The sequence below is a fragment of the Dendronephthya gigantea genome, unplaced genomic scaffold (genome assembly GCF_004324835.1).
Source record: "Dendronephthya gigantea isolate DGI-Jeju-01 unplaced genomic scaffold, DenGig_1.0 000221F, whole genome shotgun sequence".
Lineage (NCBI taxonomy): Eukaryota > Metazoa > Cnidaria > Anthozoa > Malacalcyonacea > Nephtheidae > Dendronephthya > Dendronephthya gigantea.
The window spans coordinates 62,913-135,001 of NW_021163231.1; the positions used below are offsets into that span (position 1 = coordinate 62,913).

General features: G+C 37.1%; 4 protein-coding genes and 4 long non-coding RNA genes across 8 annotated transcripts; 3 read left to right on the forward strand and 5 right to left on the reverse strand.

Annotated features, from left to right (window-relative positions):
* Positions 1–24,900: 24,900 nt before the first annotated feature.
* LOC114540158 (uncharacterized protein F54H12.2-like) lies at positions 24,901–25,407 on the forward strand. The gene has a single exon (XM_028560434.1). The coding sequence runs from the start codon at positions 24,901–24,903 to the stop codon at positions 25,405–25,407; it is 507 nt and encodes a 168-aa protein (XP_028416235.1).
* Positions 25,408–26,660: 1,253 nt separating this feature from the next.
* LOC114540153 lies at positions 26,661–27,289 on the reverse strand. The gene is made up of 3 exons (XR_003689002.1): positions 27,218–27,289; positions 26,792–26,997; positions 26,661–26,693 (listed from the first exon to the last, which is right to left on the reverse strand). It is a non-coding gene; the product is annotated as an uncharacterized LOC114540153 (long non-coding RNA).
* An 876-nt stretch (positions 27,290–28,165) lies between these two features.
* On the reverse strand, positions 28,166–29,887 carry LOC114540152. The gene is made up of 7 exons (XR_003689001.1): positions 29,846–29,887; positions 29,676–29,765; positions 29,303–29,414; positions 29,018–29,156; positions 28,664–28,824; positions 28,404–28,484; positions 28,166–28,298 (listed from the first exon to the last, which is right to left on the reverse strand). It is a non-coding gene; the product is annotated as an uncharacterized LOC114540152 (long non-coding RNA).
* Positions 29,888–33,127: 3,240 nt separating this feature from the next.
* LOC114540151 lies at positions 33,128–35,038 on the reverse strand. The gene is made up of 4 exons (XM_028560430.1): positions 34,986–35,038; positions 34,673–34,865; positions 33,922–34,137; positions 33,128–33,326 (listed from the first exon to the last, which is right to left on the reverse strand). Exons 2-4 carry the CDS (start codon positions 34,773–34,775, stop codon positions 33,229–33,231), a joined length of 417 nt encoding a protein of 138 aa, XP_028416231.1. The 5' UTR covers positions 34,776–34,865; positions 34,986–35,038; the 3' UTR covers positions 33,128–33,228.
* Positions 35,039–35,614: 576 nt separating this feature from the next.
* Positions 35,615–36,954, reverse strand: LOC114540159. Its single transcript, XM_028560435.1, has 4 exons — positions 36,805–36,954; positions 36,313–36,423; positions 35,867–36,079; positions 35,615–35,695 (listed from the first exon to the last, which is right to left on the reverse strand). The coding sequence occupies exons 1-4, from the start codon at positions 36,820–36,822 to the stop codon at positions 35,615–35,617; spliced, it is 423 nt and encodes a 140-aa protein (XP_028416236.1). The 5' UTR covers positions 36,823–36,954.
* A 10,058-nt stretch (positions 36,955–47,012) lies between these two features.
* LOC114540155 lies at positions 47,013–49,975 on the forward strand. Its single transcript, XR_003689003.1, has 4 exons — positions 47,013–47,100; positions 47,647–47,766; positions 49,638–49,759; positions 49,957–49,975. It is a non-coding gene; the product is annotated as an uncharacterized LOC114540155 (long non-coding RNA).
* A 304-nt stretch (positions 49,976–50,279) lies between these two features.
* LOC114540148 lies at positions 50,280–51,483 on the forward strand. The gene is made up of 3 exons (XR_003689000.1): positions 50,280–50,374; positions 50,747–50,852; positions 51,413–51,483. It is a non-coding gene; the product is annotated as an uncharacterized LOC114540148 (long non-coding RNA).
* An 11,716-nt stretch (positions 51,484–63,199) lies between these two features.
* On the reverse strand, positions 63,200–68,181 carry LOC114540154. Its single transcript, XM_028560431.1, has 8 exons — positions 68,055–68,181; positions 67,740–67,831; positions 67,302–67,384; positions 67,008–67,165; positions 66,527–66,693; positions 66,137–66,426; positions 64,702–64,781; positions 63,200–63,465 (listed from the first exon to the last, which is right to left on the reverse strand). The coding sequence occupies exons 5-8, from the start codon at positions 66,554–66,556 to the stop codon at positions 63,200–63,202; spliced, it is 666 nt and encodes a 221-aa protein (XP_028416232.1). The 5' UTR covers positions 66,557–66,693; positions 67,008–67,165; positions 67,302–67,384; positions 67,740–67,831; positions 68,055–68,181.
* Positions 68,182–72,089: the final 3,908 nt, after the last annotated feature.

A 72,089-nucleotide genomic window follows, 5' to 3' on the forward strand; every position in this document is an offset into this window, starting at 1 on the left:
GTAATAGTTTTCAATGTTTATTTTTTAGAAAAGTAATATATAAATATTTACCTTTTGTATACATTTGTCATCAAGAGAATTGATAATTTATGCAGCGTTGCATAACAAGATTTTGGTTTTAACAAGGCCATTCAATAAATAACAAAACAATTCCTGTTATTCCAGGCTAAATTAACAGTTATTTAATAAACAAAGACAATCTATGTCAATTTTTTGTGTTTTTTTCCAACTTGCAGGCTAAATATGTGAATACGTAGTTAGTAAATAAATAACAAATTAATTTATTTATATATTTTTGTTTTTTTTTCAATTTTTATTCAGTTATTAAACGTTCAATAATAACAAAAAAATATATGTACAATTTTGTTTCCGTTTTTTAAATTTTTTTTTTAACTTTGTATTGTTTGCCAAGATTTTGAAGGTTGGTATAAAGTCATAAGGTCTCTATTTATTCTTCTTAGAGCCCTTGCCCTTTTTAAACTCTTTCAAGTCTTGCGAGAAGGAGTAAAGAGATTTTTCGGCATAGAACTCAGGGATGGACAGAAGATACTTAATGGTGCAATAATGTGAACCAAGAAGAAGCATCATACCACCGACACGGAACATCTCCTGGAAGAATTCATCGGCAGATTTCTCTGCCTTCCCCCCATATGGATTTAGGAAGTATGTAGGAAAGTGACGGTAAAAATTGAATCATTTAGAAGGCGAATATGTGGTTGTTTTTTATTTCATTTTGAAAACATCTAAAGAAAAAAAGTACACAGATGTTAATTGCTTTGTTTTTACGATTTAGTATCCTTCACTTTAATTCGAGATATAGTACTTTATAAATTTGAGATAGTATTAATGCAAAATGTAACAAAAAAGAGTCATGGTAATTGTGCCAGTCGTGTCACTGGGGTGAAAAATTCTGGCCTAAGTTTTGTCATAAAGTATATATCCTCTTGGCATTTTGGCAGTGCTACATATGCCCTGCCAGGAGGTATTGCATCAATGTCATACCAGATTACTGCTTTGTTTAATGTTTGTCTCTGTGCCTTGCAGATTGTTGTAGCATAGCTGCTGCAAAGGGATAAAGTGTTCTCGATGAGGCATTGCATTTTAAAGTTACGGGATTTATAGAGACAATTTTATCCAAAGGAAGTCGTAAGTATACTGATTTATTGTGAACCATTTGGATGTTAGCTATTTGTCCATTAATCACACCGCCTGTCTTATTTCTATTTTGTGTTATAACTAAACGAATGCCAACATAAAGATTGGTTTGAGGTAGATCACAATTAAGTTGTAATATGTGTTGTTATGCTGTTGATGAACAACTTCAATTGCTCGGTTTGCAGCACATTTGGTAAAGGTCAATATCGTGCTGTCTGGATGTAGGCTTAATATGCTTGCATTGTATGGTTATCGTTGACAATATCACTGGTGGCAAGAATTCTTTCTTCTTGATGTTCATCAAGGTATTCTTGTGTTGGTACCCAATTTCTTATATGATTAAGAAAGTCAAAGTACTGACTATCTCCAATGCGATGCTGCGATTGTAATCTGTATTTATATGCAGAACTTAAAAAGAATTCATCATCAAAAGCACTAGGCAATGCATAGTCTTTCCTTTTTTACTGGCGAATGGTTGCTGGTGTCGTGTATCTCCTCAGAGCAAAAATACTGGTATAAAGAGAAGAACATTTAATGTTTTCAGAATGTGTTGGAAAATAGATTGTGGGACCATTGAAATTTCATCTAGAACTATCAAATCAGAGTTGACAGATGCCTATTAATCGATGGTGGTCAGGGGCGCCTTAATATGGATAATAACCGGGGCAGATATTCATATATTCGTGTTCTGCATTATTAACTTCTTTTGAAATCGATTGTTTTTACCATCTGCGAACACGAATATATGAATATCTGCCCCCGTTATTATCGATATTCGGCGCCCCTGATGGTGGTCATCTGATTCAACCGGATAGTGAAATGCAGCATGAACTGTATCGCATGTAACTTCATCTGGTAACAATGCCTTGAAACAGCAGCTAGAAGTCCAGTTGGTGCTGCCACAAGGATGTTGTAATTATTCTTTACAAGTTGATTCACTATTGATTTGATCGTGTAAGACTTTCCACAACATGACCAGTAACAACAGCTGGCACTTTCTAGTCCACATCTTGCATGTCAAAGACAGGTTCTACGTTAATTGTCAGTTTAAGAAGTGTGATGCTCATCCTTTTGTGAAGTTCATCCTCTTCATCAGAACTATCATAATTGATATGATCATGTTCTGAAGAGGGATTAAATGTTGAGTGATATTGTGTTCTTTTCTTAATACATGACAAAATGTGATTTTGAATATTTTTTTATGTATGTCAACAGAAAAAGTGTATTTGTCATTACTGAAGTTGTCATCATTTGAAAATAGTGATACGATTTTCATTTAGAGCAGGAAGTAGCTATCAGCTAGGGTGTGGATATATGCTAAAACTGTTGTAATGGAAACATCACGATTACCTTGCTTGTGAAGTAATCAGAAATAATGTCATAATTGACTGCGCAAGGCACATCTCAGGTCCTGCTGGTTTTGTATCATGACAAACCGAACAGCAGCCTGGCCACCAGATACGCTGCGTGATTGCAACCCATCAACACCAATGCCACCTTACCATATTGTGACATAAGAAGTGACATACTTAAGTAACATTGCCCGATTGTTAGAGGTAAGAGTGTTGCAATATAAGCTCTCAAATTGCATTCAAATGCATCAGAAGGATGCTTCAAGTTGAATGTTGTACCATTTTGATGTTTTTGGAAATAGGAATCTTTTTCTTGTAAATTTAATAAAGATGATGGCTTACCAGATTTCTAATGTTTGCTTACAAGATAGGAAAGATCTGGGTTATCTTTTGGAATATCTGCACGGATGATTTCATGCCTTATCTTTGTTATGTCATTTAGCTAAACTAGTAAATGCAAGTGAACTGTACCTCGTTGTTGAAATTCAAATCTGTAAAAATATGTCTTTACATTTGCATAATTTTTCAATGAATTGTAGCTAAAGACATGATTGCTCCAGTTACAAGAATAACTGCCACAAAGATAACCCCTGATGACTAAAACATGCACTGAATAAGCCGTTTCAAAACCGCCTAATTGTGTTGGTCCTTTGCCTGTCTTCAGCCGTATATCATCTAGCCACTTCGGAAAAGGAAAACACCACTCAAAAGGGACTAAGAGGGGAACAACTCGAGGTCTCTCAAACATGTTCGACAAAGTGCCAAGTCAACCTGCACTAAGAGGGGAACAACTCGAGGTCTCCCGAACATGTTCGACAAAGTGCCAAGTAAACCCGCACTAAGAGGGGAACAACTCGAGGTCTCCCGAACATGTTCGACAAAGTGCCAGGTCAACCCGCACTAAGAGGGGAACAACTCCAGGTCTCCCGAACATGTTCGACAAAGTGACAAATCAACCCGCACTAAGAGGGGAACAACTCGAGGTCTCCCGAACATGTTCGACAAAGTGCCAAGTAAACCCGCACTAAGAGGGGAACAACTCGAGGTCTCTCAAACATGTTCGACAAAGTGCCAAGTCAACCTGCACTAAGAGGGGAACAACTCGAGGTCTCCTGAACATGTTCGACAAAGTGCCAAGTCAACCCGCACTAAGAGGGGAACAACTCGAGGTCTCCCGAACATGTTCTACAAAGTGCCAAGTCAACCCGTACTAAGAGGGGAACAACTCGAGGTCTCCCGAACATGTTCGACAAAGTGACAAATCAACACGCACTAAGAGGGGAACAACTCGAGGTCTCCCGAACATGTTCGACAAAGTGCCAAGTAAACCCGCACTAAGAGGGGAACAACTCGAGGTCTCCCGAACATGTTCGACAAAGTGCCAAGTCAACCCGCACTAAGAGGGGAACAATTCGAGGTCTCTCAAACATGTTCGACAAAGTGCCAAGTCAACCTGCACTAAGAGGGGAACAACTCGAGGTCTCCCGAACATGTTCGACAAAGTGCCAAGTAAACCCGCACTAAGAGGGGAACAACTCGAGGTCTCCCGAACATGTTCGACAAAGTGCCAGGTCAACCCGCACTAAGAGGGGAACAACTCGAGGTCTCCCGAACATGTTCGACAAAGTGCCAAGTCAACCCGCACTAAGAGGGGAACAACTCGAGGTCTCCCGAACATGTTCCAAAAAGTGCCCAGTCAACCCGCACTAAGAGGGGAACAAATCGAGGTCTCCCAAACATGTTCGACAAAGTGCCAAGTCAACCCGCACTAAGAGGGGAACAACTCCAGGTCTCCCGAACATGTTCGACAAAGTGCCAAATCAACCCGCACTAAGAGGGGAACAACTCGAGGTCTCCCGAACATGTTCGACAAAGTGCCAAGTCAACCCGCACTAAGAGGGGAACAACTCGAGGTCTCCCGAACATGTTCGACAAAGTGCCAAGTCAACCCGCACTAAGATGAGAACGACTCGAGGTCTCCCGAACATGTTCGACAGAGTGCCAAGTCAACCGGCACTAAGAGGGGAACAACTTGAGGTCTCCCGAACATGTTCGACAAAGTTCCCTGTCGACCCGCACTAAGAGGGGAACAACTCGAGGTCTCCCGAACATGTTCGACAAAGTGCCAAGTCAACCCGCACTAAGAGGAGAACAACTCGAGGTCTCCCGAACATGTTTGACAAAGTGCCAAGTCAACCCGCACTAAGAGGGAGACAACTCGAGGTCTCCCAAACATGTTCGACAAAGTGCCAAGTCAACCTGCACTAAGAGGGGAACAACTCGAGGTCTCCCGAACATGTTCGACAAAGTGCCCAGTCAACCCGCACTAAGAGGGGAACAACTCGGGGTCTCCTGAACATGTTCGACAAAGTGCCCAGTCAACCCGCACTAAGAGGGGAACAACTCGAGGTCTCCCGAACATGTTCGACAAAGTGGCCAGTCAACCCGCACTAAGAGGGGAACAACTCGAGGTCTCCCGAACATGTTCGACAAAGTGCCCAGTCAACACGCACTAAGAGGGGAACAACTCGAGGTCTCCCGAACATGTTCGACAAAGTGCCAGGTCAACCCGCACTAAGAGGGGAACAACTTGAGGTCTCCCGAACATGTTCGACAAAGTGCCCAGTCAACCCGCACAAAGAGGGGAACAGCTCGAGGTCTTCTGAACATGTTCGACAAAGTGCTCAGTCAACCCGCACTAAGAGGGGAACAACTCGAGGTCTCCCAAACATGTTCGACAAAATGCCCAGTCAACCCGCACTAAGAGGGGAACAACTCGAGTTCTCTTGAACATGTTCGATAAAGTGCCCAGTCAACTCGCACTAATAGGGGAACAACTCCAGGTCTGCCGAACATGTTCGACAAAGTGCCCAGTCAACCCGCACTAAGAGGGGAACAACTGGAGGTCTCCCGAACATGTTCGACAAAGTGCCAAGTCAACCCGCACTAAGAGGGGAACAACTCGAGGTCTCCCGAACATGTTCGACAAAGTGCCAAGTCAACCCGCACTTAGAGAGGGACACCTCGAGGTCTCCCGAACATGTTCGACAAAGTGCCAAGTCAACCCGCACTAAGAGGGGAACAACTTGAGGTCTCCCCAACATGTTCGACAAAGTGCCCAGTCAACCCGCACTAAGAGGGGAACAGCTCGAGGTCTTCTGAACATGTTCGACAAAGTGCCCAGTCAACCCGCACTAAGAGGGAAACAACTCGAGGTCTGCCAAACATGTTCGATAAAGTGCCCAGTCAACCCGCACTAAGAGGGGAACAATTCTAGGTCTCCCGAACATGTTCGACAAAGTGCTAAGTCAACCCGCACTAATAGGGGAACAACTCGAGGTCTCCCGAACATGTTCGACAAAGTGCCAATTCAAAGTGCAGCACACATTGCCGTTGCGACGTTACCGACGCGCGAACGAAGCCTAAACTATGGTATAGCAAGGGAGCTCTTCGTATTGCGCGTGCCAGCCGACGCACGCAACATATTCCATTGATTCATTCATTAACCTTAGATCAGGCAAGATTACTTGCTGAATTTAAGCATATTACTATGCGGAGGAAAAGAAACTAACAAGGATTCCCCCAGTAATGGCGAACGAAGAGGGAACAGCTCAACTTGAAAATCTCGGTTGTGTTGCAGTGGCGAATTGTAGTTTGGAGAAGTACTTTCTCGGCGCAACGAGTCTGCCTAAGTTGCTTGGAAAAGCACGTCACAGAGGGTGACAACCCCGTACGTGGCAATGCTCAAGCGCTCGCGATGTGCTTTCGAAGAGTCGGGTTGTTTGGGAATGCAGCCCAAAACGGGTGGTAAACTCCATCTAAAGCTAAATACAGGCACGAGACCGATAGCGAACAAGTACCGTGAGGGAAAGATGAAAAGGACTTTGAAAAGAGAGTTAAAGAGTATGTGAAACCGTTGAAAGGGAAGCGAATGGAGTTAGGAATTCGCCCCGCCAGATTCAGTCGCTCACGCATCCCGATGATCGTGCTCTCGATCCGCATGGACGAGACGCACTCCGATGCGGTGTGCAAACGGCACACTTCTGGCGAGCGAGCGTCAGCGTCGGTTGTCGACGGGCGATAAGGTCGCAAGGAAGGTGGACCGGCCTCGCGGCTGGTTGTTAAGACTTGCGCTCGCATAGCTCGTCGGCGACCTTGGTCTGCGGCGCGTGCTCGGCTGGCAACCCGACCGATCGGTCCGGCATGTCGACCGTGGCGGACGGCACGCCTGTGCGCTCGAACCGCTGCCTGTCGATCGTGACGGTGTTCGCACACTACGCGCCTAGGATGCTGACGACCATACGGCTCCATCCGACCCGTCTTGAATCACGGACCAAGGAGTCTAACATGTGCGCGAGTCTCCGGGTGATCGAAACCCGTGGGCGCAATGAAAGTAAAGGCCGTCCTCGGACGGTTGAGGTGAGAAGCGGCGTTCACATTCGTCCGCATCATCGACCGACCTTGTCTGCTCTCAGAGAGGTTTGAGTAAGAGCGTATCTGTTGGGACCCGAAAGATGGTGAACTATGCCTGAATAGGGTGAAGCCAGCGGAAACACTGGTGGAAGCTCGTAGCGATTCTGACGTGCAAATCGATCGTCGAATTTGGGTATAGCGGCGAAAGACATCGTAGTAGCTGGTTCCCTCCGAAGTTTCCCTCAGGATAGCTGGAGTTCATACATGCAGTTTTATCAGGTAAAGCGAATGATTAGAGGTCTTAGGGTCGAAATGACCTTAACCTATTCTCAAACTTTAAATTGGTAAGAAGTCCGACTTGCTCGATTGAAGCCGGACACTCGAATGCGAGCTCTTAGTGGGCCATTTTTGGTAAGCAGAACTGGCGATGCGGGATGAACCGAACGCCGAGTTAAGGTGCCGAAGTCGACGCTCATCAGATCCCACGAAAGGTGTTAGTTGATATTGACAGCAGGACGGTGGCCATGGAAGTCGGAATCCGCTAAGGAGTGTGTAACAACTCACCTGCCGAATCGACTAGCCCTGAAAATGGATGGCGCTCAAGCGTTGCACCTATACTCGGCTGTCGGAGCAAGCGTGACGTTCCGACGAGTAGGAGGGCGCAGCGGTCGTGACGCAGCCTTTGGCGCGAGCCAGGGTGAAACGGCCGCCGGTGCAGATCTTGGTGGTAGTAGCAAATATTCAAATGAGAACTTTGAAGACTGAAGTGGAGAAAGGTTCCATGTGAACAGCAGTTGGACATGGGTTAGTCGATCCTAAGAGATAGGGAAATTCCGTTACAAAGCGTCCCATTCGCGGACCGCCTATCGAAAGGGAATCGGGTTAATATTCCCGAACCAGAACAGGGATACTGCCACCTAGTGGCACAAGCGGCAACGCAACCGAACTCGGAGACGTCGGCGAGAGCCCCGGGAAGAGTTCTCTTTTCTTTTTAACGGGCAGTGTTACCCTGAAATCGGTTTAGCCGGAGATAGAGTTTCACGTCCGGTAAAGCCCCAAACTTCTTTTGGGGTCCGGTGCGCTTTCGACGGCCCTTGAAAATCCGAGCGAGTCGTTCATTTTCTTGTCTGGTCATACTCATAACCGCAGCAGGTCTCCAAGGTGAGCAGCCTCTAGTTGATAGAACAATGTAGGTAAGGGAAGTCGGCAAAATAGATCCGTAACTTCGGGAAAAGGATTGGCTCTAAGGGTTGGGTCTGTCGGGCTGGGACTTGAAGCGCGAGAACTCGGCGTGGGCTGACAGAGATGCGTGGCTTGCTGCGCATCGAAGTCGGACTGCGAAGGGACTTCGCATGGATTGACTCAGCTGTCTACATTTACGGAAGCTTTCACCTGAAACGATAACATTGACCTATTTGTTTAAAATTTATATCGCCCAAAGAGAATGGGTGCAATGGAGAACATCCTCCTTGCTGGCATGCCATGTCAAAATACATGGTTGTTCACTGGATTCTTTGGAAACACGTTTTATGTTCCTTTTACCTGTAGCAAGGAAAAAGAGAGTTTGTCCCTGCTGTTTTCGAACGGGTCGAACTGTCATCTGTGTACCTAACAATACATTCACACCTTCGTGTAAAAAACAAATTCGTTGATACAAGGTAACTTCTTGCTCGATGTTTATATTGCTTAGTTTCCAGACATCGCAGCCTTTTACCCAACTGTTTCTGAACGAAATACAATGTCGGCTATTTACTTATTTCATAATAACCAGAAGATACAGAGGTAAAACAATTTGGGAAAAGGTGGAATGTTTATAATATTGTTACACAAGATTTTCGCTCAAAGTACAATATTTCAATATCTTTTTTTATTCCAATAAGACATACATAAATTCATATTAATTATTCACAAATTCATATTAACAACAATTTCTCATTCTTTTAAGGTAGTTGTCATGTAGTTCACTCAACATTGTCACATTTTGACACACGTTATAGCAAAAAATTGCAAAAAATAAATTTACCATGAAATCCGGCCTCTAAAGTCTTTTAAGCAAAAAAAATTAGATTTCATAGGAAAATTTATTTTTTACTTTTTTTTTCCTTTCGTGATTTTTTGGTTTTTGGTTTGTTGTTATCTTCTGTCGTTACTTTTTCTATTAATCGTTCCCCTTGACTAACTGGACTTGTTTCATTTTCCTTTTGAGGTTTTGCAAATTCACGGCCCTTTTTGTCCTTTCTCGCTGATGTTTTTTCTCTCACTTTTTCTTCGCCTGAACGTGGCCATTTATCTTTGCTTGCTGTCTGGATCACCTCTTCGGACAATTCACTTTCAGCATAGGTTCGGTAGGTTCAGCATAATTAGAATTCAACATTCGCTTAAGGCTGGTCATTGATTATTCTTTTTTGAACATTTTCTCGTGTTGTGTTGGGTCGACAGGAGAGAATGCTTCAGCAAAGCTTTCTGAATGCGTTGCCAGCGAGAATAGGGCTGACCCTATTTTGAATGCCTCGTTAATTGTATCATCGAGGTTGTTGTCGCATAAGGATTTTAACAGTTCTTTTACAGTTTGCGGTGATGTATCGCCTGGCTGCTTGCTGTTAAGTGCGGAAAGGTGTTCTTGAATTCCCTCGAACGCGCTTTTAAAGTGAAGGAAAGATAATGCCCGTAGTAAGGGGCCACCAGTTGCTTCTTCAAGCGTCTCAAGGCTTTTGTCGATCGTATCTGCCATTTCCGATGTCGCAATCTTTGGGCGTATGAGCCACTCGCATGACTCAGGTTTTATTCTTTTATAAACTGTTTCTTTGGTTGGTGGTTCCTCTTGCTTCCCGTATGGCCTCAAGACGTTTTTTGGAAACTGATTCAGGTAAAAAAACAGACCTTTAGCAGGAGACTTCTTCCAAAACTTTTACATACTGCAAAAAAAAGTAAGAAATTCATTCAGTTGTTATGAAAACAAGATAACAAATTCGTCCAGTTGTTAATTTCTCCAGTTATAATAATAATTGTTTAACATTGTGAATACCACTAACCTTAAATAAAAAGAGAACAAATAATATATTTCCTCAGATAGAAAAATTCAGTTTGTAATTTGCAAAAAGCATTTATGCTTATATGTTACAGACTTGTACACAAGGCACTTAATGTACTTAAAAAAATTAAAAATTTTACATCTTTTAGTTTCAGAAAACATTTAGTTGAAGCCTTAACTTTATCGCGACTAGATTTTAGTGATATTGTGTTTTACCCAGTAACTAAAAACCTGCTTAAACGACTTCAACGTATCCAATTCTCCGCGGCAAGTTTTGTTTTTGGAAGGTATGTTAACAAGAATTGTGACATCCTTAAAATGGGCTGGTTACCAATGAGGGAGCGTAGAGAATGGCATTTGCTTAAAGCCGCCCACAAAGCATTACATAGTAATGACTGGCCGGAATATCTATCTCGAAACTGTCTCGCATACAAGGACGTTACGCTCATCAGGATCGATAACCTTAGTCAGGCCAATGGAATCAAACACGTTCCAAGATAACGCATCTGCACTTTTTAATGCATTACCATCTACAGTAAGATCTTGTGACGATTTTAGGCGTTTCCATTCCCTTACCAAGGCGATTCTAAGAGAACGTTGCGGCGAACAGTTATAGTTATTATCGATAGTTTTATAATAAGTATTTATAGTTAGATGTTTATGTAATTTAGTAATGAGGAGTATTATCATAAAATTTATGTAATTTAGAGTAGTCTTCAATAGATGAAGAGCCTTCTATGAGGGAGATGATATTGAATAAATCATTAATATTATTATGTGGGACTTCACAATGTTTATCAGAAAGTTTTAAACGATGCATATACAATGATATCAATTTTATAAGCATAAAAATATAACAAATTTTTCCTTATCTTGAAGAAGGCAAACCTTTTGCAACAATAACAAAAAGCATTGTTTATCAGAATACATGCAAGCATGCGTGATACACACTTCCATCAATTGCAAATTGACAATCCTTTCCAATTATTTACCCAATAAATCTGCGAAACAACATAATAAATAGAGTGCAAAAATAATTAAAATTAGAGAAATGATTGTTTAGATATGTGAAAGATTAAAATTTAAGTTATTTGCAAGAATAGGGAAGGCAAAACAGAACCCATTTCAATAACGTTGCAATCCATCACAGATTCTTTAAACGAAATAACTCTGCAACAATGTTCCCCATTGCACTTGTAACATGTACATTTGAAAATGACATGACCTACGCTTACGATTGCAAAGATATCTAAAGGATTAAAATTCATGTTATTTGAACTAGAAGGGAAGCCATTATACAGAGGCCATTTCGATAACCTTGAAATCCTTCGCGGATGTTTGATTTTTAAACGAAATAACTGTTTCATAATGTTCCCAGTTGCATTTCTAACATGTACATTTGAAAATGACATAAACTATGCTTAGGATTGCAAAGATATCTGACGGATTAAAATTCATGTTATTTGAACTAGTAAGGAAGCCATTAAAGAGGCCATTTCGATAACCTTGAAATCCTTCGCGGATGCTTGACTTTTAAACGAAATAACTTTGTCATAATGTTCCGAGTTGCATTTCTAACATGTACATTTGAAAATGACATGAACTACGCTTAGGATTGCAAAGGTATATGAAGGATTAAAATTCATGTTATTTGAACTAGAAGGGAAGCCATTACAGAGGCCATTTCGATAACCTTGAAATCCTGCGCGGATGTTTGACTTTTAAACGAAATAAATGTCTCATAGTGCTCCCAGTTGCATTTCTCACATGTACATTTTGAAATTGACATGAACTACGCTTTGGATTGCAAAGATATCTAAAGGATTAAAATTCATGTTACTTGAACTAGAATGGAAGCCATTACAGAGGCCATTTCGATAACCTTGAAATCCTTCGCGGATGCTTGACTTTTAAACGAAATAACTTTGTCATAATGTTCCCAGTTGCATTTCTAACATGTACATTTGAAAATTGACATGAACTACGCTTAGGATTGCAAAGGTATATGAAGGATTAAAATTCATGTTATTTGAACTAGAAGGGAAGCCATTACAGAGGCCATTTCGATAACCTGGAAATCCTTCGCGGATGCTTGACTTTTGAACAAAATAACTGTCTCATAATGTTCCCAGTTGCATTTCTCACATGTACATTTGAAAATGACATGAACTACGCTTTGGATTGCAAAGATATCTAAAGGATTAAAATTCATGTTACTTGAACTAGAAGGGAAGCGATTACAGAGGCCATTTCGATAAGCTTGAAATCCTTTGCAGATGCTTGATTTTTAAACGAAATAACTGTGTCATAATGTTCCCAGTTGCATTTCTAACATGTACATTTGAAAATGACATGAACTACGCTTAGGATTGCAAAGATATCTGAAGGATTAAAATTCATGTTATTTGAACTAGAAGGGGGGAGTAGGTTACCCCCCATACAATAACGGAAGTAATTAGTATTCAAAGTATAGAACGGGTAATTAGTATTCAAATGGTAGAACTGAAGGGTAATTAGTATTCAGAGGCTGATTTTCCCGAAGTTATGCGTGGTCTCCACGCAGGGTGAGAGTGTGAGGTTATTGAACCGTAATTAAGTACACAGTAAGGATTTGCGAGAAAAATATTTTATTTGTCAGGTAATACACGTTTAGTATGTCAACATTTTCATAGTATGTTTCTCTCCATAGCATTAGGACTGTTTATTTTATTACATGATATTATGAGAATGTTTCTTTCAATCCTACTAGGACTGTTTGTTTATTTTAAGAGTTCATTTCCTAAATAATCTGAAGGGAACAGGTTTTTTATTTTTGCTTGTGATTACATTTGTCTCTCCAGCCATAACCCGTACGCTTCTACTTCAACTTTAGGACAATGTTGATATGCGTCGGCTGCCAAATGCTTCCCACAGGTCTCCAGCCATACTAGATTTTTTATCAGTATTTGCGCTTTCGGCATCCAAAACACTCCAAATTGATGGAGGAAATGTTCAGGTTTGCGAGGAGATCCTTCGCGTAGTGCCCGCCCTTATACGCAATTGTTGAGTGTTTGTTTTTTCTTAACGGCGTTTTGTTTGTTATTACATTTGTCTCTTTCCAGCCATAACCGTACACTTCTACTTCAACTTTAGGAGTTAGGACAATGTTGATATGCGTCGCTGCCAAATGCTTCCCGCAGGTCTCCAGCCATACTAGATTTTTTATCAGTATTTGCGCTTTCGGCATCCAAAACACTCCAAATTGATGGAGGGAATGTTCAGGTTTGCGAGGAGATCCTTCTCGTAGTGCCCGCCCTTATACGCAATTGTTGAGTGTTTGTTTTTTCTTAAACGGCGGTTTTGTTTGTTATTACATTTGTCTCTTTCCAGCCATAACCGTACGCTTCTACTTTAATAGGAGTTAGGACAATGTTGATATGCGTCGCTGCCAAATGCTTCCTGCAGGTCTCCAGCCATACTAGATTTTTTATCAGTATTTGCGCTTTTGGGCATCCAAAACACTCCAAATTGATGGAGGGAATGTTCAGGTTTGCGAGAAGATCCTTCTCGTATCAAACATATTGTTCACAACAGGTAATTTGTGAGCGCTACGGTGTGCGCTACTCCCACGTGCGATGATGTGCACACAGGCATTTGTTTACACACATTGTCAGTTGATGACTTTGTCTAAACGCGTTTATGCATACATTACTGGTAATAGGTTTTAATGACAGGACGAACCTGAACATGTTCCCCTCCAAACAAAGAGTAGCTTGCTAATAAATATCACACATCGAACAAAAATTGCCCGAGAAAACACAGATCGAGTTGGGAATAAAAAAATGTTAGCCTATACTCGCGTGGTTCAGTTATACATAACCTTTGGGTGATGATGGAACGTGTGCAGACTCTCAAAGGCTTGCCATTAAAACTGTACTCTTAACGTTATCGGAGACTCGGAATGACTTCGACACTGAAAGACAAATATCTGAAAAGCTAATGTGGGTGACTGAGTTTCTGATAGAGGATGAAATAAATCTAAAGACACTGTTAACAAAACGTTTCTTATCCTCATGTTTCAAAGTTAGATTCCGCACAAAACGCAATCATAACTTCGAAGGGAAAAGTAAAGTGTTTCGTGTTTATTCAAACAAAACACCTATGCGACACAAGAAATACGGTTACCATATGAACGTCAAAAAACCAATCGAGTATTTAAATGTGCCACTCCGGACGCATGGTGTACGATCTATGATAATGACTGGTGGATAGAAGTCACCGACTGTATGCTGACATGTGAGCAGATGTTTCTGCTAGACTCGTTCATATTTCCCTCAAACATTAATTTCTACTTATTGATGATTGCACATTTCATCAAAATACAACAAACCGCAAGTTTAAGTGATTATAGAACAATAGTTAATCGTATCATGAATTACCATCTATTTAATAGTTGTAAAGTACCTAAACTATATTAATCAAAACTATCTTTTCCGATTCACAATAAAATTTTGTTTTCACTCTACACAATACCCCTGCCCATAAACACTACATACATCAAACGCATGATGTACGCAAGAAACAGCGTAAAGTCATAAAAAGTAAACCATATAAATTGTTAAAATAATTTATTTCATTGTAAATATTTTTTACAATAAATGTATTTTTAAACTAAACTAACTAACCAAAACACTCCTCGCCCATCTTCTGTGACAAACAAGCCACACCAATGACTGCCGGGTTTGTTACTCTGATCAGTATTGACCACGAAACCTTCTGGCCTTCTTCTTATTAAACCAGGTAAACGATCGGATGGTAAAACGTCTGTAAAGACGGTCTTTGTAAACGAGTCACTTTTTAATATATTCAAAATTTGTAACGTATTCATGTTCAGTTAGTGAAGTCACACAGTACGTTCCTGTTCGCGTCAGTTTCGATAAGACTTTGAAATTCACCAAGCACCACAACATTTATAGTCGCCTCCAAGGCCGTTCCAAACTGACATTCGATCGAGACATTTCCCTTTCTAATTGTTGTGCATGATCACCAAGGCACAGGTCTGGAGTGAGATCGAACACAAACAGTGTAAAACCGTCTGCATATTCTTCACGAGTTATACCATTGCCCTGATTCTCAAACATTTTATGTGTCCCAGCGTACAGTGTTTGGAATGCCGAAATGTAGTTACTTCCTCTTGCACTCGCAAATTTTAGTTGAAATGGTTTTCCAGGTAGGTTTTCACCGTTTACATTCAGCCCAAAATTTGTGATGTCGTAGTTCTTGAAGTTGAACGGATTCTTTGAATAACTACCATTGAACGCATCTGCATCGACCATACCAATAACGACACGATTTGGTAGAATACCTTGAAATATGTTGGGTTGATTTCCCGACATGTTTCCTCGGGGTGCAGTGACAACTTTACATTCGACGCGATTGATTGGATATTTGGCCGTCGTATGCTGTAGGGCTTGGGAATGGTTTATTATTACACTTGGCGATATGTTGACGCGTCGCACGCAAAATACACATTCTCCAATAACTACTTTGAAACTTAGGTCCTCAGCAGATGAGACTAACAAAATGGGTTTCGTGATCTAACCAGTTTAATCTTTATTGGAACAGCCCCGAGAATATAGCGCTCTTGTGCGAATAGATCCGAATGTAGTCTCCCTTCCATAGCAACAGATCTACTCCCACGAGTATGTGTATGACGTTCTTTTAGACCTGTATTCACATCTGCTTGACGAGCTAGCGGGTTGACATTGTCCATTTTTCCCGCACTATCTTTGTAAAATAAAGCAGAGGTGAGATGAGAATCTTTGGCATCCGTGCTAAAGTTCAGGATAGTTTCCATATAAGCTTGGTAAGGAAAGGCCGTACTGGACGGGGTTACCAATTTGTTGTTTAGGAACACTTCTACTTGTGAGAACAGTGCATGCATCCAGAGGTTCACAGGACCGACCTGGACATCTTGAGCAACATTTGCACCGTCTGGCATTGTAATCTTTGCTTTAACGTGCAGGTAACTGTTTGCTAAATCGATATAAACTCCGGAGTTTGCTGCGCAAAGGAATTCAATTGTGTCAGAGGCTGTTATGCTTGTGACAGGATCAATATCCTCCCAAAATCCTTTTTCCATTTCTACTTGCGTCGGTGGTACAGAAAATAATTCAAGTTCAGATTTGGAACACATACAAAAATCTTTATGAATTGTTTCAACGACTTGAGCCATGCCACTTTGGTTTATAGTTATCAAGAGATGTTTTCGGTTCTTGGCTTGAGAAGAAATGTTAGGTTTATCTTGTGCTGATCTTTTTAAACCTTTTTTCTGTCCACTACCAGTCATCAATTCCTTGACAGCTTTATCGGCGACATCAGTGACAGCTTGTTTCCCACGGGCTTTTATTGACTTCGAAATATTCTTTCCTTGATGTACATCCTGACCTACTTCTGTCGCTGCTTGTATTGCCCTTTTACCCACCGCTTTAGCTCCTTGCTTGAAAAGTGGAATAGCAAACCTCGCAATGCTCTTGAAAATTCCACCAATACCATCACTTCTCTGCATGCGTGCACTACGAAATCCCGCAATATTACCACCTCGTTGATTATTTAAATAATGTTCTTTTAGTAGTTTTTGATCAACAACTAGTCTTCCCCGCATCTTCAAATAAAGTACTGTGATCGCTTTTGTCTAAAGTGAAGTGTCACGATCGACTTTCCAAACTCAAATGAGACATTTTCGTTGCGGTCGTTCTTTATATTGACTTTAATCGTTTCAAAAGAGTTCACTTTCACAGGAACGTATTGTAAATTTCGAAAACTGGCGTGAACGGTCTTTCCATACTCGCCTTCGATATTTACAATTCTTAAAAGCGGAACTTTAACATCGCCTACAAACTGCGCATCTACAATGTCCGTATAGATATACATTGAAGAAAATCTGGCATTTATATCAGCCACAAAAGGGCTTGTCGTTTTCTTTTTGATCACGATGTCTTCGCCAAACCCTAGCGTCGCAGCTATGTCACCAGCCACACCCAAGCCCTGTGTTTAACATCAACGCTTACTTTGCGAGTGTTACGATTATAAGTGAATTTATTTTTGTTTGACCTTCCTTAGTCATGGATGCATTCATCGCTTTAACAAGGTCTGCGACGGTTGCAAAATGTGTGTCTTTTAACAAACCAGTTTCATGCTTGTCCACATGATGAATAAATGACTGTTGCACTCCCTGTCTTAGTGTACTCCATGTGTGTGGGTAATGAAGTCCAACCAGCGCAACCTCCCACTGCCGGGGTAAAACGATCATTTCAGCTAAGTTTACCCAAAAATTTGCAATGGTATTATTTGGAAAATACCTCATAGAACTATTACTCGGCAAGGTGAGATAAAACTGTGTTGTCATGATGAACGCATGGACACAAATGATGTTGGGTTCAATGATATTTTATTTATATATCTTTTACACTTTCTGCTGGCACCCATGAATTAAACTTCTCTGGGTACCCTAGCCATTTTACATAATATTCCCTAGGTTTATTACGTATACGTGATCTAAGGATTTGTTCCACTCTATAAAATTCACTGTCTGTCTTTTTGACTTTCTGCAATTCTTGTTCGTAGAATGTTCCGTGTAACTCTTCGTTATCAAAGTCAGCAATTCTGTAGACCGGTGGTCGTCGAGGTGTGCGTTTCGTTACGGTAAATACTTCTTCGGTCCAATTTGGTAGGTAGCCTTTCTTGAATGTTCTTCTTGCCTTGCTGATCCGAACTTGATCGCCAACATAAAACTTAAAACGAATGGGTTTTTCGGGTTCTTCGCCGTAAAGTTTTTGCCATACAGCGCTTTCGTTGGTTTCGTTCACGTCTACTGGTCTCATGCCAATGCTGCGATGTCTCAGTAATTATAGGACTTAACCAATTTCTGGAGAACGTCCACATACTTTAATGTGTTATTTGCTGTAAAGTATTTCCACATTTTCCCCTTAAGTGTATGGTTGAATCTCTCTACGATTGATGCTTTCGTTTCATTCTGCGTTGTGAAGAACCGAATACCTTGGTTGGTAAACTCCGTTCCTTTATCTGAGTGAAAAGTTTCGGGTTTGCGTTGCTTCTTAAGAACTTTCGCAAACGCACTGACCAAATTTTCACCCGTCTTTGTTTTTATCGGTTCAACACTGTTATTTTCAGGGAGTTATTTTAACACCCCCAAATTTAATTTTTCGGGGTGTTAAATTTTGGTGCTATTTTGACACCACTTTTAGAGTTATATTAACTCCTCGGTGGAGTAACGAGGTCTTCGAACGTTGATTAGTATGCAAAAATAATCCCATCTAGAGGGGTTAGAGAAATTAACTCCATTTTTGGAGTTAAATTCCTCTCATTATATATTCATAATGGAGATTTGAAAACAAGGAGTGAAGATTGGTGATGCACATCGCGTTAATGATAATTTTTATTGAAATTGAACAAAATCTTGTATTGAAATCATTTACTACATCAGAATACGTGATGAAAAGATTGCCTCGGATAGTTCTGGTAAGTTTATAACGATAAATGTCATAGAATCAATCATTAAATAGCGAAATACATGGTCGATCGGCTGGAGTAAAGCATTGACAACCGATCGTATTAAAAATATCATAACTTACGGTCTTGTAGTTCTAGCCTGGAAGGCCTTAATTGAAGTTTTTTCGAAATCAAATTTTCAAACAAACTATATAAGAGAGCTCATTTGATATATTTATGGAAATGCGAATTCCCCAGGTTTATATTTTTGGTACTTTAAAACATGATTTATTCATGAATTATTCAAAAAAAAATTTTTTAAACTCTTTATGTGCAAAAAATCCAAGCATGCTTGTTTATTTCAGTTTATGATAAATCAAATAATAAACATTTTCCTGTTTTTTGTTAATTATTTTGCAATGAATCTTCTTTATTTTTATATTCAGGATCACCTTAAAATAACCAGGTAATATGGGACATTGTAATATCCATTCCTGGTTCTTTTTAATAATTGTCTGAAAGGTGGTCAATATTTGAGTGTAATGCTCAAATGCACATTAGCTATTTACACAACCAAGAAGTGCTATAAACATTTGATTGGTGCATTTTTGGATAACATATATATGTGAGAGTTAAGTGGCATTTAAAAGCTTGGTGATTTGCAGTCTTCCATATCAAATGTGGTCTTTTATGCTACAAAATTTTAAGTAATACATCTCTCAAAACTGACCCTTAAACATGTTATATATGATTATGAAGCTATATATATTCATAAGGCTATAAATACAATTTTTTGAAAAAACTATTTTGTGTTAATATTATCTGTCAAAGAACCATGCATTGAACAGTGCAGATCATGTGAATCAAGCATTAAACTGTGCAGATAATTTAGAGCTATAATTATACACAATATGTATTGCAAGGCAGGTTTTAATCAGAAATCAATTTTAAAAAATTTGACCTTTTGAATTAATATTCTTGAGGGCTCATGAAAGTTAAATTTTCATGTATGAAAAATAATTAATTTATATGTCTTTTCCATTGTCCCACTTGGAGACCTCAATAACATTTATACAAAATCACCAACAACATCAAATCATAGATTAATTAAACTGAAGAAATAAGTGTTTGTTAGTACCACAGAATATGTTCATAAATTAATAAAGCAAAAAACATTACTGATAGTATCCTAACATTAACTTTCATTTTAAATTTTGACAGTTGATTTTAAAATCAAGACAAACTGAGTCAACTAATCAAGAAAAAGAAAACCTCATGATGTGGGTTGAATTGCCAGGGACACCTATGCTAAGACTTCAGGTCTTTATACAGCTCAGTGGCCGGGTCTTTCTTGGCGAAATATTTGCAAAGTACACACGAAGCCCTCGCTTGCTCCGTAAAAAGTTCTCTTTCTCGGTACTTTTCATTCGAAAATTGTAAACTTAGTAGAGGACTTGCGATTTTGGATGCGAAAAGCTGGATTTGGCGACTAGTGCGAGCTATTTAAGGTAAATATTTGAAGTTTTTCTTGCATTTAGTCTTCCCGCCTTTTTATTGTGTTAACTTGGCCTGCAAAAACAGACAAATTTATTGCAAGATTCTTATAGTTTGATTCTAAAATGTTTTTCAAATAGTTGTTTCTATAATTTTTGATGCTGGTCGATTTATTTTTTCTGTGGGGCTGTTGCCAAAAGAGTTTTTCAGTCGCAAAACTGACGGCGAAGTATTTTTTTGTTTCTGATCAGCATGAATACATGATATCGCGAGCCTCCGATATTTACCTTAAAGTTCCTGGGATATTTTAATAGTCTATAACAATTCGAATTCGTATCTTTAGAAGCAGTAGAAGGACAGAAGTCCACAATGCCCGGTAGAGGGTAGAAGAAGCAATGCCAATGGGAAACTCAAACACAAATTTCAATACAAGAAAGCCCTAACCAGGCCCTAACCTAGCGAAACGATGTTGAAAACAACCCCAAAATAACTGTTCAATTCTCAATGGACGAAGCAACTTACCATGATGCAGTAAATCTAGGTATGTGGAATTTTTTTCCTATTCTTTTTATATTAGCTAAGCCTAAGTTACTTGAAATTATTCCTTCCTTATACTCACATGTTTCTGCTTATTTGTTTGAGTATGTTTGCATTGTGGATCACATAGAACATATAGATTTTGAAGGTCTGTTGAACAATGTGCTCTGTTATATGCATACAAAGCACACTACTCGAATTTACACTCATATACATGCAATTTTTCTATTTGTTCGTAGATTGAAGACTCGTTTCGTGCAATTGGCACAACAGGAAACCTCCGAAAATTTTACTACGAGGAAAATTGTAAAAGAAGAAACGTGGATCAGTATTGCTTATACAGCCAGGTCATCATCTTGGTAGAGTGAGTCTTAGCTTAGTAGAACTCTAGTAGAACTGAACAACCAGTGTCTTAATGACTATACCATTATGTTTTAGGCATGCATGGTACTCCACTTAAAAACATTTTCTAAATTTTTTGCAAATGTGCATGTGTGTTAAAGTGTAAATAAAAAGTATTAAAGAGCTATACTATAGAAGCAATTCCTTTAATGCGTAGTTGACTTGCTGTACTCAAACAGAAATGTAATTGATCTCATGTATTCAATATTATAATAATATAATAACGATATTTGTGCTGCATTGTTTGTTGACTCGATCGGTATTATAGGTAGAAATCTTCGATGGAACGGAATATTTCGCTCAATTTATTTATCTTTTCAATTGTGAAATTAAACCGAGGCAGATTTACTGGATAGATCACAATTGAAAAGAAAATCAAGCCAAAAATTTCCTTCGATCGAAGTAATTTACCTATATAGTAGAAAACCGGCCTAACACCTAAAACGGTGTTAAATGTGTTTAACTCCAAAAATGGAGTTATGTTTTAAGTCCAGAATTGGAGTTAAATTAACTCCAAAAGCGGTGTTAAATTATAACACCAGAAGTGGAGTTATTTGTTACTCCAAAAAGCTACTCATTTTGAACCTTTTTTTTTGACCCCTATTTTGGTGTTAAAATAACTCCCTAAAAATAACAGTGAACCCACGCATACTTGCTAAGTACATCTATCACAGTTAAAATGTACTTGTAGTTATTATTGTACTTTGCTAATGAGTCCATAATAACTAAATCTGCCTCCCACTCTTCTTCCATAGCCGCTACTATAACACGATTACGCTTGAAACGAAATCGAACTGGCTTGTGAAGAGTGTACGTACCTTGAGTTCTCAACCATGCTCGTATTTTATTCCGTGATATTTGATACTTGCCATCGTTTCTAACAGCACGATAAAGGGTGTCTACGCCACCAAAACTTGCTGGACTTTCTGGGCTGTAATACAGGTTGCTCAGATATTTTTCGGCCATCAACGTCAGAGGCCTGAATTACAATACTGCCCCCGCAACAGGCGGAAATGCAACGTATTTTGCGAAAGAAATTTCTGATTGAGATTTCAGGGAGCGCCATACCACAGCAAGTCATCCTCTCGCCACAAAGGTTTCAGCGAAGTGAATGTCCTGAGGTTTACAAACTGATATATAAAGCTAATAACGTACATGAAAATGTTACAACAATCGCCCATTTCTTGCTTGGTTGTGCTTTTGGAACGCTTATATTCCGGAAAGACGGAATACAATACCTAACATTGCGCCGTATACATTTCTCGCTTTTGCAGTTTAAATATATGCAAGCTAAATAGGCACAAAGTCGACCAAAGTTTGAAACATTTATTTCTTTGTACAGCTGTTCGTAATCACGACAATCACTTTGCAATATACCCCCATGGTTTAAAAGCATGGTGTTTACATGAAACTTTAAAGTTCCTTTATCGATTTGAACATGATTTTAGCTGCAGCTCGTCAACAATCACGTCGAAACCATTTATTGTACACGACCAAGATCCAAATGAATACAGACAAGCAAGCTCCGTGATATTTATTTCATGCAATGCAGTTCTTTAGCTTAAAAATTGTACAGACAGCTGCGAAATTAACTGGATATATGAAGGGCTTTTCAAAGAGAAACATACAACATATAGCGGGACTATTTGTCCCGTGTGGGACTTTTTTAGTCCCTAAAGCTCTGGATGTATGAAAGGCTTTTCAAAGAGACACATATAGCGGGACTGTTTGTCCCTTGCGGGACTCTTTTAGTCCCTAAAGCTCTGGATGTATGAAGGGCTTTTCAAAGAGAAACATATAGCGGGACTGTTTGTCCCTTTAGGGACTAAAAAAGTCCCGCAAGGGACAAACAGTCCCGCTATATGTTTCTCTTTGAAAAGCCCTTCATACATCCAGAGCTTTAGGGACTAAAAAAGTCCCGCAAGGGGTAAACAATCCCGCTATATATTGTATGTTTCTCTCTGAAAAGTCCTTCACACATCCAGAGCTTTAGGGACTAAAAAAGTCCCGCAAGGGACAAACAGTCCCGCTATATATTGTATGTTTCTCTTTGAAAAGCCCTTCATACATCCAGAGCTTTAGGGACTAAAAAAGTTCCGCAAGAAATGATCATTTTACCCGGGCAGTGAAAGGTCGCGCTGGTTGGACTTCATTACCCACACACATGGAGTACACTAAGACAGGGAGTGCAACAGTCATTTATTTATCATGTAGACAAGCATGAAACTGGTTTGTTAAAAGACACACATTTTGCAACCGTCGCAGACCTTGTTAAAGCGATGAATGCATCCATGACTAAGGAAGGTCAAACAAAAATAAAATTCACTTATAATCGTAACACTCGCAAAGTAAGCGTTGATGTTAAACACGGGGCTTGGGTGTGGATGACTGGTGACATAGCTGCGACGCTAGGGTTTGGCGAAGACATCGTGATCAAAAAGAAAACGACAAGCCCTTTTGTGCTGATATAAATGCCGGATTTTCTTCAATGTATATCTATACGGACATTGTAGATGCGCAGTTTGTAGGCAATGTTAAAGTTCTGCTTTTAAGAATTGTAAATATCGAAGGCGAGTATGGAAAGACCGTTCACGCCAGTTTTCGAAATTTACAATACGTTCCTGTGAAAGTGAACTCTTTTGAAACGATTGAAGTCAATATAAAGAACGACCGCAACGAAAATGTCTCATTTGAGTTTGGAAAGTCGATCGTGACACTTCACTTTAGACAAAAGCGATCACAGTACTTTATTTAAGATGCAGGGAAGACTAGTTGTTGATCAAAAACTACTAAAAGAACATTATTTAAATAATTAACGAGGTGGTAATATTGCGGGATTTGGTGGTGCACGCATGCAGAGAGGTTATGGTATTGGTGGAATTTTTAAGAGCATTGCGAGGTTTGCTATTCCACTTTTCAAGCAAGGAGCTAAAGCGGTGGGTAAAAGGGCAATACAAGCAGCGACAGAAGTAGGTCAGGATGTACTTCAAGGAAAGAATATTTCGAAGTCAATAAAAGCTCGTGGGAAACAAGCTGTCACTGATGTCACTGATAAAGCTGTCAAGGAATTGATGACTGGTAGTGGACAGAAAAAAGGTTTAAAAAGATCAGCACAAGATAAACCTATCATTTCTTCTCGAGCCAAAAACCAGAAAACATCTCTTGATAACTATAAACCAAAGTGGCATGGCTCAAGTCGTTGAAACAATTCATAAAGATTCGTGTATGTGTTCCAAATCTGAACTTGAATTATTTTCTGTACCACCGACGCAAGTAGAAATGGAAAAAGGATTTTGGGAGGATATTGATCCTGTCACAAGCATAACAGCCTCTGACACAATTGAATTCCTTTGCGCAGCAAACTCCAGAGTTTATATCGATTTAGCAAACAATTACCTGCACGTTAAAGCAAAGATTACAATGCCAGACGGTACAAATGTTGCTCAAGATGTCCAGGTCGGTCCTGTGAACCTCTGGATGCATGCACTGTTCTCACAAGTAGAAGTGTTCCTAAACAACAAATTGGTAACCCCGTCCAGTACGGCCTGTCCTTACCAAGCTTATATGGAAACTATCCTGAACTTTAGCAAGGTTGCCAAGGATTCTCATCTCACTTCTGCTTTATTTCACAAAGATAGCACGGGAAAAATGGACAATGTCAACCCGCTAGCTCGTCAAGCAGATGTGAATACAGGTCTAAAAGAATGTCATACACATACTCGTGGGAGTAGATCTGTTGCTATGGAAGGGAGACTACATTCGGATCTATTCGCACAAGAGCGCTATATTCTCGGGGCTGTTCCAATAAAGATTAAACTGGTTAGATCACGAAACCCATTTTGTTCAATCTCATCTGCTGAGGACCCAAGTTTGAAAGTAGTTATTGAAGAATGTGTATTTCGCGTGCGACGCGTCAACATATCGCCAAGTGTAATAATAAACCATTCCCAAGCCCTACAGCATACGACGGCCAAATATCCAATCAATCGCGTCGAATGTAAAGTTGTCACTGCACCCCGAGGAAACATGTCGGGAAATCAACCCAACATATTTCAAGATATTCTACCAAATTGTGTCGTTATTGGTATGGTCGATGCAGATGCGTTCAATGGTAGTTATTCAAAGAATCCGTTCAACTTCAAGAACTACGACATCACAAATTTTGGGCTGAATGTAAACGGTGAAAACCTACCTGGAAAACCATTTCAACTAAAATTTGCAAGTGCAAGAGGAAGTAACTACATTTCGGCATTCCAAACACTGTATGCTGGGACACATAAAATGTTTGAGAATCAGGGCAATAGTATAACTCGTGAAGAATATGCAGACGGTTTTACACTGTTTGTGTTCGATCTCACTCCAGACCTGTGCCTTCGTGATCATGCACAACCAATTAGAAACGGAAATGTCTTGATCGAATGTCAGTTTGGAACGGCTTTGGAGGCGGCTATAAATATTGTGGTGCTTGGTGAATTTCAAAGTCTTATCGAAATTGACGCGAACAGGAACGTGCTGTGTGACTTCACTAACTGAACATGAATACCTTACAGATTTTGAATATATTAAAAAGTGACTTGTTTACAAAGACCGTCTTTACAGACGTTTTACCATACGATCGTTTACCTGGTTTAATAAGAAGGCCAGAAGGTTTCGTGGTCAATACTGATCAGAGTAACAAACCCGGAAGTCATTGGTGTGGCTTGTTTGTCACAGAAGATGGGCGAGGAGAGTTTTGGGACTCGTACGCGAAAGCGCCAGGATTCTACAGTCAACACTTTACTCGGTTTTTGGAGAAACATTGCAGTACATTTAGTTGGAACACAAGGGTTTTGCAAGCACCCAACTTGGACGTGTGTGGACAGTATACGTTATTCTTTGCTTTGCATCGCTGTAGGCATATTCCAATGTCAACCATTGCAAACATGTTTACAGATAGCAGAGAATGGAATGACATGCTTGTATGTGACTTTATACAAAAGTGGTGAATAAATACAAATAATGTTAGTTTAAAAATACATTTATTGTAAAAAATATTTACATAGAAATTAATTACTTTAACAATTTATATGGTTTACTTTTTATGACTTTACGCTGTTTTTTGCGTACATCATGCGTTTGATGTATGTAGTGTTTATGGGCAGGGGTATTGTAAAGAGTGAAAACAAAATTTTAGTATGAATCGGAAAAGATAATTTTGATTAATATAGTTTAGGTACTTTACGACTGTTAAATAGAAGGTAATTCATGATACGATTAACTATTGTTCTATAATCACTTAAACTTGCAGTTTGTTGCCTCGTACTCTAGCAATTAGAGGTGAGTTATAGTTACCTTGTATCTAGAGCCACCGGATTTCTGTGGAGCATGCTTCAAATACTCTGCAATTTGTTCCTCGATGTCTATTTCACTTACACCTTTGTGAACACGTAGACAGGCCTCTATAATTGAACAAAAAAAAACAATTATAGCTAATTATCAGAAAGGGTTAATAGCAATGAGCCAGTTGTTCGAAAGGTGGATTAGCACTAAAGCACCTGTACAGTACATGGGTACATTCATCACCAAAAAGAATATATTATAATTCATTATTTCCTGGTAAAGCCTGGCACAAATATCATGCGCCAAACAATAATGTACAAATATACTATGCTATACTTACTGATAACAATTTTCGAAACAGCAAGTTCTTTAAATGCCCGCTTTGCTTTTCTCCCCTTCAGACTATATAATGACCACAGCTTGTTTGTTCCAAGCTTAGCCAGGATTCTTCTTGTGCTAACACCATGGTTATGCCTACACAGAGCAAGGAAGAATTGTAACTAAAAGTAAAATATTTATATTAATTAATTTATCGTGAACAAAAACAGTACGTGGCAGAACAAATGGCAAACCAGGGTGTCTGCAGTATGCTCATTACCATTTTTTTCCTAGCATCTTCATCTGCAAGTCGATCATTAAGGTTTTCCAATTCCTCAACTGAGTCCAGAGGATTGGGAATAATATCCTCAAGCATTTCATTTCCACTAACACCTCTTGTGGCACCAAGTACTACCCGCAAAATTGATAATGCTTCTTGTTTTTCAAGCGCTATATCAAGCTTCGTCAGAACAGATCTTTGAAAGCCTAATGACATTTTAAATGTATTTATACTATTAATTATGTAACTTTGTTAGGAATGGATGACCAGCTTTCTTGATATTGGGAAATGACTGGCCACACCAGAAAACATACATGCACATAATATTAAATTATTACATTACGTGCATATAATTGAAACAACATATCCTCAAAACAAAAAATCAGACAAGATCTCATGGACTCTAAAGAAACCACGCCAACTTACTGTCGTGATCCTGATGTAGAGAGTTGCGATTGCCTGATTTTGGTGTTTCAAAAGAGTCTGTAGTTGCACCAGAAGCTGACAATTGAGAAAGAAAATTACTGAAAATGCAAAAAGTTATAAATATGACTCTGAACAATATAGCGCAATGTTCTAGAATATATAGTACCCATATGCACACTGACCATGTTTTATGACATATAAAACACTCAGCTTTGTCTCGTGTTATATATATGCTAGGGGTGAAACGGTGTTTCTTTTGAGTTTGCTGTTTTCGGCGCAGATAATAACTCAACGAACCATGCTATTTTAACGGTACCTCCTCCATCCCGTGATCAACTGTCACACGTGAGTCACTGAAGTGAAACCGTGGAATAAACGATACGAACATCAAAGTACACACACACACACACAAAAAAAAAATACCTGTAAATGTGGCGATCATTAATGAATTTACCTTCACCCCAAACACCCATTCCACGACCAAAACGGGTGTGAAAAGAACTGTGCTTAATCCTGCAAAACAAACTAACAAAAAAAAAAACAAACCCCAGCGAGATTAATAAGACGTAGAGTTCACAACATCGCGTGAAGTCGTTAGGGAAAGGGGCGGGATGGGTCACGCAAGCAACTAACAACTCGATCAGGCAAACTGGGCTCATATTTGTACTCACCGGAGGGGGCAAGTAGCCGACCGGACAAGCGTCCTAGGACCCGCGACACTACGATACGAAGACCCGTATAACATTAACTTCCTTTATTATTTAATAATAAATACATTTAAAATTTTATCATGGCTTCACAACATGACCCGTTATTGCAGCAAGAAAGTGTTCAGTAGGCATAAAATATGCAACATTAAGTTGAGCACAATTTTTATTCCTTCCAGCTATGTCCCGATTTGAAATAGTCATTTCTTCTTTAGTAACTGTTTGAGAAAGACTACCACTACATAAAATATTTCTCTTTGGTAAAGCATAATGAAATCAAGTACACATACTGTAATGCTGGCTTCTTTCACATGAATTCCTGTTGCCTTCAGGAGTTTCAGCAGCTATTTGATAAAAAATAGCCTCAGGCTGGTCTAGCAAAAGCAAATATATTTCACAATTCGCATATGAATTAATGACTCAATACACGTACATACACTGTACAGTAAAAGCTAGAAAATCAAATGGAACATTCTTACTTCCATAGACATTCTGTACACCAGAACTTAAACTGGTCCTAGATGCATCAGTGAGAGGATTGCTCAGGGCACTAAAAATTTCTGAATATCAACAAAGTATAAATTAATACAACAGCAATAAAAACGTTTTAACTAAAAAGTATGACCCTATTTAACTACTTTCAAAATATCAGGCATCAGAAAGACGATTTTGCGAATTATTCAAAAGAATATGTGATTTGCACTGGTCATATTTAATTACACATAACACTATTGCTCACATCGAAGGTTGACAAACCCTTTCTCTGAGCCATGGGCAGACTCATTTCATTCGATGGATTTGATGAAAAGCTCGGTGCACCAGGGAGCAATGGTGTAATAACTGGGGAAGATGATGTAGGGGCTGACTTCTTTTTCCCATTTTTTGAGATATCTTCATCCGCTAAAATGTAAATGAGAGAAACAACTATAACCTCAGTTGCAGAACAATATAAGTGCTATACACCACACCTGGTCATGATTGAGAACACTTTTTCTCAGGGCAAAAATCCCATCTTTACTATGCAAGAAATACAAACCTAATGCCCTCAACGTTTCAACTACAGTAGCCTGTTGAGCAATACCAAAGAACTTACTATCACTGCCTTCTGAATATTGAAATAAACTGGCTTTTGTGCGCCTTCTTTTTTTTTGCATGGCCAGAATCTGAATCGGATTCAACATTTGATGTTTCTTCAGCCCTTTTCAAAATCTTTTGTGCTTTTGCTACTGAATCTAATAATAATAAAACATGGCATATAAAACTCTAACTGGCAATTTAGGGCAGGTGTCCAGATAAAGTGTTAAAAAATGCAATTACTGTAATGGTTGGAACCTTCAAAGAGCTCCCAACACAATTTTCAAAGCTATTAAAAACAAACCTGTATATGAGAAAACTCTGACTTTATAAGCAATCCAAGTTTCTTTGTCTGGAATCTCGAGCTTCCTTAATTTATGAGATGCATTATTTCGTGGCCAGTAGCAGTATAATTCCTAGAATGACAAGTTTTGTAAACAAAAATGCTGTTAAACTAGAGTATTTAGCAACATAAGATCATCATGGAATGGTCTATTCAGGGTGTTAGCAAGTCAAAAATTTGGCATGATACATGTACCCTGTTTTCACAACCAAATCTAGCCAGCAATTATCACAATTTAGAAAAAGGAAACTGGGTAACACCCAAATATTTTATGTTGGGTGCACAAAGAACTATTCTGCAAGTGAACAAAATTCAACAAATTCTAACTACTTACACAATCAATTGTCTCAATCCAACATGTTGCAACAATTTCCACTAATTGTTCCTCTATAAATTCAACGACAGCATATATGTTGTTTGCCATCTATAACAGAAGCAATAATTAAACAAATTGCATAATTTTTTTGGATTTTAGAGGTGCAGAATTATAATTAAAACAAGTACCTTCAGTGCAGAGTGCTGTTAGTATTTTGTGTGCAATATAGCAATGAATATAATTTTGTCAGGGCCAAGATTAATCTTTATGGCTTTTCTCTTGAGATCTGTGGAAGGCAGTAGTCTCATATTTGTCAAGCGTTGGTTAGCCTTGTAAGCACCAATGAGGCGGGAATCACATGGAGTCATGAAGATGGATTCAGTTTTGCTATAAACTCGGCATTGAAATAATTCATCCCCATTGTGATCATGATTGCCAGTCTTATCTACTACTTCACAACATGATGATTCAGACAAAATAAAAACATTATCTGGGTTTTTTACAATGACTGCATCCTCATCTACAAGTTCAATGGAACCAGAGTGTTCACTCATGCGTTTTGCAATCTGTGCAATTGGACTCTTCCCTGATCGCACAAGACGTTTCAACTTTTGCATGTAGTTTTCAAATGGGAAAGAACTACACGCGTCTAAACTTTCAAACTCTTCAACCACATCTGCCAAATGAACCATACTATGCACATTATATACCCAAAACTCATCACCATACAAACATTTGCCTTGCTCAACAAAGTATTCTATGAGTTGCTTTGCATATTCCCTGTAAGACTTAGCTAACATAGGGCACACCAAAATGCAGCTAGCAACGCTAAGAGATAAGAAGTGCTCATATAAATCTGGTCTTAGGATACCGGATAGAACAATTTTTCCAGTATACAAAAGAAATTGCCGAAACTCAGTGGCCTTCCACCGATCAATTTCTGCTAAGCTCTGTGGCTTACGTACAAATGTGCTTGGTATGGAAGACTTGACCTCTATCAATTTAGTACTGATAGACTCCGCCTGGCCAGCCGATATCTTAACTTCTCGCTTTCCTCGTAACCATAGCAGAAGCAATTTCTTCATGACGCCCAGACACAATTGATGCATGTAGTCCATCGGAAATTTCTTAATCATATCAACTGGCAATTTACTGAAGGGAATAACACCATTATGATGCCCTTCATGCACTTGTTCTCTAAAAGAAAGATCTGTCCGCAACTCAACATTTCCAATCAGAGAGTACACAACACGACCAACCCATATGCCCTTCTGTGCACATTTATCACACCCAAAATAGCCAGAACACAACTTTGTGCAAGGGCTCTAGCGGGAGCATCACAAACTACACATCTTAAACAAACTGAAAGAACAGTTTCACCGTCTTGGAGCCCATTCTGTAGAAGATTATTCAAATCTCTAATTAGGTCTTCCAAAAAATGCAAATCATCTGGTTTGGAATTACCACAGGTTAAAACCACTGGGAAAACAACTACAGGTGTGATATTTACAATGGCACATAATACTGGCCATAAACACTTCCTTGAACTCTTAAGTAATGGAAGACCATCAACATTCAAAGAAATTTCAAGAGAATTAGTCCTAGCAATTACATCTGAAGGATATTTTTTAAAGTGTTTCAACAATTGATTAGCAAGAGGAAAATAAACATATTCCAATCCAGACTTTTCCTGAATGGTTATATTTCTGGATGTGTGCAGCAAGGCACGAGCAGTAAGAGGCAAGTTTGGATGCCCATTCTCTTTCAACACAGAAAGAAGACCATCAAGTGCATTATGTTTTATCATAAACCTAAACGCGTTCCAAACTATTTTCAATAATTCCAAACTATTTTTTTTTCCGCAAAATTGATGAAAAAAACCAAAAAATTCAAAGATTTTCATTTATGAAATCAAATTGGCGTTTCTTGCAGACAGTTTTTAGGGACTCTGCCAAAAACAACGTATTGAACTAAACGAGACATCATTCTATCAACTGCGACCTGAGATAAATAAGGTATCTGAATTTCAGACACCTAAAACAAATCTGAGTTTGCCAAAATCTTATATATTACCGACAAATGATAAATGGGGAAGCTGAATTTCAGACATCTAAAACGGCTCTAATCTGCCAAGATTGTGTATATTAACCAACCTGAGATAAATAGGGTGTCTGAATTTCAGACAGCTAAAATTGTTTGAGTCTGCCAAAATTCAAAATATTTTAATTTTAACCGACAAGCGATAAATTTGGAAGCTGAATTTCAGACACCTAAAACGGTTTGAGTCTGCTAAAATGGCATATTTTAACCGACCTGAGATAAACAAGGTATCTGATATTCAGACACCTAAAACGGTTTGAGTCTGCCAAAATTCAAAATATTTTAATGTTAACCGACAAGCGATAAATTTGGAAGCTGAATTTCAGACACCTAAAACGGTTTGAGTCTGCTAAAATCGCATATTTTAACCGACCTGAGATAAACAAGGTATCTGAATTTCAGACACCTAAAACGGTTTGAGTCTGCCAAAATCTTATATATTAACCAACCTCAGATAAATTAAGGTATCTGAATTTCAGACACCTAAACGGTTTGAGTCTGCCAAAATCGTATATTTTAACCGACCTGAGATGAATAAGCTATCTGAATTTCAGACACCTAAAATGGTTTCAGCCTGCCAAAAATTCAAAATCTTATGTTAACCGACAAGCGATAAACTGAGAAGCTAAATTTCAGACGCCATAAACGGCGTGAGTTTGTCACAAATCTGATATAAACAATTAAATGAATCGAGATTAAAGGCTGAATTTCAGTTTGTACTGTCACCGATCGTGTACAGAAATAAAAAGCACTTTTTCAGAGTGTAGCCCAATTTCAGAAAAATATTGGTTTGACTGTTTCTTTAAAGTGCCTATATCACTCGTGGAATCTTTATGCATTTGAAAAGAATGTAAAAAGTTAGTTAATATATTAAAGAAAGTTTTTGATTTAGCGCAATAATTTTGAAGATACTAGCCTTTAAATTACCTGCAATTCCTGAGTCCCAGGCTCCTGTAAACAATGGGCAGTTTCAAATTGAATAGCCGTGTTTAAACCCAGGAGGTTGGGACTCAGGAACCGCAGGTAGTTTAGAGGCTTGTATCTTCGAAATTATTGCACTAAATCAAAAAATGTTTTTTAATATATTAACTAACTTTTTACGTTCTTTTCAAATGCATAAAGATCCCACGAGTGATATAGGCACTTTAAATCATATGTGCATAATTCAAAAATGAAACACATCTAAGCAGAGATGAGATTTTAGAGCCAAATTTTAGTCCGCGATCAACGTTTTATGGGTTTTCAACAGCAGACACCAAAAACGGCTTGATTCTGTCAAAATCTTATTTATCATCCGACAATGCATGCAGCGAAACCAACCAGTGAAAAATTGGGCAGCTGAATTCCAGAACATAAAGCGACTTGAGTCTGCCAAAATTTAGTTTACCTGCAGACCTTCACATCACAACCAAAATACTAAAGTCAAATGCAAAGAATCATGTATATAGAATTATATAATTAGTTTTTCAAGTCACAAAATTTTGCGCAATACGTTCCTTGCTTCTTCTTCATTTGGTGTTAAGCATAAAACATTCCTGCCTTCCTTCATGGCTGCAGCAGCTCCAGCAACTGAAACAGTCATAAAAATAGATCAATTTAGTTGGAATGTTATACTGCATAATATTTAATTATGTTTTTTATGGGAAACTTTTTTAAAATATGCTGCGCGAATAGGTGAATAAACTGAAGGAAGAAAGCTAGTGATCCAATGATAGTGTAAAGTTGCATAATGGGACACAGCTAATCAACCTTATCATTTTAGCTCCCATATTGAAAGGTTTCAATTTTGCATTAACAAGAAAGTTTCTCCAAATTTTGGTCAACTTGACGAAAAGCCTAATTAACATTTAAATAAGACAAAAGAAATTGTCTAAATAAAGTTCAAAGCGCTGAGATAGTTGAATAAACCACTACGAACAGAAATGACCTTCACCACTGACTAGATGATTGACTATGTCCTTTGAATCCGCCACCCATCAGAACAGTGTATAATGAAACTTCACAGTAAAAGCGGTTAAGTTAAATTATTTTTTTGTATCAACGATTAACAACACGATTACACCAGTTGTTTCCAGATAATTCATTGTAACTAGTCGGCAGCAACAATGTGAACAGTGCATAATAAAATTATTAGTATTTCATCAGTACTGGTATAATTGCATACCTTGTGGCGTATTTACGTCAAGAATCCAATCGCCTGGTCTACTGAACATTTCAACTACAGAATGCCACACCTGCAACTCCTTGTGCTCTTGACTTACAATAATAAAATTCTCAGTGCAGGCAGTGAAATTAAAATGATCTTGCAGCAGCCGTTGCCCAGGCGCCGCATGGTAGAGGAGAAACCCCTCTACAGCCCGTACCATACCAACGCTAGGACCTGTAAAATGCAGGAACAATGCGTAAGTTAATTTTGTTGTATGCATTGCAAAATACGGTTACAGTTTACAGTAGGTATGCTTTTATGCGTGTAAATTTGACGTATTTTCGAGTGTACGTGAATTTGAACTTCTAATTTTACAGTTGAATGGCAGAAATAACAAACGCAGACAAGTTTAACTAAATTTTGTTACAAAAATAAAATCTAAAAACATTGCATCGCGAGAACCTTTAGAAAATACCAGGATGCTGTTTTAACAAAATAATCTATGGTGAGCAGAAACCCAAAAGGTGGATTAAACAAAGTGATTAAGGACCTTACGATTGACAATTACACCAGACATGCGGCTAGCTGCAATCGACAAACTATTGAAGATAGTATTTTGGGGCCAATTATTAGATGATAGAGCTTCAGGCAATTTGCTAATTAAAATTGAGGCATAAATTCTCTACGACAGACACGGTTATCCCTTTGCCGTAAACGTGAACATTAAAATCTTACTATTTACATTGCCCGTTAATATGCTAATATATACCTGATGGTTTAACTCCTTTAACACATGCAAAACCAAGTTGGCAGATTCCACGGTGTTCCTCGATCCATTTTTTTATTTCCATTAATTGATGGATATCCCCCATTATTGCTACGTTGAAAATGTGGCACACACCAAAATTTAAACGGTCCACTAGATCCAGCAAACCTGCAGCAAATGTTGTCACATCATTTTCCTAAAAAATCATTGTGAAAAAGAAAGTAATGTTCAGTATACACCTTTTTCACAATTATCACAGTTGTACATATACAGTACTATTGGTACATTAGGTCAATGTTACATCACTATACTGTACCTGATGTGGTGAAAGCTTACATAAGGCTAATGAAAATCCTTTTTCTTGCCCGTATGACCCTTGCTGCAGTCCCAGTGGGTCAACACACATGTGAACAACGCCCCTTGTTCCCTGGTCCATCAGAAATACATTGGGTGATACAACTAGTGGCTGGTCTGATTCCTCGATGGTCAGACTCTTTTGCAGATATTCCAAGTATTGTCTAAAAATAAGGTTGGTTTCATCTTTTCCCTAGTAAATAGAAACACAGCTCTACTGAATGTGCGAAACACAGGAAAATGTTTGCAGACTAAAATGGTCATCAAATAGGTAGCAGAATTGAAAATTGAAATCTCCCAAGGAACATGTAGCAGGGCTGATTTAATGTTTATTTTCAAGCTACTAGTAGTTTGAAATGTTTCTAGTAGTTTGAATTATTAATTTAGAAGTCAGTTCAAATACTCAACCTCAGCATAGAGAGAAGAGCGGATATTTTCCATTCTACAAACCTGGATCAAAATATCAAACTGCCTGATACAATACATATACATACTGTATACTTACTGTAAATTTCCTTAACTGGTCAACGCTGACTTTCTCTCCCAATTTTGCACTAAGCAATTCCCATTTACATCCAAGAAATGAAGAAATCACTTTTGAACAGGCTTCAGTACTTTGCACTCCTTGCACAATAATTTCAGTTCATCCAGACTGTTACTTTGGTCAGCAACCTAAAAAAAAACAACAGATTTAGAATGATGATTGGATTTAATTTAAAGGGCACAATTATATTTTAATAAACTAAGTGGTTAATTAGTAAATAAAATTTTTAACAGATCCACAGAGGCAAAAAAATAAGCTAAGGGGCATCTTACGCCTAAAAATGGAAGAAATATCTTTACCTGACCCAACAAAGTAACACGATCTGAAACGTCGAGGCCAAATAAGCATTTGATGTATGATGGCTTGAACCTCGGCTTTTCTTGTAGGTCCTTTGCCATTGCTCGCTGGTCTTTTAGAAGACCTTTTTCATATTTTCGGCACATCTCAAGGAATGACTGATAACCATCTTCTGGGAGAGCAGCAACAAGAAATACATCAGAAAGATTTTTCTTCTAAAAAAAGTACAACATTTAACAAGAATAATAATTACTCAGTGTAAGTGCTTTATTGATCAGCAAGTTAATTTAAAATTATTTCATTAAACAGCTTTAGGTTTAGTACAGACTATAATTACATCTGCTTTCTTTTGATAACCCATTCACTGGTGGCAAGACTTTCACTGGCAAGCAAAATCACCTGGTGTTCACAATATATTACAAATTAAATAAACTAAAAGTTTACTCACTGTCTTTCCTAATATGTGGGAACATCTGTCTCTCCATTGCTGACTAGGAACTAAATCATTGTTCTCATTTTTTGTACCAATGATCTCCAACTGCCTGTGAGCAACTTCCACCTACAGCAGAATAAAAAAATGTTTGTGATCACAGCTTTTTTAACCCACTGACTGGTAAATCACCCAAATGATTGCTGCTGCAATTAATAATTTGGTAGTTTCTACTGCAATTGCCTGTGGCAGATTACTGCTAATTATTATCGTAAGTAACTCAGACCACTATAACCAATAATTTACCATTGACAATTTTGGTATGTACTTGAGAAAAATTTCTGGTATTTGACAAAGCAAAGTTGAATAAGTTAAGAAGTTGGGTACTCATTACTACTGTGACACTAATGGGTTCCTTAAGTAACTTGTTGACTGACTGTTAAACTATAACAAACAACCACTCCCTCTTAATATTTAACAATATTAGAATTGCCTTTCTACAGAACTTGCCTCATCTTTGAATGTCATTTCATGACGGAAACACCCAGTCTTATTATGCCTTGACGCCAGCCATAAAGCTTCAAAATTTGTTAACCCAACAAATATTCTTGCATATCTTCCCTTATACTCTTCACTATCAGGGTGCTTCTCTAAAAGTTGCTTTGTTGCAACAAGTTATGCGTACCACCAAGTACCTCATACTGATAGCTGCTGACATCTGATTTTGAAAAGTTCTCCTTTCTGTTCAGACCTTTTACCAACAAGTAAAGAGGTTTATATGAGCCATTGGGGTTACTTTCCATATTTGCTTTAATTGGGCCAAAAATATTTCATCCACTTTCTGATCATTCTGTCTGCTGGAGGTAGTTCAATATTGCCAACCGGAACATAGAATTGCTCATCTATTCAAAGTTATGAAAAGACATGCATGATATTACTGCCAAATGAAGGTGCACTTATACAACTTGAGTAAGCTAGAATGGTAAAAAGGAAACCATTGGGCAAAAAAAGCTGGTCATATTGAAAGAAGTAATTGTGTAGCAGGGATTTTAATTAAGAAAATGACTTGATAATTTAAGCCTTAATTTAAACTTGATAATTTCTGTAAAAAATTAATTAACATTCATTGTGGTTTAGTGCTACAACAAAAAATATCATATGTATATATTTAATTTCTACATACCAACTTCGCATTCTTTTGCTCTTGTTTGGTATTGTAATTCTTTCCTCTTCATCTTGACACTTTTTCTTGGTTAGGGAGTAATCAGCTGTTCCACAAGAGATGAAGATCCCTTTTTAAATTTATAGCTTCATCTTCATTAGTGATTAAAACAGGCTCGGAATCCTTGGATCCACCTTGATTTTGTTGATCTTGACCATCATTAGCGCAATCTTGCTTTTCTAACTTTTCAATGGCTTCATTGCATTTTGCAGCCCATTGTTGCTCATTTTCAGTCGCAACAATTTCACGGAAAAGCCCATTGCTTGCTGACCAGTCATATTTCCCTGTGGAGAAGAAACAGTGTTCTCTTTTGCCATCTGCCCCTCGAACGAAAATCAACTATAAAATATAATAAAATAATAATTTTTACATAGAATCAATCAAAATACAGTATTAATATAAGTACGGATAGCTGGCATCATTATTTGAAGCATCTAATAGGTGAAACTATCATCCATAACGCGCTCATTCATTGTGTAGTGCCCAGTTTATAACACACTAGCAATATTTCTGTGTAAAAATTTTACAGACAAATGCTAGGACTAAGTTTCCAACCCTTGGACCAAGGTTTTAAATTAATTTTAAAAAAGCTGACTTTGTGTTTACACTGAATCATTTTCCTAAAACTTAATCACTAATCTTTCACGACGTAGAATTTACGCATGTAAAATTCCAACTAACCGAAAGCTATTTGTTATTTTAAGGCTTAAATGTAGAAATGGATATTTGTTTATCCATAGGCGGCCCAGAACTGATCTCGCTGACCTCGCGCGATGACCTACCTTGTCATAATATAAGACTGTTCAGACAACATGAGGTCAGCGAGATTAGCGAGATCAGTTCAGGGGGTCCCACGCATCATACGTAGATCAGGGCCCAAATCGCCGTTTCACCGCCCTATAATTCATTTTTTAATCTATGGCCCTATCTTATATATGCCCTGATCAATTAAAGGCATGCCAGTCATGCACTTATAGTCTCAAACTCGAATTATTATCGCCCCGTCGTAAAATAGGTGGTTTCTGAGGGCCGAGGCGCCATTCCTTTTTTTAGAAAAGCTAGCACGAGCATTATCATAGACTGTAAGAATTCTATCATTTATACTTTGCAACCTCAAGATAGAAATCTGCTAAACATTGTATTATATAACTATAAAACTTTATATTTCAGTCAGACTGCTCAATATGGAGTTTTATAAACTATAACAGTCCATTATGAAATCAAATTGGCGTTTCTGAAAAATGAAACACATCTAAGCAGAGATGAGATTTTAGAGCCAAATTTTAGTCCGCGATCAACGTTTTATGGGTTTTCAACAGCAGACACCAAAAACGGCTTGATTCTGTCAAAATCTTATTTATCATCCGACAATGCATGCAGCGAAACCAACCAGTGAAAAATTGGGCAGCTGAATTCCAGAACATAAAGCGACTTGAGTCTGCCAAAATTTAGTTTACCTGCAGACCTTCACATCACAACCAAAATACTAAAGTCAAATGCAAAGAATCATGTATATAGAATTATATAATTAGTTTTTCAAGTCACAAAATTTTGCGCAATACGTTCCTTGCTTCTTCTTCATTTGGTGTTAAGCATAAAACATTCCTGCCTTCCTTCATGGCTGCAGCAGCTCCAGCAACTGAAACAGTCATAAAAATAGATCAATTTAGTTGGAATGTTATACTGCATAATATTTAATTATGTTTTTTATGGGAAACTTTTTTAAAATATGCTGCGCGAATAGGTGAATAAACTGAAGGAAGAAAGCTAGTGATCCAATGATAGTGTAAAGTTGCATAATGGGACACAGCTAATCAACCTTATCATTTTAGCTCCCATATTGAAAGGTTTCAATTTTGCATTAACAAGAAAGTTTCTCCAAATTTTTGGTCAACTTGACGAAAAGCCTAATTAACATTTAAATAAGACAAAAGAAATTGTCTAAATAAAGTTCAAAGCGCTGAGATAGTTGAATAAACCACTACGAACAGAAATGACCTTCACCACTGACTAGATGATTGACTATGTCCTTTGAATCCGCCACCCATCAGAACAGTGTAAATGAAACTTCACAGTAAAAGCGGTTAAGTTAAATTATTTTTTTGTATCAACGATTAACAACACGATTACACCAGTTGTTTCCAGATAATTCATTGTAACTAGTCGGCAGCAACAATGTGAACAGTGCATAATAAAATTATTAGTATTTCATCAGTACTGGTATATTGCATACCTTGTGGCGTATTTACGTCAAGAATCCAATCGCCTGGTCTACTGAACATTTCAACTACAGAATGCCACACCTGCAACTCCTTGTGCTCTTGACTTACAATAATAAAATTCTCAGTGCAGGCAGTGAAATTAAAATGATCTTGCAGCAGCCGTTGCCCAGGCGCCGCATGGTAGAGGAGAAACCCCTCTACAGCCCGTACCATACCAACGCTAGGACCTGTAAAATGCAGGAACAATGCGTAAGTTAATTTTGTTGTATGCATTGCAAAATACGGTTACAGTTTACAGTAGGTATGCTTTTATGCGTGTAAATTTGACGTATTTTCGAGTGTACGTGAATTTGAACTTCTAATTTTACAGTTGAATGGCAGAAATAACAAACGCAGACAAGTTTAACTAAATTTTGTTACAAAAATAAAATCTAAAAACATTGCATCGCGAGAACCTTAGAAAATACCAGGATGCTGTTTTAACAAAATAATCTATGGTGAGCAGAAACCCAAAAGGTGGATTAAACAAAGTGATTAAGGACCTTACGATTGACAATTACACCAGACATGCGGCTAGCTGCAATCGACAAACTATTGAAGATAGTATTTTGGGGCCAATTATTAGATGATAGAGCTTCAGGCAATTTGCTAATTAAAATTGAGGCATAAATTCTCTACGACAGACACGGTTATCCCTTTGCCGTAAACGTGAACATTAAAATCTTACTATTTACATTGCCCGTTAATATGCTAATATATACCTGATGGTTTAACTCCTTTAACACATGCAAACCAAGTTGCAGATTCCACGGTGTTCCTCGATCCATTTTTTTATTTCCATTAATTGATGGATATCCCCCATTATTGCTACGTTGAAAATGTGGCACACACCAAAATTTAAACGGTCCACTAGGTCCAGCAAACCTGCAGCAAATGTTGTCACATCATTTTCCTAAAAAAATCATTGTGAAAAAGAAAGTAATGTTCAGTATACACCTTTTTCACAATTATCACAGTTGTACATATACAGTACTATTGGTACATTAGGTCAATGTTACATCACTATACTGTACCTGATGTGGTGAAAGCTTACATAAGGCTAATGAAAATCCTTTTTCTTGCCCGTATGACCCTTGCTGCAGTCCCAGTGGGTCAACACACATGTGACAACGCCCCTTGTTCCCTGGTCCATCAGAAATACATTGGGTGATACAACTAGTGGCTGGTCTGATTCCTCGATGGTCAGACTCTTTTGCAGATATTCCAAGTATTGTCTGAAAATAAGGTTGGTTTCATCTTTTCCCTAGTAAATAGAAACACAGCTCTACTGAATGTGCGAAACACAGGAAAATGTTTGCAGACTAAAATGGTCATCAAATAGGTAGCAGAATTGAAAATTGAAATCTCCCAAGGAACATGTAGCAGGGCTGATTTAATGTTTATTTTCAAGCTACTAGTAGTTTGAAATGTTTCTAGTAGTTTGAATTATTAATTTAGAAGTCAGTTCAAATACTCAACCTCAGCATAGAGAGAAGAGCGGATATTTTCCATTCTACAAACCTGGATCAAAATATCAAACTGCCTGATAAATACATATACATACTGTATACTTACTGTAAATTTCCTTAACTGGTCAACGCTGACTTTCTCTCCCAATTTTGCACTAAGCAATTCCCATTTACATCCAAGAAATGAAGAAATCACTTTTTGACAGGCTTCAGTACTTTGCACTCCTTGCACAATAATTTCAGTTCATCCAGACTGTTACTTTGGTCAGCAACCTAAAAAAACAACAGATTTAGAATGATGATTGGATTTAATTTAAAGGGCACAATTATATTTTAATAAACTAAGTGGTTAATTAGTAAATAAAATTTTTAACAGATCCACAGAGGCAAAAAAATAAGCTAAGGGGCATCTTACGCCTAAAAATGGAAGAAATATCTTTACCTGACCCAACAGAGCAACACGATCTGAAACGTCGAGGCCAAATAAGCATTTGATGTATGATGGCTTGAACCTCGGCTTTTCTTGTAGGTCCTTTGCCATTGCTCGCTGGTCTTTCAGAAGACCTTTTTCATATTTTCGGCACATCTCAAGGAATGACTGATAACCATCTTCTGGGAGAGCAGCAACAAGAAATACATCAGAAAGATTTTTCTTCTAAAAAAAGTACAACATTTAACAAGAATATTAATTACTCAGTGTAAGTGCTTTATTGATCAGCAAGTTAATTTAAAATTATTTCATTAAACAGGTTTAGGTTTAGTACAGATTATAATTACATCTGCTTTCTTTTGATAACCCATTCACTGGTGGCAAGACTTTCACTGGCAAGCAAAATCACCTGGTGTTCACAATATATTACAAATTGAATAAACTAAAAAGTTTACTCACTGTCTTTCCTAATATGTGGGAACATCTGTCTCTCCATTGCTGACTAGGAACTAAATCATTGTTCTCATTTTTTGTACCAATGATCTCCAACTGCCTGTGAGCAACTTCCACCTACAGCAGAATAAAAAAATGTTTGTGATCACAGCTTTTTTAACCCACTGACTGGTAAATCACCCAAATGATTGCTGCTGCAATTAATAATTTGGTAGTTTCTACTGCAATTGCCTGTGGCAGATTACTGCTAATTATTATCGTAAGTAACTCAGACCACTATAACCAATAATTTACCATTGACAATTTTGGTATGTACTTGAGAAAAATTTCTGGTATTTGACAAAGCAAAGTTGAATAAGTTAAGAAGTTGGGTACTCATTACTACTGTGACACTAATGGGTTCCTTAAGTAACTTGTTGACTGACTGTTAAACTATAACAAACAACCACTCCCTCTTAATATTTAACAATATTAGAATTGCCTTTCTACAGAACTTGCCTCATCTTTGAATGTCATTTCATGACGGAAACACCCAGTCTTATTATGCCTTGACGCCAGCCATAAAGCTTCAAAATTTGTTAACCCAACAAATATTCTTGCATATCTTCCCTTATACTCTTCACTATCAGGGTGCTTCTCTAAAAGTTGCTTTGTGCAACAAGTTATGCGTACCACCAAGTACCTCATACTGATAGCTGCTGACGTCTGATTTTGAAAAGTTCTCCTTTCTGTTCAGACCTTTTACCAACAAGTAAAGAGGTTTATATGAGCCATTGGGGTTACTTTCCATATTTGCTTTTAATTGGGCCAAAAATATTTCATCCACTTTTCTGATCATTCTGTCTGCTGGAGGTAGTTCAATATTGCCAACGGAACATAGAATTGCTCATCTATTCAAAGTTATGAAAAGACATGCATGATATTACTGCCAAATGAAGGTGCACTTATACAACTTGAGTAAGCTAGAATGGTAAAAAGGAAACCATTGGGCAAAAAAAGCTGGTCATATTGAAAGAAGTAATTGTGTAGCAGGGATTTTAATTAAGAAAATGACTTGATAATTTAAGCCTTAATTTAAACTTGATAATTTCTGTAAAAAATTAATTAACATTCATTGTGGTTTAGTGCTACAACAAAAAATATCATATGTATATATTTAATTTCTACATACCAACTTCGCATTCTTTTGCTCTTGTTTGGTATTGTAATTCTTTAACCTCTTCATCTTGACACTTTTTCTTGGTTAGAGGAGTAATCAGCTGTTCCACAAGAGATGAAGATCCCTGTTTTAAATTTATAGCTTCATCTTCATTAGTGATTAAAACAGGCTCGGAATCCTTGGATCCACCTTGATTTTGTTGATCTTGACCATCATTAGCGCAATCTTGCTTTTCTAACTTTTTAATGGCTTCATTGCATTTTGCAGCCCATTGTTGCTCATTTTCAGTCGCAACAATTTCACGGAAAAGCCCATTGCTTGCTGACCAGTCATATTTCCCTGTGGAGAAGAAACAGTGTTCTCTTTTGCCATCTGCCCCTCGAACGAAAATCAACTATAAAATATAAATAAAATAATAATTTTTACATAGAATCAATCAAAATACATTATTAATATAAGTACGGATAGCTGGCATCATTATTTGAAGAATCTAATAGGTGAAACTATCATCCATAACGCGCTCATTCATTGTGTAGTGCCCAGTTTATAACACACTAGCAATATTTCTGTGTAAAAATTTTACAGGGACAAATGCTAGGACTAAGTTTCCAACTCTTGGACCAAGAGTTTTAAATTAATTTTAAAAAAGCTAACTTTGTGTTTAACACTGAATCATTTTCCTAAAACATTAATCACTAATCTTTCACGACGTAGAAATTACGCATGTAAAATTCCAACTAACCGAAAGCTATTTGTATTATTTTAAGGCTTAAATGTAGAAATGGATATTTGTTTATCCATAGGCGGCCCAGAACTGATCTCGCTGACCTCGCGCGATGACCTACCTTGTCATAATATAAGACTGTTCAGACAACATGAGGTCAGCGAGATTAGCGAGATCAGTTCAGGGGGTCCCACGCATCATACGTAGATCAGGGCCCAAATCGCCGTTTCACCGCCCTATAATTCATTTTTTAATCTATGGCCCTATCTTATATATGCCCTGATCAATTAAAGGCATGCCAGTCATGCACTTATAGTCTCAAACTCGAATTATTATCGCCCCGTCGTAAAATAGGTGGTTTCTGAGGGCCGAGGCGCCATTCCTTTTTTTAGAAAAGCTAGCACGAGCATTATCATAGACTGTAAGAATTCTATCATTTATACTTTGCAACCTCAAGATAGAAATCTGCTAAACATTGTATTATATAACTATAAAACTTTATATTTCAGTCAGACTGCTCAATATGGAGTTTTATAAACTATAACAGTCCATTATTACTAAACCTTGGCTTTAGCCATATTAATTTTGATGAGTGTATACTTCATAATGAAATTTAAATTTCATGCGATTATGTTACGGCGTGCGTTTTGGTATATGACTTGTGAACGCTAAACGAAGGCTAAGTGAACCTCGCTAGGAGATTTTACTTGTAGTTAAACTATATCAGATATTGAAGGTATCAGATTTTGCGCTTCAAGGCAATGACACCCCAGAAAGCGCAGTTAGGCGCTGGACTATAGTGAGTGGGGGAAGAGTATTTTAAAAATCGCTTTACTGTATTTTTATACAACTAGTGCCAATATGGTTATTAATTCCTTACAACAAACATATAAAACTAGGACTCAAAAGGTCGCTGGTGCACGCAGCATCTCATTTCAGCAGGTAGAGACCAATACCACAGTATATAATACCAAATATATTACCCTTTAATACATAGTATTATCTTTATATTAATCACAGTGAGAAACTCAAAAAATTAAAAATCATACCTTTACAGCCACGAGATTCTTAAATTTTCCCACTTCATCGCGCAGAACATGCGAATACTCTACACTATTTTTGGAATGCCGAATACCGTTGACAAACACGTACGCTTTGTCCTCATTTACTCGAATTGACCATTTGAAAGAAGGCATTTTTTTAAATATTGTTTGTTGACTGCTGAATAAACCTTGCTGAACAAAACTGCTGGTGTCTTTGGCAGAGGAAATAGAGTATATTTTGGCAAGGTTTTCTAGCGTCATACAAGGTGATAGCCTCATACAAGGTGATAGCGTCATACAAGGTGATAGCGTCATACAAGGTGATAGCGTCTTCGCGGCTCAACGAATCAGCGTTCGAGAACACAAAGCCGTAGGTAACTGAGGAATTTTGCATTGTTAAAAGGTTCAAAACTCAACCAATCAAAAACGTTTATGCTAATTAGCGACAAAAATCATAATAACGGAAAACATTTAAAAACTTAGAAGGGTGTAAGCTGATCTTAGTGAAAACCGGCTGCTTCCTAACTTCGTAACTAAGCTTGTCAGAAATATTTTGAAGAATGCGGTGAAAGACCAAAACGCATAATTGTATAGTTATGTCGTCGCCTTGCGGGCAGGGCCGGATTAACCTTTCGCGGGGCCCGTGGCATTTTTTCAGTGCGGGGCCCCTCAATCCCGTAAAGCATCAAAACTTTTACTCACCGGCTACAGAATTTTTGGGGCTCGGGTAAAATTCTCGTTAGGGGAGTAAAATCTGCAAAAAAATAGCAATTTGTGCTACTGTAGCGAGATAATGCATGACCAGAACATTGATGTAGAAAATACTATAGCTATAGCAGTTTTAGGGGGGTTTGGGGGCATCCTCCCCCAAGAAAATTTTGAGTTTTAGAGTGCAGCAAATGCGATTTCTTGCGTTTTGGGGGTAAGATTTCCGCAAAATCGAGTATAATATTGCATTACCTAAACTATAAACAACCTAAGACGTTTTCTGAAAGAGGACTAAATATTCCAACAACATGCAGTTTAATTTTATTCTTGTAGGTTTTTGGGGAGCCCTACAACCCTGGGCTCAGGGCTAACCCGCGGGCTCCCCCTTTGACCACCCCTCTAGGTGGCTCTGTGTTTACTTGAAGTTTTGAATTTCTAAATTTTCCCATTATTCTAAAATTTTCTTTGGAGAATCTGGTTGTAGGGGTGCCTAATTGGGCCTCGATTTTTGATTTCTAAGGCTTCGCGTTATTTATTTTGCTCCGATAACTTAATATAAGCTTTAAAGGCATTTTTATTTATTCATGGGGCCTCGCTTTTTGGAGTCACTTTATTTTATTTTGTGGCCATGAAGCTTTGTGGCCCTTTTTCCATGTCCCACGCACCGAAAAAAAATTGTACTGAGTAAAGCGCGGGGCCCCCAAAACCGCGGGGCCCGTGGCATATGCCGCTTCTGCCATATGGTTAATCCGGCCCTGCTTGCGGGTTTGGATTTTCATCCTCGCCAGAACCGGCGTCGCCGTCCACTATTGAAACTCTTCGAGAGAGAGAAATAGAAGGCAGTTCTATCGGTATTGGTTTCAGCAGTGACCATGAGAACACGAGGAGTCCGCAAAGTGGTAAGAGATCACAAATAAGCGATCTGTATACTTGAATATAGTACATGAACTATAGTCTATATCTACACAATTTTTATGATGATATTTAGTGACGAGCTCTCCTGGGGATTGTAAGACTCCTGTTCACTCACAGTTATCTAGCCTGTACTCTTAACCTGTTGGAATTGGATTTAGCAGCAGTGACAACGAAAACACACTAAGTCCGCTAAACGGTATGATATGTTACATTTCTACGTGTCTAAATAGATTGAGATTAGAAATATATATTCACCTGTATTTGGACAAGCGTTGTAATAATTTATTTTGTTCTCCATTTTCTGCTAGTCGCCAACAATCCTCGTATTTTTATGACTTCTCCACTGTCTCTGCGATCCTACTCAACACTCGAAGGAAACTCATCGCCTGCTAGCCCATCACCAGACAACAGCCCTTCTAAATGTAAGAAAATATTTTAAATTTTATTTTTAATTTTAACTATACCTAAAATTTCATAATAGATGTAATAACTGTATTTTAGTTGAAATTATAAATAAAGTGCGGCGCAAAAAAGGGCAAGTTACGTCTCTTAGGTTTCAATAAGACTTGACGCAATGATAAGACTTGCCGTTTGTTCTTTTGTGGCGAGTTGAAATATGAAATTTGGAGTATGCGACATCGATTAGCAACTAACCAATTTTCGATAGACTCGTGACTTGTGTTTTTAGCATACCACAATAAATAAATTATTAATAAATAGCAGTAAATTATTCAATGAAATGCTACGAACACCAAACTTTGACAAGTGGTATATAATAATAAATTTGTCGACCGTCGGCCTTACATGCGCTTCCAAGTTTTAACTAGCGTCGCGCGCGCGTATACAAACAAGAAAACAATAAAATAATTATGAGAAACATCCTTAAACTTTCAGCTATATAGCCTGATTCGAAGTCTATAATAAATTTGCGGCATTTAATCAACAGTGTCAATGATTTTACATTTTAGCCCAATCGCCTGTTAAACGTAGGAGAATGCTCCATTGTGACACCCCGTCTACATGCGCACAAGAAAGCAGCGGACAACGAAAAACAAAGCGAAGTTTAAACTACGAGGGTGATTCTGAAGGTAAGAACCACTTTAGACTTTAGTTGTTACTTGATCACTATTAAATTTAAAGCAATTCCGTGCTTTGGAAACAAAAATGCATGCATGCGCACCTACAGTCTTAAGGCATATTGCTGTATTCATATTTCAGTATCAGATGACAATGAATGTTGGTTTAAACGAAAAGTTGTTTTTGTTGATGTTCTGAAAAACTGTTCGGAATACGACCGGCTCGAAAATTTGCTAAACTATCACCAAGCACACGTTGAGACATTCCTGTCAAACAGAGTTACCCACATCATAACAGCAAAAAAATATTCTGCCTGCAGCAAAGAAGTAATGCTTAAAAATGTGCAATACAGCCGTGGAAAGAAAATGGTGCAATTGGCAATCAAAACCACACCACAAAAAAATAGTTGGAAATCCACGCAACCAGTGCTTACCCTAAACGATTTGATAAAATTTTCCGTGAATTGTAACAAACACATCGGCAATCGGAAGAACAGTGGTAATAAAAAGGTAGAAAATTTCACTAGTAATTACAGTGACAAAAAAATAGACAACCGCAGGAATGCAACTGTATGGGAATTGCGGGGTAAATATATTAAGGTTAAAGATGCAACTGGAAAGTATAGACCGCTTGTGGTTGAAATGAAAGACTGGCCGGAACTGGACTTTAACTGTCACAACACTCCCTTTGCTTGTCCAAAAGTTTTAAAAGCAATTTCAACTCATCCGAGTGTAAAAGGAAAACTATGCGAGCTGTGTAACATTAATTATAATACTAGTGACAAACATCATCTTAATGGATCAATACATCAAAAGAACGCGCATGATAATAAGTTGTTTCAATCGCTCGATGAAGCGATACAAAAAGGATCATTCTTGCTCAAAAATAAATAAGTTTAAAATTACGACTTAAATATTCTCAAATTTAATTGTCAATGTCTTAAACTTCTTATAAAGGAACAAACAAGAAAAACAAGCAAATAGTATTGGGAATCATCGAGTCTGACTGCTGTGATCTTGACTGCTTAAAAATTGTGCCATTTAAAGATATCGACAGTGTTAGACGTGAATTTATCTCACTTGAAAGTATAGTCGATGAAAGAAATTATATTCTCAATTATCTAAAAGATAACACGTCAACCACTCACAACGCAGAAAAAGGGAAAACAACTGTGTTCAGAATAAAAGGAACACAAGTCTGTAAGCAAGCTTGGATAAAAGTCCATGACATAAAGCTACAAAGATTCCAGAAGATATATCTTGATTTTAAAAATGGTTCAGAAGTGTACGTCCATGGAAACAGTGGATTGAAAAGGCCCACAACAAAGACGGCAGAATGTATAGCATGGCTGAGATTTCTGGTTAACTCAATTGGTGCCCAACAACCAGATAGTGGAAAAGTTCATTTACCATCCTGCTTTACAAAATTGGCTTTGTACCAGAAAATGTTAAGTGACCTGGATTCTGAAGATACCATCAGTAGGTCACAATTTTATAGCATCATGGAGAAAGAATTTAAACATGTCTCAATACCAAAGGTAACAATTACATTAGGGTCATAATATATAGATTTTAAATGGGCATTGTAATTTTCACCACTAAAACCATGAAACCGCGCCTGATAGCGGGCTATGTGTGAGTATACTGGACATTGCAAAGTTTTACGTAAACTTACCAACCATAAAACATGTTCAACATGTGAGCTAACCTTAAAGCTTCTGTATCCCCACCCCACTAGCAAAATATGTATTTTTTCAATAAGATTTTCATTTGGCAAAAAAATTTTCATTTGGAAAATAAATTTTCATTTGGCAAAATTTTCAAATTGGTATTAGACATGTCAGTTGGTGGTAATAAATATACCAAATATTGTTTTATTGCAGGAAAACCGGTTTACCAAATGTGACCACTGCACAAATTATAAAAAGCAACTAGAGGCAACAATGAATAAAGCTAAAAGAAAGGCCATTCAAGAACTTCTGGATGAACACATTGAACGTGTTATGTAAGTAAACAGAATAATGAGAGTAAAATTTCTACAAATATTATTTGTTTGTCTACTAATTATTTTGCCTGCGTTTTGGGTTTTTGTCCAGCACCTGCGTGATTATACTGTGGTATTAGGTAACAGGGCATTCTTAACCTCTCTGTTGATAGCCAGTATATATCCTGTATAAACAATTCAATAATAATTCTTACCAGGAATGAACGAAGAAAATATTATCTTCATCGGTACAAAGCACGGCGGAGTCCTTCAAAGTACCTAACAATCATATTGGATGGTATGGATCAATCCAAAACTGATGTACCAAATCTTCGAAGAGTCTGCAAATCCACTGCAAACCAGCAAAAGTTGAGAACACATCTTGTTAGAAGTATAACGCATAGTGGGTTGTGTCCCATGGGAAAATTATTCCATGGTATGTTTGACCTTTTTCAATGGGAACATGACAGCAATCTAACAATGAACATTCTCATCAAACTTCTTGCACTGTTCAATGATCGCTATGGTTTACCACTTATACTTAATCTCCAACTTGACAACTGCTGGCGTGAAAACAAAAACAAATATGTTTTAACTTTATTATCTCTTTTGGTGGAATGGTCGGTGTTTGACAAGGTATAGTTAAAATATGAATATGAGATACCTTTAAAACAAAGCCAGACAATTTAGTCACAGCCACAAAGGGTTTACTGTATGTGGGCCCATCTATATGTTTTTTGAAGTTTTGCCTGGTGCTGTAATGAGTGATTGATAGTCTAGTGGGTTCAAAATAACAATATCTTTATTATCGAAGCTAAAAATGTATGTGAAGCTTAGAAAATAGCTTGAGCTAATGATCAAATTAGATCATGTGTGCTTTTTTGTACTTGTACTAATAATGTACAAGTTTTTCAAAGGAGTAATTTTTCACAACAGGAATCTCAATTATGTTTCATACAGTATATATACAAGTTAAAGTAATATTGCATGTAACCTTTAATTTTTCAGATAAAGGGCAACTTTCTACCATTTGGCCATACGCATGAAGACATTGATGCATTATTTGGCTGTTTTTCAAAGCATCTTAAATTTCTTGATGTATATACAGTAAATGGTAAGTCTTAACAGACAAGTACTTACATAAAATTATCTGACATAGTAAATCCTTGGGTGTAGTATATATATTGTTCACATGTTAAAATAGAAAGGCATATACACTGTATATGTTCAACATGGATTTGACCATGCACCCTCTGTCTGATACTGTACACAAACGATTACCATACAATTAGATTTTGTTCTATTCTGCTGACATACAGTGTGACAAAATAACAGAGATAAGCTGATTACCAAAATTAATTGATTACCAAAATTGCCGTTTACAATGTAAAAAATTCTTTTATATTTGAGTAATTTAAGATCATTGTTTTTAAGCATTGTTTCAAAGTTCAACTTTTTGTCATAGTATCTGACATTTAGTGAATGTTATCATGGTTAAATTAAAAAACTATTGAATTCGGGCTTATGCATGTGCTTGCTTTTTGTTTGTGAATCATCAGCTTACAGTGCATACATTGATTTTTTGCACCAATAAATGAAGCAATCAGCCAACAGATAAATATTAATAAGCCATTAGTTGTTTTTTTCTGAATATTTTCTTTTTCTTTTTTTTAGATATAAGAAAAGCATTTGAAGAATGCTGTAACAAGCCATACCCAGAATCTGAGTGTTTATCATGCATTTATGATATCAAGAAGTGGTTGGATGGTCACAGTGAGGACTTACACAATCATGTCAAGCCACACTGCTTTAAATTTGTGAGAAATGAAAAAAACAAAGATGTAATGTATTACAGAAAGTGGAGTGATGATGAATGGATGGGTCCTATTTCTTTATTAAAGGTACCAGTATTCTAAAATTTCTCCCAAAGTACCACAACTATCACAAAGTACTCAAAATTGCTTCAAGGCACTATAAGTTATTGTTTTATTTCATTTTATAAATAGTCAACTCCTATGGACCTGCCAGTCCAAATACCAGCAGATTTTGCAAAGGCAGACTTACCTAAGCTTGCAGTTGACATGCAAAAATGGTTTTCTGTATTGCCCTCAACAGCACAAGAATGGTGGGAATCATTTTTCCAGACAACAGGCAACAATGATGCTACAATTGATAATACGTTTCCAATATTTTCACTGAAAAATCATGTTAGAAGACCAAATGCTGAACCTGTTGAGACAGCTGAAATACCAGCACAGCTATCTGCTTTGAGAGAGAAGGAGCTAGAACAACTAGAAGAGGTAAACAAAAATATTTTAATGGGATTGGATTGATACATTTGTGAAGCATTAACTAATAAGCTTTTATAACAACATAAAACGTTTTAGCACTGAAATGGCAACTCCTATAGTATGAGCATGCTGATCAATGGAACCCTAATCTTATGCAGTTGGCATAGCAAATATACAAATTATTCTATATTTTACATTTATTTTCCTAGATATATACTGGCTCATATCAAGCTCCAGCTTCCCGGGGCATAAATATGGATGATAATTACTTGGCTGCTTTGAAACCTGATGTGTTTGTGGCAGTAAATATATCCAACTACAAAAAAAGGCCAGTCATTGGGTTTACAATACTGGAAGGGAAGTTATAGCACTGCTTGGGAACCCCACATTGTGAATAGTAAAGATGGGTTAACACCATGGGTGGATACCATTCCCAAAGCGGCTATTATAATATGTGCGTTCGAACTTGATGACAAAAATCATTTGCTGGAAAACACCAGAAAATTTATTAAAAAATGGTACAGAGATCACAAAAAAAATCCTAACCATTAGAGGGAAAAGGAACTATACTGTGCCCCAATATTTTTTATATGAGAACCTTATGAAGTACCAAAATGTATTTGTGAGAAACATTTGTATATTTAACCATTCTCAATACAGAATTTACACTAAAACAATTAGTCGCCACAGCTCATATCTACTTTGCCTTCTGCTCAGTGGATATGGGCTTGTAAACACCTTGCCTTCAGGCTTCAACAACTAATAGACCTATATGGATTTAATACAATGTCAATTATTTCTGTATGAACACTAAGAGCAGCATTCCCTGAGAGAATTGCAATATGTGTTATTATAATTCTTGCAGGAAATTCTGGTATTTATTAAGCATTTGATGTCCTAATGCATAAGGAGTATTGTTACTGTGTATCAATGAGCATTAGAAATTGCCATGACTCGATTTATAACCTAAACAAAATATAGTGTTGCAACACTTGCGTATACAGTATTTACTCGGTTTATTTATTGTCATCAACACGCTTTTTTGGGCTGACCTATGATCTTATAAATCAATAAATTTTATTTTATATGCAGAAGACTCGTGCTCACTTACCGGTATTTGATGCATATGGCTGTACTGATTCACCTATCAGATCTTGATAATTTCAGTATAGGACAACCTTCTAAGCTTCGAGTTGGCGAAACCAAAGAAACATTCAGTAATATTTTAAAAAAAACCTTTATTTGTAAAACTTTGTTTGCCTTCTTCGCCATACATGTTTTTAAAATACACAAAACACAATTCAAACACGTATTTATTTTGTGGCCTGGATCTCTGAATATATTAGATCTGATCTAAATATATTAGATCTGATGAACTGATGTGGATATATTTAGTTGCAATTCTTACTATAAATTTGTTTCAATCCGACCCTGTCTGTTGTGTGTTTATCATGTAATATCAGTATGTTGTAGTTTAGGTAGGCAGGGATTTTATTCTTTATGTGGGTGGACTGTGGAGCAAAAGAGCAAGTGGTGTACTGAATGCATGTGATGTAAGCTTTAATACATTGTGCACTACTGAATTTGTCAAATATTATACAATAAATATATAACAATTTACTATGGCACTGCTTTATGGAAACACACTTCTGCAAATTGTTGAGGTTTTTAGGTAGTCTTTTTTTTCATAATTATTCCAATATAAAATAGTTGTTTAAGATTTGTTGACTCTCCTATTACTAATCAATTTCCTACTATATGATTCCATTTGGAACAAGATGTAAATGCCTGAAATTTAGGGTTCCTTTTTGTATTAATCATGTTGCCTTTTTGTTATAATTATTTACTTTGTTGCAAACAAATAGGTGTCCAAAATTCGGAGTCCACTTTGGCAACCATTCTGCCCTTTTCATACAATTGCCTTATTGTAAACAAAATGTGTGTCTGAAATTCGCAGTCCATTTTTGTCATCATTTTGCCATTTTTTCATAACTATTTACTTTATTGCAAACAAAATGGGTGTCCGAAATTCGGAGTCCATTTCGATAATCATTCTGCCATTTTGTTATAAATGTCCCATTGCATTAGCAAATTGGGTGTCTGAAATTCGGAGTCCATTTTTGTCATCATTTTGCTATTTTTTCATAATTATTTACTTTATTGCAAACAAAATGAGTGTCCGAAATTCGGAGTCCATTTTGATAATCATTCTGCCATTTTGTTATAAATGTCCCATTGCATTAGCAAATTGGGTGTCTGAAATTCGGAGTCCATTTTTGGCATCATTTTGCCATGATTATTTACTTTATTGAGGACAAAATGGGTGTCCGAAATTCGGAGTCCCATTTTGTAATCATTTTGCCAATTTTTTTATAATTGCGCCTGTGCAAGTATGTGTATGCAAGTAAATGGGTATCTGAAATTCAGTTGTTTTTTGTAATAATTTAACCATTTTATTTTTGCTGTTCTTTTTAAACATAGTTTTCCGTTTTGAAGAAAATATAAGTTTAGAAAAGGGAAAATTAATCTTTTCTCTAAATTTTCATATATTCATTGATTTAAAGTTGGAAATATATACAGTTTGCAAAAATCTACTAAACTACTACTAAATTAAACAGTGAATTTTCCATTCTGCAAAATTGCAAGAAAATAGTTTTTCAAATTTACCTCAAAAACCGCTTTTTCTTCTGAAATTAAAGGAAAATTATACCTATTTTATATTATGGGTTAAACTGTGCAGAAAAATTAGTCAAATTCTGCAAAATCAAGGATTTTTTTTATGGATTTGGTAGTTTGGAATTGTTGAAAATAATTTGGAACGCGTTCCTATTAGCCCAATTGGTTAAGCCTTCAGCAAGCGAATCATCTAACAAATTATCATTCTCAGAATCTGATGAAGAAATAGAGTTATCATGCCAAGTCTCATCCAAATTTAACCTATCATGATTGCTTAAGTGATTTTCCTCAACAGAGGTGCAGATACGTTTAACAGGCTGGAGGTCATGATCATCTGACACAGTTCCAGTGTCATGGTTCGGGGGTGCTGAATCAAAAGGTAGTTCAAATAATTCCGTATCATCAACTTCAACTGGAATAGGAGCACCAGTACGTTTTAAACTACGAGCTGACGCAGTCCACTTCTTCCTATACTGAGCTCGGTTTGCTTTCATTTATGAAGCTGCAATAAACAACAGGATATAATCACTCATTGCTTTTTTTTGGTTTGAGAAACTACCTGCAGTTGAAACTTTGCAGTGATATTTAGAAATATGAAAGTTAATTAAGTCATCATAAATGTAGGTATACATGCAAAATATACAATATGAATATAACATAAAATATTGAGCAGTTCTAATTGCAAAATCGACTTCTGTGTTGACAATTACTCATGAACTTCTCTTTGAATGTATTTCTCTATATTCCCTGTTTAATTAAAATGACTATGTCAACTACACCCCATGAAAACTCAACACAGTTTGTGGGTGCAACAAAACTGCTGACAAACTTAAAACTTATTTCTTAAATATATTATTCACCAGTAATTACTTGAATCAATACCAATATTTTAAAATATTATAGTCATACAACTATTCAATATTAATGTTACAGTATTCAGAATAATAAAAAATGCCAAGTATATGATGTAGTCATGCTGTAGGATCTATTATGGTGCATTCTTATGAAGGATCTATATATTATGGTGCAACAAAAATTTGTTTCAGTTTTAACAAGATTGATTAATTATCAAAACCTGCAAACTCCAAAATCTATACCATAAATTTGTGGTCACAGCTGGGCAAATGGGTTGTGTTGCACAAACATTGAACTTTAAATATCAAGTTCAAACTTTAAGTGCACACAGGTATCACAGTGCCATACTACATGTAGGCCTATGTACATGTAGGCCCATATATATAAAGGGCCTGCTCCTGCTTGCCGGGAAATTGTAGAATGTGTGTCAACTCTCATGCTTTTACACATACTGTATTTTTCAATTACCTTAAAAAGCAATTTGATAATTAATGAAAAAGATTTAAGTGGAGCCATTTTAGAGGTAAATAACTTAAAATAAGCAAATTTGAGCACGGCAAACATTATTTCTTACATACTGTACATGATACATTTATGACTATATCATGTATGACTGTATGACTTTAACAGTGGATGATCAATTTACTTTTTTTGAATAAGCTCTTCAATTATTAAACATATAAAAAGATAAAAGAGAGACAATTTACACCTTATCTAATGTACTAGAGTAACATAAATTATTTATACTTGATTGAATCAGACCAAACTGGCAATTATTGATGGATTGAACTCAACCGATTTCAATCCTTCTTAAAACATGCCCATCCGTATTGGAAAGGTGTAATATCTCTTTTATCTTCAATTAAAGTTTAAACTATGATTTAATTATTCTATATAAAGCCGTTTAATGAAACGATAACTGTTTATAAAGGATGATGAAAACCACCATATGGCGGCCATCTTGAATGCAAATATTAACATGCCTAAAAATCTTTCCTCGCAATATATGTAAATATTTTCATACACATTAAATTACTAGCTAGTAAGAATATAATCCCGTGCTTTTGGGCTTATATCCTACACAAACGTTCTTTGATAGAACCTCTAAAATCTATACTTTCGCAATATTAAATATATGATAATTAGTGAGAGCTATAAACGTATATGATCGTCTTGGTATAAATATTTATAAGTCTTATAAATCTAGTATTCTCTGTATATAGGCAACATAATTATACTTACTTTAAAATCAAGCGACAATATCCTTAACAAAATCTTCTGTAAATAATATGTATGACTCCAGCAATAGCCAAGACAGAACGACAGAACACGCTTCAAACAGTAAAAATTTTACAGCGGGAAGAGACGATCAAAGACGAACACGCGTTCAAAGTTCAAACAGATATCACGTGTCACTATGATAATATATATATATATAATATATATATATATATATATATAAATTATATATATATATATTATTATATATATATATATTATTATATATATATATATATATATATATATACAGTCACTGCTGAAAAGGTTGTCCATCGTATATACCATTATATGTATCACGTGACTAATTGGTATGCATCAACACGCCTGTGTTTTGTCGGGTAGTTTGCGTGTTTACTCTGGTGCATAACAAAGTGCACATAATATCACTGTGTGACTGTGTCACACGGCGATCTGTTTCACAAGAGCAATTCAAATCAATCGGCAGACGACGAATAACATAATGCAGCCAGCTAAGACGATAGTGCAGTACATGAACGAAGATGCCCTATTACTGAACTGCAAACTTTGCACGAACTTAAACAACCAGTATATCAGTACCCACAACCCAATTTAATGCCATCAACCATTGTTGTTATCATGCATTGAAAATCATTACTAGGAGGCAGATACTTGGCTATTGCAGTGATTTCCGTATTATTGCAGTTACGGGCGCACTTTGTTATGGACCAGAGTAAACACTCAAACTACCCGACAAAACACACGCGTGTTGATGCATACCAATTAGTCACGTCATACATATAATGGTATATACGATGGACAACCTTTTCAGCAGTGACCGTAAAGGTTGTCCATATATATATGTATATATATTCGAAAATGGCAACGTTGTATCTACGTTATTTTTTGAAGGTTTATGAATACGTTTTGCTTTGACGTCGTCTCGACGTTAACAAAGGACGTTGCGCAAACGTTAAATAAATACTTGTGTCACACGTCCAAGTTCTACGTCGCTACAACGTTATTAACACGTATAGTAATATCGCGACGGGAAAACAACGTCGTGGGAATGTCGTGGTTTAGTTAGGTCTGACCTGACATTCCCACAACCTTCCGCTAACGTTGGGATTACGTTGTGTGTTAGCTAGCTTGGTCGTTAACAAATTGTTTCGAGTGATTAACCGTTAAATGTGAATAACCGTGTTTCTCAATGTTAGTGTACGATTTCCAACAATCGGATATGATGATCGATCCAGGTTTAATCCACCTTTTTATAAGTGGTATCAAGGTTTTCTCACTTCGATCTTCCACAGCAAACATAAAACTGTTTCTGGAATGCTCTTCAATCCCGCCAAATACCCACTGACCTTCCACGATATGGCCGCGATGGTATTTTCTTTTCCCAACTTTTGACTCGTCAATTTGCACTCTAATGTCCTGTCCTCCTATCGGTTGGTTGTTCTTCAAAATTGTAACTTCGCATACCTCCCTACAAAAGTTAGACCAATCGACTATAGTGGCTGATCCTAACCTTAATTGTTTGCTGATCTGATTTTCAGTCAAATCAGTACACCACCAATAAGTTAACTTTATGATCTCTGGAATCGTCAGGTTGCTCTTTTCAAACCAAGATTCTTCTCTTACACTGCGCTCAGTTTTGTGCCGTTTTTTAGCTGTTTGCTTTCTACATTCCCACTTGTATCCGTCAGAGCGATCATATGTTTTTGTCCATTTCATTTCCTTATCACAAACTGGGCAGTATCTGCATGATGAAATAAGCTTTTAATCTTTTAACCATTCGAGGGTGTGCTCTGTGTTACAAAGGTATTGCTGTAGTAATTCGTCATAAGTCAAATTGTGAGTAGTGTTACATTTTCCCGATGCTCTGTCATAACTTGGTGGTATTTGTTCGCATTGGGTACCTTGACTTTTAACTTCGATTGTTTTGTGAATAGCTTGGATCCCAATTGTTCGCTTTCTTTTTACGCTGTACATCAAACTGTGAGTATGGGAATTTGTTTTGCTTGTTATGTGGTTGCATCTGAATTTTGTCGTTTAAACACAGCCTAACATATATAGAGGCATCAGATGGTGAACATTTACGGATTTTACGGTACAGGTATGTAGACTGAAAACAAAATCCAAGTTGTTTTATGACCAGAGTAAGCAAACAAAGTAATCCTACGTTCGAACGGATCGTTCAAGTTGGTGCATTCAAATCATGCGGGGTATAAAGTATAAACGCTTTTGGATGAAAAGAAAAGCTATGACATTTACCGTTGGAATTTGAATGACTAAGACAAAGCGCGTTGCACTGACGACTGAAAGTTTGACAGCTACGTGCACATTTCTGTAAAGACAAGACTAGTGAAGTTAAAATCATGCGCTTTTATATCCTTCGGGGACGCATGAATCAATACGCTTTACTAAACCGATTTTTAATAACTATTGGTATGTAAGCTGCCAAAATTTTGAAGTAGTGCTTAGTTAGTAAAGTCAGTGCTTTGTCCTAAAAGTTGACCTGCATCTAAGGACGAAACCAGACGAATATTCATTTATGCAACGTCCGAATCTAAGACTCTGATTGGTCAAGTATATGCTTAAGACTTATATGATAATTTCAAGACAAACGACGACGAAAATTGATTTATGCAACGTCCAAATCTAAGACTCTGATTGGTCAAGTTTGTGTTTAAGACTTATATGATAATTTCTAGACATAAGACGACGAAAATCGATTTATGCAACGCTATTCTTTTGTCAGAATCTGAGATTCTGATGTTTGTGTACATATATACTAGTTTCATGATGAACGCGGAACAAACTCGATTAGTTGATGTTCGTTCGTCAACCGAGGCTCTCTTATGCTTGTAATTCCATGTCCTATACACACTGTTATTTTCAAGGTGTTATTTTAATACCCTATGAAAGGGTTTTTAAGGGTATTAAAAATTTTGAACTACTTTAACCCCAATATTGGGGTTAAAAAAACACCTCGTTGGGATTAAATTAACACTATTTGAGGGATTAAATCTTGGGTGCGCGAATTCGAATAGTGACTTAGCGAAATGGGATTAAAATAACACCTTCTGAGGGGTTAAATTACGTGACGTGTCAAAATGATCATACCATTGAACTGTAAACAAACTGAATAGGGATGTTTGTTAGGAGTTATCGTTCCAGTTGTATAGAGTTCACTGGATCCTGCTGGTTGAGTGATATAGTTGAGAACAGTTGAGAAGTTGAGAAGGCATTTTTATCTTTTTGTATATAATATAAAAGTACAGAATGAATCAAGAAAGAATCGAAGCAAAGAATTTGAAGGTCTGTGTATACTAGTAAACTAGATAGATATCTTCTTGATTATGAACTGGTTAATATTGATGGCGTATAATATTTTTATAGGAATATGCAATATTATAAAACCACTCCCTATTAAACACGTGTCAAATACCTTCTAGCTTGGAAAAACAAAGTCCCATAAACCTCTTTAATAGTGATTTAAGTATGAAACACCTCATATACTAGTTCCAATATAACCAAGGAGCAGCGTGGCAGCGTCTTCGAACAACTTAGCATGAAATGTGGTATAGACAAAACGCTTCTCGACGTTTCGATCTGAGGGCCTTTGTCAGGAGAGTATACTAGTATATCACATACAGCCCGCCTTCTAGGTGTTTAACATACTGTATACTTGCTCCAACCCACACATTTACTCCTTGGGGCTAGTTGCTCAAAGCTGTGTTATATTTTAAAAACTGGGTTAACATTAATTAATCTAAAATTCACAGAAAACTGAGCTTTTATGTGTGTGTATATTGAAGTATTTCTTCAGAGATCTTTCTTGCCTGCATTGCCTGCATGAGTTTACTTAACTGAAGTTTTAAATGAACAGATATGCAGAAATACACAAACTAAAACAGCAGTTTGAAAACTTCTAGAAACTTCTAGAAACCTCTCTTAGAACAACTGGTACATTAGTATATTAAACAACTGCGAAGTGGGCCAAACAAAATCCTATAATGAAGGAACAATCAATGATGAACCAATGAATAACAAACACTGATGATCCTTTCATATAAGAAATGAGAGTGCTCAATACTGAAAAATTAGCAGAGCAATTGTTTACATATCTATGTCTACTATTTTACAATAATACCCTGAGTGACTTAACATTAGTAGCATGGCCAGCCCAACCATTTAGTCATGCAACAGTCAACAATTGCATATTAAATGTTGCATACCAGAACAGCCAACATGATTTCATGATTACATGATTTCATTTGTTAGCAGAAAGCTATTTAAGATATTAAGCTGCAGACCTTCCTTGTTGACAAGTGAAATTACCATCATTTCTCCAAAGAAAAAAAAATCAGTAGTGAACAATTGAGCACATTTAGGCTTCATGCAACCTTATTGGATGCAATAAGCTGAAGAGCTTACTCACTGATTAGTAAAAATGTCTGATGCTGACAAGTAAAGTGATAATAGGACACACTACGCCTGATTTTAGCTTAATGGGCAATAACTGGGGAGGTTGTCAAATTTTATATTAGTGGCGGAAGCTTTTCAGGTTATTGGTTTAACCTGTTTAAAGCTCCAAAGCTGTTTAAAGCTCCAAAGCTTCCTCGTTGAACAGTGAAATTGTCTGACATTTGTCAAAAAGAAAAATAAGTAAGGAGTGCATTGCAACTTAGTAGGCCAAACTCCTGCTTAAGTTTTTTCAATTGACACTTACTGTATTGTACATATCTACATTGTTATTTACATATCTTCATTGTTATTTACATATCTTCATTGTTATTTACATATTTACATTGTTATTTACATATCTACATTATTATTTACATATTTACATTTTTATTTACATATCTTCATTGTTATTTACATATTTACATTATTATTTACATATCTGCATTGCTATTTACATATCTACATTGTTATCTACATTTTTACATAGTTGTTATCTTCATCTAACTGTTGGTGCCAAGCTCATATCTGGTACACACATACCAGGCGCCAACTCGGCGACCATATGGCCGGCAGAGATGTTTCGGGATGTAGCATGTAAAGTCCTTGTGTTGTCGAATTTCAATCTCAACGTTATCATCTGGAATGTTGACCTCATAACACTGGAGATGGCTTTCAAACGTGACAGTGATCAGTGGCTGCACAAGAAACTGGATTGCTGCAAGGTTTTTGGCAACAACTAATATCTTCTGGATTTTCCATAACCGATATGTATGATGGCATTTCTTTTGTACTTGGTACCATGAATAACAACCCATTTTGCCCTTGGATAAAAGACATGAAACTGAGTGACCAGAGCACAATACTACAGCGAAGACGCCAAAAAAGTATGATTTAATATACTGTATATACTGTGATTTAGTATACCGTACTGTATTTGAAGTAAGGTTGACTTACAATACTCAAGAGGTTAAATTACAGTCTTAATTACTTTTGGGGTTACAGCCATTGTAGTTATTTTAGTACCCAGGCAGCATATAACATTATGGGAGTATACATTTTTACTATGTTGGGTATGGATAATAAATGTTGTTCTAATGAAAAATACTTACTCATACACAAAGGTATCATCATCTAGATCAGCAGGATAACTTTGTTCGAGCAAATTGTAGCATTCCAGATTGCCAGCACGAATTTCAGTGCCTGTAATTAAACATAAATTTCATCATATAAATTAGTTTCAAGATATAAATCCATTTCGTTCCTTTATGATTGTACAACATACGCTTTGATTACAGATAAATTTAGTGTGATAAAATTAAGTGTGTGTTGTTATGCATGCATGTGACTTTTAGCACAAATACCTGGACCAATCTCGTTGCCTTTTTCCAGAAAAGTTGAGTGGCTGCCGTCTGGTGTGTTAAGACGATAACACAAGCCCTCTTGGTGCCGTTTAGCCAACAGATAGGGCAAGTTTATAAAATTGCCACACGAGACTGCCAGCTGTTTGAAGTATGAGTGCTTTGCCTCATATCGCATGCACCAAATTCGTATCAACGGTCCCAAACTGCAATTTAAAAAAATCGTCCTACATTCTTAATTTTCCAGTTCACTTTGGTACAAGATTGAAAAGAAGACGTACGAAAGGGGGATACGAAAAAAACGTTTATTTAACAAATTGGGGAGAGGGTGAGAAATGACACGCTGCATACCGGCCACCAACTGCATCTGGACCATCGCTAGAACAATAGTTAGCGGGGGTAGTGACTAGTGGTGGGGTTTATATTCATGTTTTACGTTCAAAAGCAAATTTGATTCGTAGGCAGAGAATCTCTGTTCAGTCTGTTGTTACGGTATGCGAACATGAATATGCATAAATGCACCTCCTTAGGCTATACGTATATATAAATGGAAACGGTTAATTATTTACTCACCGTAGCATTGTCCTTGGCATGTGAATCATGTAATGCATTTTTGGAATGATCGAGGCATGAGGATACAAGGCTTTAAAGCTCTCGTGGTGATTCTGGATGAGCACTTGAAGATACGGTATCTGCTGCTTGCTTACCAGCGGAGAGAAGACAATACGTACTATTTCTAGTAGTGTGCAGTATGCAGTCCAATGGTCGTCATCTTCGTCGATAAACTCGCCAACCAGGAGCGGCAAAAATAGACCTAAACACCACATCTCATTTGCTAAAAAGTAAATGATGTAAATCAACTATGCTGCTTCTTCGATTTCAATTATTTATAAATTAGGAACATTCTGATATTTCTATTCATCTAGCAGAGCCATGGCGTTTATTTATTAGTTTATGTTTATTTATAATAGCCCAGGCGGGTGCGATATTCATTTCCAACTACTACGATTTTTGGTTTAAGCACAGAGTATAGGTATATAGACCCTTTGCACATGACGTCACACTATCTGGAGGACAAACTAATGTCTGCAAAAACGTAAAATTTGGGCAAAATACGGAAATATTGACTAGTTTGCGAGCAGGGGCGCCGAAACCGCGGGGGCAGCTTGCCTTTTATATACTCATTGACATTGAATGTATCTATGTAATCAGTCTAACTTTAAATATTTAATTATGTTCATATAATTTCATAATTTGAGTAAATTTTAGCGTATCTATGTTCTTAATTCGTAATTTTCGTTTTTCATATTGCGGAAAGCAGCCCAACCTTTAATTTCATAAGCTTCCATTCTTTATTTTAAGATTAAAAAAGAGAGGCACTATCCTAACTAAAGTGCCCTTTTTCGAGTCTCTTGCACCCCCCCCCCCCGCCCTTGATTGCTTCCGGCGGCCCTGTGTGAAAACTGTGCTCTGTTAATTGCTGTTGTTGGCAACCTTCACCGCCCCTATAAGATTATTTTGGTGAGGCAAGGAAAGTTCTGGAGGACAACTTTTAATCATTATGACGTCAGTGCAAAGGGTCTATAGCTATAACCGGTATATCGAGAAGAAGGTGGGTTCAGTGCATTACCTTTCTGTACGCATGCCTATTGGAAGAACCTAGACGTGTTACTTGCCGAGAAAACGAAAGTAAGAGGAGGCCTGGTAGTAAGTTTATGCAGCGTACATGCATGTGATACTTGTGACTGTGGCTATTTGACATTGGAGCGTTTTTTCTCTAGCATTGACGGATTTTTTAAACGCAAAACTGAACTTACAACTCCTGAAAATGCAACATTGTAACAATGATCCTTGGCAGGTATCTCTAAATATCTCTAAATGAAGTATTTCGTACAACGTGAAAACGCATCACTTGCTACATCAAATGTCATCAACATTCTTGAAATCAGTTTGAAATCTACACAATATTTCTTGCATGTTTTGTAATGAAATGCTTATAGTATTATGCATATGGAGTAGAAGATGGATATTTAATAGTTGGATATAATATATAATAAGTTGTATATCTTACCATGTTGTTTGAGACTGTTATCATCAGATGTGAGTTTTGTCCGCAAAATTGGCGCAGGTTTGTTAGAATCGTTGTGGTAGCTAAAACATTGTAGGAACAATTAATTCCCCAAATACTATTATACTGCTAGGGGTTTTTACTACGATGATCAGTTTACTGCATGCATGCATGCCAGGTTGCTAAAAAGATTTAATACTGAGTTAATACTAGGTAGTGTTTGTTACAGTAATATTTGCTAAGGTTGCTTCTGTAATATTTCTTGATACTACAAGTCATAGCGTAAGTTCAATTCTGGGAGGGGCAACCCTTTGGAGAAAACATGCGACTTAAATTAAATCCGACGGAATTTCGACGTATAAACCTGGCCTAAAATGTGGCTTTTCCATTTTACCAGGATCACCTTTCCGGTGCACTGCACCACGTGTTCATGCACACGTCACTGACGTAAACACTCAACAGCCCTACTTTGCTTATACGGATGTGCTCGCTTATTGTAATTCGCGTAGAATTTACAGTCAAATTTACATGCAAAATAAACATCAGAAGAAGGTAAGAATCGAAATTTCTTTTAAAAAATGTAGTAATGTGCATTGTAACAGCTGGTATATTTTTTGGCAGCTGAAAACTAAACGTGGTGGATGCAACTTAAGTTGTGACAAAAATGTAACAAAAAATCTAATTTTATTTAGTCTTTGTATTGAAATATCACAAGCTGGACGATTGTCCAAACGCAATTTTTACAATGTCAAACTGCTTAAAAATTATTTCCCGAATGCACATTGTGCAGTATATTGTCCGCTAAATGTATTTAGATATTAAACATTTAAGTTTTACAGAAATTTTGAAACCGAAACCGAAACCGATTTGAAACCGAACGTGACGCGCCGGCGCGCCATATTGACTATTGTTGATTGTATTAAAATTGATTTTCCCAAACTTAAAATTGGTATAAATGAACATTCACTTTTTACAAAATTTAATTTCACATTACCATGCTCATAAATAGACTAATTTCTATATAGTCATTACAAGTCTGATCAAATTTGGATCGTTAAAATGACGTGCACGAAAAGAATTCCTTTGATCGTGACATATTTTGTTAAAAGGCCTTTGGCTCAACATTTGGCTTGCAGTAACGTGATGAAAAGTTGTAATTCTTGATATAATGCAAAATTTTACGAATTGCTGTGCAGGTTAATGACCTCTGATTGTCTCCAAACAATATCATACTCGTGGAATATACTAGCGAGGTTAACTTAAAAATTCCCTTCAAACTTCCTGACAGCTTGTCTATAAATTCGGAAATATCCCTTCAGAAATCTTGTTTGGATCGATAGGAGTTTACTTCTCTGAGGTTTTGAAATTTTAACCCAGGATTAGGACTAATCCACCTTTGAACATGCCAGACCTGGAGTATTTTACATTAGTCACATACCCATAATCAAAGGAGGTGATTCTCTTATTCAGTTCATCCAAAGAGAATGCTTTCTTTTCTAGAATAAAGTATTTCAGAATCTCTTTGGTATGATACTGCAGGGTACCCTCCAAAACATCGTGCATTGCATCAGCTGGTAATCCACCGACAACATGGTAAAATCTGGAGTTGTTCAGCTCAGACCTCCTATTTAAACCAAATGTTACGCTGAAGTGTTCAGATTGTTGAAGGCGTCGACAATGAATCTCATAGCCATCCCTTGTTCGAAGAGTAAAGTCAGCTTCATGGAACTAAAATTATACAATTGACACTTCAATAAGGTGATCAGGTCAGTAATTAATTGTCAATCCTTTACTGTATACGTAGTCAATTAAAAACTTTCAAGTGTACCATGGTTTGAATTTGCTCAGCAAGTCCCATGCATTCTCTGCATTTTTGGTATGCCTGGGATCCTTCCTTAAATCCTCCTAATAGTTGGGAGCCAAGGTTATCTCCAGATGAGTAGGCAATAGTTCCCTTGATTTGTTTTTTTCCCCACAAACATCAAATTCAACACCCTACATAAGTAAATTTATATCTGTAAATTTTGAATTTACCAAGAAAAAAAAGGGTGTGTGGCAGTGTGGTCAGTATAAATCATGATGGTATAATTGATTTATTTAACCAATAAAGTGCCAAAGCTTCCCCATTGACAAATAAAATAATCTGGCATCTGTCAAAGGAAAGAATAAGTACTGTAGGATTCACTGGGGCACATTACCTAAAAATATTATTAAAATATATATTTTGCTATACATAAAGCATCAATCATACTGTAGGGCATTCTAGCACATCACCTATTAATTTTTATTATATATTAGATGTATGGTACCTCCTCAAGTAATCTGATGTCCTCCATGATTGTGTTAAGGATACTTGCAACACCGTATTCTTTAAGATGTTTGCTGTTTACAATGGCTACCAGCATAATTGCACCAAGACTTGACCGTTTATCTGGTGATATGTTGCCAAGTGTGTAGTAGAAGTTGCCTGAGTTAAGGAAATATCAGTAAATATAAGTAAGTACAGTAAATATAATTTTTTAATTTTGTTTGATGTGAACAATTAAATGATGCTCTCCCACAAAGTACATTTCATGAACATTAGCCAATGTTGTCACTGTTACCTATTTTGTGAGTGTTTGCTCGTGACCCAAGGGGGTTGCACACTTCTAACTCATCAAAGAATAGGAATATTTGAAGTGTATGTCTACATGAAAATAAAAATTGCAAATAATCAATTGGTTAGTTGTAATTTATTTCAGACAATGTCAAGGTTTACAGCTGTGCCTGATCGCGAGCTATTGTCTTTAATAACTAAATTCTAAGTTTTACTTGTGATCTTTAGTACTTTACTGATTGACTTCATTCCTGACTAAAAGTAATTTAGGCACTGAGATCTAAGGCTATGTGTTATTTGTGTTACCCATATTCATAAAAATTGTCACACATTGAACATTACCAAATAAAGCCACTTGCCATTTTTACATGTATGGTTAAATTAGGAAAAGCTATATGAACTTGTACACTCTGTACAACACTAATACAACAACAGTGTGATATACCTATTTTGGCTGAACAATGGATGTGCTTGATATTCCTCACCATCACAATAATCTGCCATCAACCCATCATCACGATTATGAGGATGGTTAATCTAAATAATTTACTGAAATAATTACTCAAATTTTACACTTAAAATTCAAATTTTAAGGGCTCTGGCCTATAAAATAGGTTTTGGTGTATCTGCCATCAGTTTAAATATTAGCTTTCAATTTCAATTATCAAAAAAGGAATCTGTAGGTAAAGTGACAAAATGTATCTCCCAGAAACATTTATTAAGAATCAATAGTGATTGCATGCACTGCCACAACATGTACCTCTTCAACAACAGCCTCGTTGGTTAAAAGTTGCTGGATGCTCTTTATTAATGGCACATAGTATGCCTTGTCTTCTTTTTCAACATCAACAAGTTTGCTGCCCTTCCTGACCTTTTTGTGGTATCTGCCTAACACAATCTTTTCAGGCTCCTGTAAACATAAAGGGATCAATTGACTGAGTTATTTAATTTGCTAGAATATTTTATCATAAAAATGGTCACAGTGTGCAACATGTCAAATACTTTTCTTTCCTGTCATAAAAAAGTTACTCTGCTATTCATTATTTTTAATACACACTATAGAGGTATATATTATGTATTTGTATATAATTTTACTTACCACCATTCCTAAATTTTCTTTATAGTACTTCAGTTGGGATGCTTCATTGTGGCAATCCTTAAATGGTTCACGGATGCTACTGGACTCTTCAAACAGCTCTTCAATGCCAGGGATGTCGTCGATTTGTAAACCAGCATTCTGTAAACACTGCTGTAACCCATGCTTGATAACGTCGACACTGTTGTTTACAACTTGTGTTGTACTTTTGACGACTCCACCACCGTTTGGGGAATTTTGGCCTCATCCTTTATTTTCAAAATGCCCAAAGCATTGGATCGCCTACACTGTTCAACTTCTCGGTCAAAGTCGAATGCAGCGTCGTCGTTATCACCATGATCGTCGTTGTGATCCTCGTTATTGATTTCTTCAGGATCTTCGTTGCGTTGTGGCACTCTTTGCCTTTCCCTCTTCAGTATTGTGGAATGCTTCGTATGAAAGTGTGTCTTAAGGGAATAATAGTTTTTATACGTCCTTGGACATCCATCAATGCCACAAAGGACATGGAAGCTGCTGTCGTTTTGATGGACACGACCCAAGTGCGAAATTAATCTGCAAAGAGTGACAGATGTGAAGTGAACGCACAAATTACAACGGTAGACCATGTTTATTTTTCGTCTAGAACAGATTTAGTTCTAGCCAGTGAACACTATATAGAGCTCTAGCTAGCCAATGTCAAAGCAGGCAAAGCTATAACATTCGCGCCAATTCAGAAATCGTACACTTGTATTTGGGTAGGGTAGGCTAGTACAGCCGTACCAACATATGTGGGCAAACCCAATGAAAGTTAGGAAACTGAACGAAAAAGGTTTTTTTCTCCAATATATAATGTATTTGTGATTGTTTACGATAAATTTTTAAGAAACAATCATTGATAGTCGAGCTAATCGGAGAATTATTCATCCTAAGGGTGTATAGGTTAGTACAAATTCACAGGTCACGTGATTGCTTTCTTCGGCCTTTCTTGCTTGCTGCTTGCTTTGCTCGAAGTAAAATTCAGTTTAGTGGTTTAAAAAAGTCTTCTTCTGTCCTATTCCTATAAAATGGATCAACAATTTGTTCAAGCGCTGACGAGTAACGGTGTGAGGGAAGAAATCATCGAAATTCTGCGCTTGGAAGAGGTAATTCTTCTTGTTTTTAAGTTATTTTTCATTGTCTGAATTTCCCTTTCACGACTGCAAAAAAAATTTTCTCCGGTGACTAAAACGCTTTAAAACATGCTAAAAGTGAAGGGAAGTACTTAAAAAGGTTATTAAGTTTTGTGTTTCGTTTCATTTTTACCCTGTGGATGGATATTTCAACGAACTAAAGATTTTTTCACCTATTGATAACCTCGTAAAATTTCAACTTTTCTGACAAGCCAACTCGGGCACTACAGAAGATATTATACCAGGTTTCACTGCGACACGTCCCTAGGACTACGTCACAAAACATCAAGTAAAGACGTAGTTTGGACTTGACAATTTAATGAAAAGTTTAGGTGCCTAATAATGAGGATTCGGTTTGGTTTTAGGATTTTTTGTACATTTTTAAGCTTTTTTATGACTAAATACCAGCAAACTGCAAATGTTGACCGTGAGTTAGTGAACTGGTGCTAGTTACGTAGTACGAGGAACCTGGTCGGCGTTAGATCATATCCAGCTAACGTACATGACGCCATAAATTTTGCAATAACGGAAGTATAATAACAGAAGTCTGACATGAAGTCTTTCTAGAGCTGGTTCATAAAAATGATAAAATAAAATGGCGATGAATGATGATACATTTATAAATGTACACGAAAATGTAAATGTCTGTTACCCTCATACCCAGTATAGGAGTGATCATATACTTATGTAATAGTATCTCTGGCTGTACCTTAATTACGGTTAGGGTTAGGGTTATTCTGAACAATCATTGATTTTCACTGACTACACTGCATCGACAATGTCTAAACGTCGTTTGACTCTGAATATGACTATATTCCTGATAATGATTCGGAATATAACTATATTCCGGGTAATGTACTAATATTGAAACAAAGTCATGGCCATGGGGCCTCTGACGACGATTCGACGAAGAGACTTCACTCGCGTTGTCCTTACAAAAGCAACCAAAATTCACCTAATTTCTATGTAAAGCCCTATGGTAATTAATGCGGAAAACCTTGGAGGGTTTAGAGGTTGCTTGAAGGGTTAAGAATATTCGGAAAACATCAGCATCCAATCTGTTCGGTTATTTTGGCTCGATATATGAGTGGCTTTAATACCGAGAGCAATTACACTGCACAAATACTGTGTGGAAGCAGGCTTTGGACCGTGTGGTGCAACCTTATAAGAACAGCGAGCACGGCTGGGCGAAGAGTTACACTAAAGGCTAAAGTCGACAACAAAATGAGAACTAAGGTGTTTTATATATAACGTGGCGTCATATTACCTTTGGAAATGTGCCTATATAGAACTACAGAATCTACTGCCTTAAATACTGTTTCGCCTGCTTGCAGATTGATTTTTTGTCTATTTACACAAACTGCCCAAACAAACTATTGAAAATCACAATTCTCTCATGATGTGAGCCAGCCGTGCAAGCCAGCGCAGATTGTCTTCCTTTATTTGCGTAGCCGCGTAGGGGCATAATTCCGTAAAACTAACTACGATGTGAACATCAGCATCGCGTCATATCAACATTCATTTAGAACTTTGCGATCTATATGCTGCCGTAAAATACGTTTCGTCGGAGATTGCATTGATTGTTTCCTAGGCATGTTGATAAGCCCTGATATTTGGCGAAAACGGTCACATTGCAACTGCACCCCCCTGACGAATGCGACATCTCCCCCCCCCCCGAATTTCTTGACTGAAACTTTTTGAATAAGGTATGAAAAATCCTAGAACCGCCCCTGGAATATTGGACACTTTTTTATTTACATAATATGTACATTCTCTCAGGATCTTTGTGCTACTGCAACGAAATTTTCGACCTCATTTTTATTAGCCTAAACAAATATTTAGTCTTTTAGAAACAATTTGATGCATATATGACTTCTGTGTGTGAAGTAATTTGACTAATTTCGCCCTCAAACCTCGGTATCAAATGCGAACTTTTATAGCCGCCATGTTTGCTGATGTGACGTCAAAACGAGTACCGATGTTTCGTAGCTTATGGTAATATATATATAGCTTGTGCATGTTGTCCCGCTTGTCCGCTTCGAATTTTGGAACTTGACGCGGAGAACCAAATCATTTTATTTTGAAATGGAAGTTAATTCTGTTAACTAACATACATTCAAGGAATGCCTGATAAAGGGTCTGAAAATATACGCCGATTTGTTGGAAAATTCAAATTAGTCTTAGCCCGTCTGACAGCGATATAATGTAGTAATATATGAATATATATGCATGGTATGTACAAATCAAATGTATTCACAGAATCTTCTTTCAATACTCTTTAATTTAAGGGATCTTGCTAAACAAGAGTCATATACGAATGCTGAAATCGACTTAGCCGCGCAAAGAACCGCACCATAAAACAGAAAGTTGGAAACAAATTGAATATTTTCTTCGACTTTGGCGATCCATCTCTTTCGTCAGGAACATATGTATAGATATTTAATAAATTGCCAGTCTCGGTTAATTGCAAAATGGCATGTGCGTGACAATATAATCTTAGTTGAGGATTGACTTGGTTCCAAAGCCAAAGTGAGAGGTTCGTACCCTCCCG

Excerpts from the sequence above, each read along its gene's own strand:
- LOC114540151 (XM_028560430.1), bottom strand. The coding sequence starts at position 34,775 with ATGGGGGATATCCATCAATTAATGGAAATAAAAAAATGGATCGAGGAA. Across the intron at positions 34,138-34,672 it reads TAAAGGAGTTAAACCATCAG|GTCCTAGCGTTGGTATGGTA; the intron begins GTATATATTAGC and ends TGCATTTTACAG. Across the intron at positions 33,327-33,921 it reads TGACGTAAATACGCCACAAG|TTGCTGGAGCTGCTGCAGCC; the intron begins GTATGCAATTAT and ends TGACTGTTTCAG.
- LOC114540154 (XM_028560431.1), bottom strand. The coding sequence starts at position 66,556 with ATGGGACTTGCTGAGCAAATTCAAACCATG. Across the intron at positions 66,427-66,526 it reads CTGAGCAAATTCAAACCATG|TTCCATGAAGCTGACTTTAC; the intron begins GTACACTTGAAA and ends GTATAATTTTAG. Across the intron at positions 63,466-64,701 it reads TAACAGTCTCAAACAACATG|CAAATGAGATGTGGTGTTTA; the intron begins GTAAGATATACA and ends TTTACTTTTTAG.
- LOC114540158 (XM_028560434.1), top strand. The coding sequence starts at position 24,901 with ATGTCGGGAAATCAACCCAACATATTTCAAGATATTCTACCAAATTGT.
- LOC114540159 (XM_028560435.1), bottom strand. Across the intron at positions 36,080-36,312 it reads CCCACATATTAGGAAAGACA|AAGAAAAATCTTTCTGATGT; the intron begins GTGAGTAAACTT and ends TACTTTTTTTAG. Across the intron at positions 35,696-35,866 it reads GTGTTACTTTGTTGGGTCAG|GTTGCTGACCAAAGTAACAG; the intron begins GTAAAGATATTT and ends GTTTTTTTTTAG.